The sequence below is a fragment of the Chrysochloris asiatica genome, unplaced genomic scaffold (assembly GCF_000296735.1).
Source record: "Chrysochloris asiatica unplaced genomic scaffold, ChrAsi1.0 scaffold00004, whole genome shotgun sequence".
NCBI classification, from domain to species: Eukaryota; Metazoa; Chordata; class Mammalia; order Afrosoricida; family Chrysochloridae; genus Chrysochloris; species Chrysochloris asiatica.
In genome coordinates this window covers 34737343-34807826 of record NW_006408522.1, presented here as the reverse complement: position 1 = coordinate 34807826, position 70484 = coordinate 34737343, and the positions used below count along the sequence as shown (strand labels likewise).

Sequence of the window (70484 nt, the reverse complement as noted above, 5' to 3'; positions counted from 1 at the left end):
AGGCACTGCTCTAGGCATCAGGATGGAGGAGAGAATAAAAGAAACACACATAAAAGTCGTTGACCTGTTGGAGCCTGAAAATTCTAAAGGTACCATATGTTATGTTGTTGTGAAGTGCTGTCGAGTCAGTTCCAACCCATAGCGACCCTGTATAGAGTTTTCCGAGGAGCAGCTGGTGAGCTTGACCCACCGTCCTTGCAGTTCAAAAGGCTTTGCAGTCTGGCGCATTAACCCACAGTGCCACACCAGAACTCCAAAGACACCATTTAGGAAGGAATAAAAGTAGTTTTCGTAATGACATCAAACAACAGTTAATAGACAACAACTCTAATCCAACCCATTGCTGCCGTGTATTTTGACTCATGGTGATCCTATATTGTTGTTGTTGTTGAGTGCTAACTGAGTCAGTTCCAACCCATAGCGACCCTGTATAGGGGTTTCCAAGAAATGACTGGTGAGTTTGAACCACCAACCTTGTGATTAAAACTGACTTTGCAGTCCTGTGCATTAACCTGCAACACCACACCAGGGCTCCTGGTGACCCTATAGGACATAGAACTGCTCCAAAGGGTTTCCTAAGCTGTAATCTTTCTAGAAGTAGATCACCACATCTTTCTACCATAGAATGGCAGGTGGATTCCAGTTGCTGACCTTTAGGCTAGCAGTCAAGTGCTTAACCATTGTGCCACCAGGCTTCTTAAACATATAGCTCTACCATGGCTTTACCATTTCCCCTGCTCTGTTTAGAAGATCCAACTAGAGTGGGGAGTGGCTGTCCCTTGGAGAACGGCACTGGGTCGCTCACTTTGCCAGCACAGTGGTCAGTACAGTAGAAAGGCAATGTTCTTCCACTCTAGGGAACTGAGGGGTTTTTTTGTTATTCAGATAGCTACATAATCATAGTCTTGATGACACTTCAAAGTTTTGTTTTATTTTTAAACTTTATTGTGAATTGAGTGAATGTTTACAGAACACATCATTGGTCCCACATTCAATAAATTACACACTTTGTGTCAGTCAAATGATTACAATCCCCTCCATGTACCATCAGTTAACAGTATTTACCTTTATTCACTTTTTTTCCCTCCCCACCACTTGTCCTGTAACCATCATAGAGTGTTTCATTTAGCAAGAAAATTTTTTTCTAAACTTTTTGCAACAGTGGTCTCGTGGAATATTTGTCCTTTGGTGATTGACTAATTGCACTCAGCATAACATCCTCCAGGTTGTTCATGTTGTGAGGTGTTTTGCAGCTTCTTTGTTATTGATTGCATATACTCCATTGTGTGTATGTACCAATGTACCAAAGTTTAACCCTTCTTCTGTTGATGGGCATTTAGGTTGTCTCTATGTTTTTGCTATTGTGACTAGTATTGCAGTGAATATGGGTGTGCTTAGCATGTCACAGTTCTTATTTCTTGAGGATATATACCAAGTAGAGGGATTGCTGGGTCATCTGGAATTTCTAATTTCGACCTTTTGAGAAAGCGCATGTCTGAGGTTGCACCATTTTAGAGTCCCGCAGGGTGTTGTTTAACTTCCATGTATCTGATTTGGTTTTCCTTGATCATCTTATTGTTGATTTTTAATTTTATATCATTGTGATCTGAAAAAAAGATTAGTATTTTGATATATGTAAATTTATTCAGGTTGGCTTTTTGGCCTAACATGTTGTCTATTCTGGAGAATGTTCCATATGCACTGGGAAAGAAAGTATATTGTGCTGTTGGGTCACGTGATCTGTATATGAGTTTAAGTTGGTTGATTATGTTGTTTAGTGCTTCTGTGTCTTTGTGATTGTGTTGTTTATTTAGCTCTTCTGTGTCTTTGTTGAGTTTCTTTCTAGTTCTATCCTTAATCAAAAGTCATGTATTAAAATCTCGTACTGTTACTGTAGGAGTGGCGCTGTGGGTTATTGCACTGGACTGCAAAGTTGGTTTGAACCGCAAGATCTGCGATTCAAGCTCACCAGCTGCTCCTCAGAAACCCTGTACAGGGTCTCTATGGATCGGAACCAACTCGATGGCACTTAACAACAACAGCTATTATTGTATAGTTGTCTTTTTCTTTCTTCAGTTTTTATTAGAGTTTGATTTATGTATTTTGAGACTCTTCCATTGGGATCATAGATATTTATTAAGGTTATGTTCTCTTGTTCAATCGGCCCCTTAATTATGCTATATAGCGTAGTGGTTACAGATGGGGCTGTGAACCTCAAGGTTGGCAGTTCAAAACTGCCAGCTGTTCCACGGGAGAAAGATGAGGTGTTCTGCTCACCTAAAGATTTATAGCCTCGGAAACCCTGTACAGGGTTGCTATGAGTCAGAACCGATTCCACGCCACATAACAACAACTTTTCTTAGGCGGGTTTTTATTGCAAAGTCTATTTTATCAAAGATTAAAATTGCCACTCCTTGTTTTTATTGCCATTAGTTTGATGTATTTTTTCTCATCCTTTGATTTTGAGTTTGTGTTTTTTATGTAAGGTGTATCTCTTATAAACAGCATATTGATCATTTTCTTGTCCATCCTGCTACTCTCTGTCTCTTGACTGGTGCATTTAATCCATTTATATTCAGTGTACTTATCGATAGGTATGAATTCATTGTTACATTTTTTTTGTGGTTTTTTTTTGTGATGCTGCTGATTTCCTTGTTCCACATAATTTTCTGTGCTGAGTTCATTTTGTTTGTGGGTTTTTATTTCCTTAATTTCTGTGATGTTAATGTTTACTAAATCTTTCTGTTTTTTTTTTCTCTTTTTCATTTTGATGTGAAGATGTATTCATTTTCTTTGAGGTTAACCCTGTAATTTATTTTTTTTAAATTTCTGCTTAAAAGCAGCCTGTTTTATCTTGAAATCTACTGGACTTACTCTCTATTTGGAAATTCTGTATCTACACTATTCCCTCTTTTTGCTTTATAGTTGACTTCATTATAAATTGATATCTCTGGTTCCCTATATTCGATGTTGTAGGCTTGTTTTACTTTAAATGCTTGTATATCTGGATTGAGTTTTGGGTGGGGGTGGTGTATGTTAATCTCAGGTTATTGTCAGTTCTCAGTCCTAAGAGCATCCATTATTCTCTAAAGTTTTTGTCTTGTTTTTACAAATTCCTTTAGTTTCTGTTTATCTGGAAATATCCTAATTTCACCATCGTATTTGAGCGACAGCTTTACTGGGTATATAATTCCTTGTTTAAAATTTTTTCTCTCGTTCTTTTGTGTATACCCTCCCATTGCCTTCTCTCTGGCATGATTTCTGCTGAGAAATCAGTTTTTAGCCTTATTGGTTCTCCTTTGTAGGTAACTTTTCTTTTTTCTCAAGTTCTCTGGGTTATTTCCTAGCCTTTGGTTTTGGAAAGTTTGATTATGATATGTCTTGGTGATTTTCTTTTGGGACTTATCCTTTTTGGGGTTTGTTCAGCTTCTTGTATGCTTATCTTTTCATCTTTCATGATGTTGGGGACCTTTTCTTCCAACAACTCTTTGACAGTTTTCTTTGTGCTTTTTATTCTCTTTCTGTTTTGGAATTCTGATTATCTAAGTTGTTCCTCTTCATGGTTTCCCACATAATTCTTAGGCTGTCTTCAGATTTTTTCATTCTTTTTCTGATTGTTCTTCTAGTGTGCTAGTATTGGAAGATTTATCTTCGAGCTCATTAATTTGGGCTTCCATTGTTTCTAATCTATTCCTTTGACCTTTCAACGTAACGTCCGTTTCTGAAATCTTAGTATTAATCTTCTGGATTTCTAATTGCAAGGTTATTATTATTTCAAAATTTCTGTATTTTTTGTCTATCTTGCAGTGTTTCCCTGTATTCTTGCTTTCCTTGATCTTTCTGTCAATACTTTGTTGTTGTTGTAGTTGTTAAGTGTTGTCAAATCGATTCCGACCCATAGCAAAACCTGTATAGGGTTTCTGAGGCGCAGCTGGTGAGTTTGAACTGTCACCTTTGAAGTTCAAAGCAACTTTGCAGTCCAGCACATTAACCCACAGTACCACACCAGGATTTTCTTAGGTATCTAAATATCGTTTTTTTGAAATCTTTTTCCGATGGTTCCATTACCTGTTATCCAGAAATGTTTTTTTAGATCTGCATTTTGGTCATTTGTGCCATTTTCTCTCTCTCTCTCTTTTTTTTTTTTTTTTAAGTTTTTATTGTGAATTATGTTTACATGGGAGAACATCAGTTTTACACTCATCATTTCATTGCAGTGATCACAATCTCCTCCTTGCATCTTCTTTCAACAGTATTTGCTTCTATTCCGTCTGGTTTTTTGGGGGGTGGGATGGGGAGAAGAATGTACACAAAAACACTCAGGAATATATAATCACTTAAACAACCAAAGGTTGTGTCATTCTCTCGTTTCTTTGTGTGAACTAAAATTGCCTGTTGTCTCTGGGACATTGTGATGGTTTCATATTTGTATTTAATTGATGACTGTATATTGATTCATTCTTAGGCTTTCACCAATTGTGTTCTTTTGGTGTACTTAGAGAATAGACCTATTTCAACCCTTGCCATTTGTGTACCTCAGTTTAGGGTGGGTTTGGCTGCTGTTGACCAGATGGTATAGGAGCTGGTATTGGCCCTTGTCCATTGGGTGGCGCTACAGAGGATACGGTTTTGGCTGGTCTATGTAAAACAAAAACAGAGATAAAAAGGATAAAATTCAAGGGAATGGAAAGAGAAGAAAGAATAAAATAAATGAAACAACAAAAGGAAAAAATCAAACCCCCAAACAAAGAAACAGTGCAGCTGTTGGACCCCACCTCACACTTGCATGGCTCCCAACCACATGCCTCTGGACTCCCGAAGAGCAGGGCCTGTGCTGGGGTAGATGAGGATGGGAGCTGGCCACATCTGTGGTCACCAGGGGAGCATGTGGAGAAAGAAGGAATCACACCTTTCCAGTCACCTATGTGACTTCGCTTTACCAAACCAACTTCTGTTGTCAAAGCTGCTCACAAGATGGTCACTCTGCATTTGGCCGGCTGTTTACCAGTCAGTCTCCCTCTCACTCAGCCCCTGCTCAGCTTCTCCTCCTAGGAAGCCCTCGGTCCACTTCTCTAACTTTTTTTCTGAAGTTCAGATTTCTAGGACCTTCATCTGTGTCTCTTTTATTTGGAGTCTTGTATCTTTGTTGCAGAGTGTCTGTGTAGTGCCTCTGCCTAGTCTGCCATCTTACCAGAAGTCCCCATAAATGGACTTTTGAAGCACTAGTCAAGTCCATTTGATTTCCAAAGCTGGTATGGTGATTCTAAATGCTGGCTGCTCATTAAAATACTGTGTTGTTGTTAAGTGCTGTTGAGTCAATTCATAGCAAATCTACCTAGAGTTTCCAAGGAGCAGTCGGTGGGTTTAAACCATAGACCTTGTGGTTTACAGTCCAGTGCTTATCCAACAATGCCATACCAGGAAGCCAAGAACACAGTAGGACTTCTTTTTTCTTTTTCTAATGTTTAATTTCAGTGCCTTGTTCATATTCCCAGAGATTCTGACTTAGTTGATTTAGAGTAGTCCTTTGACTACTCTAAAAAAAAATCTGCCTAGGTGATTCTGAAGGGTAATTAGAATTGAGACCCTCAGAAAGAGGTAGCATACAGTTTAGTGGGGTTGCTTAGCTGGTACTATGGTCAGTGTGCACATTTTTCCAATATGCTCCTTTTTTCATGTAGGCATGGCAATGACCAACGAGTGTTCCGCCTAGAGTTTGTCTCAAACCAAGAATTCACTGAAAGCGAATTCATGAAGTGGAAAGAAGCAGTGAGTATATGGAGACAATGTAGTTAGTGAAAACACTGGGAGAGTCCTCTAAAAATTCCTGTTAATAAATGTGTCTTGTGTTTTTGTGTAGATGTTCTCTGCTGGCATGCAGTTGCCCACTCTAGATGAAATCAATAAGAAGGAATTTTCTATTAAAGAAGCTCTTAATTATAAATTCAATGATCAAGACATTGAAGAGGTAAGAAACCTGGTACCGCAGAGCTTTGAGGGTCAGTAAGAACCTGTGTTTATAAGAACCTCTGGTAGCATAGTGGTTAAGAATTGCGTTGCTAACCTCAGGGTCAACAGTTCGAAACTACCAGCTGTTCCATGGGAGAAAGATGAGGCTTTCTACTCCTGTACTCCAAAGATTTACAGCCTTGGAAACCCTGTACAGGGTCACTATGAGTCAGAACTGACTCCACAGCACATAACAACAACAACAAAGAACCTGTGATTAGAGAAGACCATCGTTTTCCTTTCTTTCCCTAATCTTGACATTTTTAGCTGTGCATAAAAATGAAGGAATACTAATACAGCTTCCTTATTTGTAGCTCATCATACTTTTCTTCTTACAGACCAAAGTAAAATAAAACCATTATTATCATGGCTAATTTGATTAATTGTGGTCCTATGGGGCAGAACAGAACTGCTACCCCATAGGGTTTCCTTATGAAAGCAGTCTGCCGCATCTTTCCTGTAGAGTGCCTGGTGGACTCAAACCACCAGCCTTTTGTTGGCAAGCCAGAACTTTAAGCTTTGTACCACCATGGCTTCATCATATATTCTCATTTAATAAAATCATAGACTAAAGAAATGTATTCCAGATTCAAGGACCTGTGTTTCTGAATATTCTGCTAGGTTTGATCCTTCATTGATAAACTTTCTCCAAAACGTTTTGATAAAATTCTTTGATTTCTGTTTTCGCGGACAATGGCTAGCTTTACAGTATCAGGCCCTAGGGCTGCAGGCGTTTATTGTTTCATGTTCTTCAGACTGTCCAGGAAGAGTCTCCGTGACCAGGAAACAGCATAGTATCCCTTGGAATGAACTCACTTCCTCTCTGGAGCATGAGACTGCTGTAGGAAGAACAACCCCCTTTGAGCTTGCTGATTGCCTTCCAATGGGCTCACTTAGCCTGTCTACAAACTTAGCTTAGTAATACCTCACTGCTGGTATCCCCTCTCTGTTACAGATTGTAAAAGAAAAAGAAAGATTCAGAAAAGCTCCACCCAACTATGCTATGAAGAAGACTCAGCTGCTAAAAGAAAAGGTAAGGACCTGCATTCTAGCATCTTTCCTGGAAAGAGATGTACATGATCAGATTTACTCCATCTACTGTCAAGTTAGTGGTGACAAAATTCAAAAAAATTCTGAGGTCAATTATAAGCAACACAGTTCTTCCTAGTTACCTGGGCAGCATTCTTTGGCCACTTTCTTTTTTATAAATTGAAATTAATCTTGCTTATTCCGTTTTTCATTCTAGGTACCTTTAGTTTTATGTGTAATAGAGATCCTGGGGTCTCTATTCAGCATTTAGTCTGAACAGATAAATGATGTTGCCAAGCCCAGCTGTGATGGGTGGTTTTCCATTCTCCACATGAGGATGGGATAAGTCTTGTTATGGTGGTTACCCTTGTAGGACTTGGGTTCTAGGCTTAATATTACACAACACTGCCACCAGAGCTTAAGTGCCAGGTAGCTACACGGGAAGATGCTGCTACTGCAATATAAATCATACCTTGCTTTTATAAAGTACTTTTTAAATGTTCTTTCACACCTGCTGTCATTTGTTCATATATGAGGTATCTTGCTTATGCTGAAAGTAAGGGAATATTTGGTGTAGCACCAGTCAGAGCCAGGAACTTAACCATCTCTCTGTGTGCAGGCCATGGCTGAAGACCTAGGGGATCAAGACAAGGCCAAGCAAATTCAAGACCAGCTGAATGAACTAGAGGAGAGGGCAGAGGCCCTGGACCGCCAGCGGACCAAGAATATATCTGCCATCAGGTGTGTTACTGAATCTATCTTGGTTGGGTCCTTTTCCGTGGTCCATACGCCTTGGCCAAAAGTTGGACCTCTGGCCTTGTATGTTCTGTTCTGCGCTGACTCCACATAGCTCCATAGTCACCTCCTTCCCTCTATTCACCGTCCACTGACTCATCCCTCTTACCCCGCAGTTACATCAACCAACGGAACCGGGAGTGGAACATTGTAGAGTCTGAGAAGGCCCTTGTGGTGAGTAAGACAACCTTTTCTGGATTACTGAAAAATTTTTAATTAATAAAATAATATGAAATATTTTCTGCATCATACTTAATATGATTTTTTAATTGTTGAAGTAATTCGTGCACTTGGCCCACTCATTCTTTCTTTATACACAGATAGATAGCAGCTGTGAAGTTGACTCCCAATTCATAGCTCGTAGGCTTTATGTGCAGTAGAATGAAACATTGTCAGTTTTTGTATCATCCTGTGATGCATGTTCAAGTTCACTGCTGAGGATCCCTTTATTCTATTTCATCAAACATGATGTCCTCCCCAATGATTGGTCCTTCCTGATGATATGTCCAAGGAAAGCAAGACGGGCATGTTCCTTGGGGCTCCATATGGTTGTCAGTGGCTAGTTTTCTAGAGTAGATTGCCAGACCTTTCCATCTAGTCTTAGTCTGGAAGCTCCACTGGAACCTGTGCACCTTGGGTGACCCTGCTGGTATTTGGAATACAAGTGATACAGTTCCCAACATTATACCAACATGTAGACCACCACAGAGAGGCAGTATTTTGCACACATACACCCACATAATTTTATTAAAAAGCAACAGTGTTCTGTCCTGTTACCCCTTCTCACCCTTAGATTATACCCTACAGATACTCATTTTTATCCATTTCTGTTTTCGTTGTGGATATATATATATGTGTGTGTGTGGATATATATATATATATATATAATCTGCTCTAATGTTCTTCAAGGGAAAAAGATGATGACCAACATTTAATTCTCCCCCTCTCCCCCCAGTTCCTTGCAGAGACTTATTTGGATGTAGGTTTATGAACAACAGGACAAGGGAACAAGATGCAGTTCTGTAATGCATGTTCTTTGTTTCTTTGTTTCAGGCTGAAAGTCACAACATGAAAAACCAACAGATGGATCCCTTTACCAGGCGTCAGTGCAAACCTACCATTGTTTCTAATGTGAGTGTCTAAAGAGGACGTTTTTAGTCAGGACCTAGATTCTAGGACATAAAATTAGTTCCATTAGGAGATTAATAAAGAAGTTAAAAATAATATTGGCTTACCTGGGATTTGATTGCCTCAAGCTCTTGGATCTGGGTGTTTTCTTATCTTGCTGTAGGCTATATGTTGTTAAGTATCATAGCAACCCTGTATAGGGTTTCCAAGGAGCATTTGGTGGCTTTGAACTGCCAACCTTGTGGTTCACAGTCTAGCGCTGATCCTACAGTGCCACACCAGGAGGCTATATAGTAGGTGAGAAACTGGCATGGATTTATGAAAGTCTCTGAAGTAAGTACCTTGTACCAGGTTGGGTAAACCAGTGTAGTAGATGTTAATATGTGTTGACTGAGTCACCAGGTAGGACTGGGCTGTGCTGTAGAGCTTCTCATTGCCTGTTTGCTAATTTGAGGATCCCTCACTGAGCTGGCTCCCTTGTGGTGCCTGTGATGTTAGTGGTGGCAGGTGGGCAAGAATCTGACAGTAGGTCTGTATGAGTACTGAACAGTCTCTAAAATAACTTGTTTTTTTCTCTCAGTCCAGAGACCCAGCTGTTCAAGCTGCCATCTTGGCCCAGCTGAATGCAAAATATGGCTCTGGAGTGTTACCAGATGCTCCAAAGGAAATGAGCAAGGCAAGTGCAGTCCTACCCTGTGGTGTGCTGAGCTATGGTGCTGGCTGAGACACCAGAGCAAGAACCTGCCTAGTTTGGGCTTGATTTTTCCACGTTGAGAAACATGATCGCGCATTCCCTTTTCCATCCCAGTTATTTATAAACCTAATGAACTTCTCTTATATTTTAAACCTATAATTTAAATTCTAAACTTAACACTACTGAACTAGGACCTTCCCTGTGGCCATCACAGCTGACTTCTGGCCCTCTGATTCAAATTTTCTCCTCTGTAAATGGGGATACTAGATACTCTGCCTACTTCACAGGGTAATTTGGAGAAACAGATGACATATAAGGATTAAATAGTTGTAAAAGTGAAAGCTCTTTTAAAAATAAAAAATTTAAACAGCCAGAAACTTCCACATCAATGAGTTTTTTGCCTCAGTTATGCTTTTTCTTGTGAAGCCACACTGCCCAGGAATTCCTGACATCTTGAGTGACTTGAAATCAGTGGGTGACCTGTCAAGCCCACCCTTTCTGCCCCCATCCCACAGACACAAGCCTTCCCTTCCCCTGCTTTAGGCCTCAGAAAAGAACTCTGTCTGTGGTCACTCCTGTTCTCTCTGGAAGAGAGAATCAGGAAAGGGCCGTAGCAGGAAGAGTTAATGAATTTGAACAAGAGCTTTTTCATTGGTGGTGTCTGAGTTTTGAAGTTCACTTGAAATTATATTCTTACAGTTTATTTTTCTGTTCATATTTCAGGGTCAGGGGAAAGATAAAGATTTGAATTCTAAGTCAGCCAGTGACCTCTCAGAAGACCTGTTCAAAGTACATGATTTTGATGTGAAGATTGATTTACAAGTTCCCAGCTCAGGTAAATGAGGGTTGAGGAATGGTGACACTTGAGTGCCAGATAGATCCCTGGCTTTCTCAGCCAGCAAGGAGCCTAATTTCAGAGAAGAAATGGAGATAATATGCTCTTGATTGGCTAGGGGCCAGGGTAAGACAGGCTGCAGGTCTGTTTCAAGAATCAGTAAGGCTACCTGATATATTGAAGGACAAAATTAAAAGGATTTTGTAGGTACTTCAATTGCCAATTTGCTCTTCTTTCCCATAGAGTCAAAGGCTTTGGCCATAACCTCTAAGGCTCCACCAGCCAAGGATGGGGCTCCAAGGAGATCTCTGAACTTGGAAGACTACAAAAAACGACGAGGGCTTATTTGAGCACACCCAGCCGGCTGCTTCTGACCCTGCATGCCCCATCACTGTGTCCCTCCCACCTTTCCTCTTTTCCTTTGATTTGCCCTTTTTGGGCTAAAGCAGCAGTCGAATTGGGAAGAGACTCTAAACTGCCAGTCATGTAATATAAACCATTTGCTGTATAGATTTCCCTTGTCTGTACCATCTCCCACCAATCCCCTGGACCCCACCCAGTGTGGATCTGGGCTCCTGGGCTCTCTTGGGCTTTATCCATGTCTTTAGATTTGTGTTTACCTTTTTATTTTATTTTTTTAACCTAGCACAGTCCATTGGCCACTCTGCACGTGTTCAGTATTACCATGGAGCTGGGTTTCTTGCTGGAGCCCTGGGTGGCGATAGCAGCAGCACTGGGCAGTCTTCTCTGTGGACTGCCTTGGACCCAACCATTGGACATTTGGCACCTGACCCTTGTAGAGGGAGTGGGGACTGGGGCACCTGCGGTCTTCCTTCCTCTCTCCTCTTCATCTTTCTCCTCTTCCCATCTCTGTGGAAGAGGAGTGTGCAAACCTGATTTAGTTTCCAAAAGTGTACATTTGGGCGGGGGGAGGGGGGGGACGGGCCTACTTGAGAGAGAGAGAGAGTGTGTGTGTGTGTGTGTGTGTGTGTGTGTGTGTGTGTGTGGATTTTTTAATCATTTTTTTAAAATGCAGTACTCTTTGTATCAGTCTGTCATGGGTCTATAGCGGTTTCAGATTTTTTCAGCTGTACTTGAGCATCTGAAACGGCAAGAAAGAAACTCATTAAATGTGATTCTTCTTACTAAACAGGCCTGACTGCTGTAGCTATGTAACTTCCCCTCCCCCCCCATTGCCTCCCCCATTTCAGAAAAAAACTCTCTGTTTAGCCCCCTGCCCTGGAGACAGGTGGGAGGGAAGCCCAAGGCTTAGTTTCAGGGAGGGTTTGTGAAAGTGTCTTGCTCGTCCGATGGGCACAGCCAGCAGCTTCTTGGCTGAACGCAGAGTTCAGTTCATCTTTTTCCTTCCCAGTATACCAGTCTCTTCCTTGGTGAGTCTGTTTTGCTATTTGAGCAAGAATAGCATTTTGTTGTTTTTAAGAGAAAAGTATTCAACATGAATGTGGAGAGTACAAACTCGAAAAGATTTAGGTTGCAAATGTTACAAGCATGTGCAGTTTTGTGTGTGTATACCTATATATATGGTAAACATATGTATTGTTGTGCAGCTAGGGTGAAGCCAGCAAAAAGGTGTGTATGTCTTTATGAAATGTTTGAAAAGAGATAAGCTGACTGCTTGCTAATCATTCTCAGGTGTAAAGCTCCAAGTGTAAATAAAAGTGGCATTTAACAAACCTTTTCAGAACAAAGTACAGCTGTCTATATATACCAAGAACTAAGCTAAAGAAACAGCTGAGAGCTACTGAGTCCCACAAGAGGGAGAGAAATCTAGAAGCCCTGCTTTATACTTTTTCACCCAACTTTTATGTGAGGAAGGGGAGTGATGGGGGAATCATGGACTTAAGTTGTATTTAAACGTAAAAATGAACTTGATAACTCTTCTGGGTTTAGTAGAGTCTCGGTGTTGCTTTGACTTAGTTTACATTTTTTATTTAAAAGCAGAAATGGATGGTTTTAAAGTATTGTGACTGTAAAATTGATCGTGATAACTGTCACAGCTATGTGGAGCTGTGACAATGCTGTTGGGCAAAGGAGTGGTGATGGACTTAACTAAAATCATAGACGCCTGAAAAGTCCATCGACCAACACTCATTATAGACAACTGTGTAAATGTGGAATCACAGAGCCCTGAAGGCTGCTGAGACCTTCCATCATGATCAACTTGAATCTTTTTTTTTTTTTCTTTCTGGTTTTAAAAGACATAAAATTAATAGAATTCATATAATTTTCTGGAGTCATTCTGATCCACCATGTAGATCTGTATTTAGTATCATTTGGATTTGGAGACGTGTTGACTACATTATGGCTGTGTAATAAAATTTCTATTAAAACTACATCACACTGTAGCCACTTTGCCACTACCTCTCCACACAAAGCTGCTGAAGCTTTCATTCTGAAACGCCCGAAGCACAGAACGGGGAGAAAAGCCAACCAAAGAAGACCGAAAGTTAACTTACTACCTGAGTAGTCTGCTTGGTGATTGGGATCAAGGCTGAGGACTTGTCTCCAAGCTCATCTAAGACAGGGTCTCTGAACCAAGATCTTGACCAGGCATAAGACACTGGCTTTGTCTCACCAATTGGGACTTCTTGGTTGTTGACAGTATTTCTTATGCTGGGGAATTACTGCAGCAACCCCGTGCCTCTCCTCCCCATGGATTTTCAGTGTTGAAAGGCTGTTTTACTCATTTTTCAGTTCCTCCCTAGTTCATGGTGTATAAGTGTGTTCATCTGTCTTGTTTCTGACAGCTGCAGTGAAAGTCTGATGCCTGACTTACTTCCCTTCAAAAAGAATGCTTTTGTTTTCTGTGTTTCTGTGAAGTCCTGACTTGTCCCTCAAAATGTACAGATACATGTAAATAAACTTTATGCCCTGTTTTAACCAAGGGATCGGATTTAGTCCAAGGATTGCATCCTGAGTAGCAATTCTCAAAGCCATTATTTCAGAGACTGAGAGAGCCTCTTTTGCTCCTTTTCCCTCCCTCCCCTTCTCTGACCTATATACCCAAAAGTGAAAGTAGCCTGGTTCCTCCAAAAGCCCCTGTGATATGGTAGTTGTCTAGAGCCAGGGCAAACCTCCAACTGGCTTGGTTTACTTCCTCTCATGGTAAAGAGACCAGCTAGCTTTAACAGGTAAGTAAGCCCATAATACACTACCGTAGTCAGCCTTTCCTTCCAGCTACCCTCGGCACAAGTCCTTGGCTATCTTGCTTCTTACCCACCACAGTGTGAATGGGGAACCCAGAGATTCAGTGTCGCTGTGAAACAAGTATTGACAGCCTTTTCTGGTGCCCCTAAGCTGGGGAGATCTGCAGTGGTTTCCCTACCTCAGAGTCTGAACTTGTGTCATACCTCAGTCTAGCTAGGAACACGTTTTAACTAGGAAGCAAGATTCTGGATCTTCCATCCCCCTGTTAAGATAGGAAAGTGGAAGGTGACTTAGAAAAAGCAGCCTTACGAGACCTATCCAAGCCTTCCCCTGGTATTGGAGAGGTGAAACCGCAGAAGCCCACAAGGATATCCAATGAGGCTCTCTCCAACTCTTTGTCATTCTCAATAATTGGTGGAAGCAGTGGGCTCCCTGACCCTAAAAGAGCAGGGATTCTATGCTGTGGATAGTCATGCTCACTTAATTCTCACAGGATCCCCAACCTGTGGAGCAGCCCCTTGCTATCTAACCAGGAAGCCAGAGAATTGGCTGCTCACTAATCTAGAGAAGATGAAGACCCTTCCATGAGTGCCTGTGGGTAGCAGGTGGTCCAACCACTCCTGGGACCTGAGAAGCCATCTTTCCTCCAGTCTTTCAACTTTTGCTGTTTCCATGATCAAAGGAGGTTGTGGAACCCCATTGTTAATGCTGTTGAGTCAGTTCAATTCTAGTTACTCTAGAGTTTCAGAGGACTGGGTGGTGGGTTTCAACCAGGAACCTTGAGGTTCATAGTCCAGTGTTTATTCTACAGTGCCACACCAGGACTCCTCATTATGTGGTGGTTGGGGTGGGGGTTAAGGGGCTAGAGGGAACTGGCAGCCTGCTTGTTGGGTGAAACCTGGAGACAAGATTTCCTGGTTCAGGATAAGGGGTCAGCCATTGGGGGTGTGGCACTGTGGGTTAATGTGCTGGACTGCAAAGTCAGTTTGATCTGTAAAGTTCACAGTTCAAACTCACCAGCTGCTTCTCAGCCTATACAATGTCCCTATGGATCAGAACTGGTTCCGGCACTTAACAACATTGGAGCATAGGCACATCTAGGGCTTCCAGACTTGTTGCAGGGTCACTATCCCTGCTCCACCACTTATATCCAGGACTGAGCTAGTTAATTCCTCTGAGCCACAAATTGCCCTGTCAGAATTGAATGGTTACCACTGAGCCACAGTGGAGAGGCTGTTAGGCAAGTGGCCTAACTCACATCTCCCAAGGGTATGCATGGAGTGGGTAGCAAAGGGAAAGAGCAGAGCCCTAGGAAACGAATTCGCGAGCGTTGGGAGGGCATAAAGGAAGCGGGAGCGCTAGCTCGACTTCACCTTCCCGCTAGCCCTGCCATCCGCCCACACTAAGACTGCTGATGCTTGTCTGAAGGTAGTCCAGCTCTGAGCCTCCGAGCTCTGAAGGCTGCCATTTCGCCGCCACTCCAGCGGGCTCAAAGAGATTGTGGGACTCACGACTACAAGTATAATTAAGCTCAAAAGCAATACCAAACTGGAAAATGAAAATAAACAAGTTTAACAACATCCTAACCCTTTGTGTGATGATTACCTCGATACCGTCGTCAAAATATTGTCATAAGCACAGTTGGAGATCATATTCCTCAATTACACATACTTATTCCCCTCTCTGGGAAAGCGCTGGATTATCTCCATTTACCTGGCGAGCTCCTCCTCACCTTTCAGTGTTCAACTGAGAAGTCTCCTCCAGGAAGCTTCCCTGATCGCCCGCCCTCTCCCAGTCCAGCTGCCAGCTTCCTCTAGCGCGTCACTCCACATTACTGTTAACCGGTGAATCTCCACTCCCAATCTGTACTTGGGGTGTTCCAACATGTCTCTCCATATCCTGACCCTTAATTCTAAAAGCCAAATCCGATGTCAAGTTAATTCGGACTGGGAACCTATAGGACAGAGTGGAACTGCCCATAGGGTTTCTAAGCAGATGGCCACATCCTTCCATGGGACAAACTGGGAACCGCTGATATTTTTTGCTAGCAGTCTGGTGCTTTAACCACTGTGCCACCATCATCCCTCCTTAGTTTTAAGTGTCGAGTTGTTCCAACTCAGACCCTGTATAGCATTTCTAAGGAGTGGCTGGTGGATTTGAACCACTGACCTTGTATTAGCAGTCGTGTTTATCCTGAAGTTCCACATTGTTATTGTTGTTATGTGCCATGGAGTCGGTTCCGACTCATAGCGACCCTGTACAGGGTTTCCAAGGCTGTAAGTCTTTACGGGAGCAGAAAGCCTCATCTTTCTCCCGCGGAACAGCTGGTAGTTTCGAACTGCTGACCTTGCGGTTTGTAGCCCGATTCGTAACCACTAGGCTGACTAAATGTGATGAAGGATGGGAGTTTTGGGTAGAACGGACATCTATCCAGTCTCCAAACCCCTCCCATTCTGCCCCCAGATTCTGGGCACCACAGCGCGCCCAGAAAAGAGGCTGGCTGCGTGTCCTGTGGGTTAGACCTAAGGCTGAAAGAAACACCTTTGCTGCAGAAGGAGGTGACCGTTCAGAATCAGTCCCTGCTCTCCCACTCCAGCCCCGGGCGACCTTGGAGTCCAGACCTCGTGTACAGCTACCCCGCCTTCGAGCCAAGCCGGCTCCTGCACTTGCGCGCGCGCGCTCGCTCGCATCTCCAGACAGCTTTCAGGAGTTGGAAGCAAGGGCCTCGGGTAGCTGGGGAGCACCTGGCTAGTATGTAGTGCGGGACGGCTGGCACCGAGCCGCAGCGGACTCTAACTCCCCTGCCCCTCTTGGCTCCTGGTTCTTCACCACCACGATGCTTGGAACTCGGTCCTCTTATACCCGAGGGTGGAGGTTGTGCTGTCAGACGCAGACATCACAGATGGAATTTGGAACTGCTCCCATCCTTCTGTGGCTGCAAGATGTCTGGAAATTCTGGGAGAGGAGCTCAGAGGCCAACTGCATTCCAGGGTGTGCTTACAACAGGTGTCTGCATATCAGTGGCTGTGGCCCTGACCTCAGACCCTCCCTCCCCTCCGCCTCCACTTCACTGGGAGAGATTCTGAGGGTTCTGAGTTTCTGCAGAGAGGGGGAGGGAGAACCACAGGAACAAAGGCTCCTGGGAGGGATGGAAACCTTGTTTCTGAAGCGCCAGGAGAGAAAATGTTCTTAACGCACATACACAGGCTTGGTGACACATTTTGTTCGTTTAGAAAAGAGTGACTCAGATGGTGGAGGGTCACTGAATGCTGCCAAATCCCGAGCCATGTTAAAAGACCCTAGCACCCACCCCAGAATATTCACATGAAACCCATTTGGGGGCAAAGAGTAGAAAGGGGTGGGTGGGAGAAACCCAAAGGCCAAGAAAGGGGGTGGGGGTGAGGACTCTTTCCAGAACCAAGGGGGTTTTCAGTTCCTCCCTCATCCTTAAGTTTTTGTTGGACCCTGGTTCTAGCCAGCCTTCCTCCAACACTCTTTCTAGCATGTCCTGGACAGAGAAGGGGAATGTTTTGGATATATGAAATAGCTGAAAGACCAAGGTTCCCAGGGCCTTGCTGATGATGTCTCTTGGAAACAGAATGAATGTAGCTATTTAGCATCCTGGGGCCAGTTTACTGGTTGGGTCCTTGGTCTGACTGAATTTCATTCTTCCAGAAGACAATGGAAAATTATAAGCCACCATTCCCAGTAAATGGGGGTGGGGAAGGAACATCATCATAAGAACCACGCCTTCTTGTATCCCTAGCATTTAGCACAAGACCTGCTTCATAGCAGCTGCTTATGGAAGTTTGTTTGCTTTGTGAATGAACAAATGGATTACTGGCACTGCCACAGAATACTGGAATTTTGGAGTCAGAAAGTCCTTTGGAGGACACCAAGCCCTGTGGATCATACCTGAGAATTACTAGAATGAGACAGCATCACCTGGTCTAGAGGAACATCCCCAAGCCCCAACATAGACAGAATATACACAGACAGACACACAGAGGCTCCCCTCCCTCTGAAGAGGACTTCAAGTCCCCTCAAAGCAAGGGCAGGGGGAAATAGCACCTATGACAAGCACAGATATTACATCCATAACTTTCCCATAATATCTGCTAAAAAACACAAGTCAAACTCATTAATCTTATTTAACATATTGTGGCACTACATGAAAATCACAACTGCACCTTCCTTATTTCACTGATGAGAATTGGTCTATGATGTGCTCAAAATCTGTTTCTTTTCTTTCTTTCTCTTTCCTTCCTTCCTTCCTTTGTTTGTTCCTTCCTTCCTTTCTTTCTTTCTTTCTTCACTTAGCAAAGCAAGCTCACAGTCTGCCTTGACCCATAGACTCTATAATATTTTGTTATTTGTTTGAACATTTTGAGTGATCTCATAGCTGGTTGGTGGACACTGCCATGGTTAATAGAAACTGCCCAGTGGTACCCCCCTGCAAGTGGTATCAAGGGCACATTTCAGACCTGTCAGCAACAAGTACCCTACTTAGGAGCAAAGGTCCTACACTCCTCTAGGTGTGAGGCTCTACCTATCACATTGTGTCTCGAAGGGGATGGTGAGCAGTGACCTTGTTCCTGCCTGCCCCTGATCCATTGATAACTGTCCTTGGCCAGGGTAGAGGAGGGGTATGAGGAGGGAAACAGATTTCCAGAAACCGTTTGCTTCCTCCATCCCATTTTCCAAGTCCTGCCCATTCCCAGCTCATAGTCCTGAGGTTGCTTCCCTAGGGACCCCTCAGGTCTGACAAATCCTGAAGACCACGGAGAGGAGTTTGGGCTCAGTCATCTCAGAGAGAGAACCTCTAGGGCAGGGGTAGGGAACTTCCAGCCTAAGGGCTAGTATTGTTGTTGCTGTTAATATGCCATCAAGTCCGTTCTGACTCAAAGGTCTGCAAAATCATTTGGTCTGGCTGTGCCCAGGCAACCACAGTTCCAGCCATCACATTGTTGTTGCTAAGTGCTGCTGAATCGATTCCAACCCATAGCGACCCTGTATAGGGTTTCCAAGGAGCAGCTGGTAAGCTTGAACCACCGACCTTGCAGTTCAAATGACTTGCAGTCTGATGCATTAGCCCACAGTGCCAACCACATTAGGGATGAGTTAACTGTTTGACCAAATACAGCAGGCTAAATTTTAAGTTGATAATTTTGTATGGCCTGCAAATTATGTTATAAATTTCAACAGGAATTTATGAAGTTTCCTCATCCCTGCTCTAGGATATATATGCAGGAGGATCATTGAAGTGAACTTCCAGAAGAGGATAGATAGGTTCTCTCTTCAGAGATGTAGCTGGCCTTGTGAATAAGGCATGGGGACTCCCATGACCTAGTTTCAGAAAAGTCACTGAATGACCATAAGTTCCCCTTACACATTTGTAGGGCCATTTCCTCTACCTACTGATCAGTCTGATTTTTCTCCATGTTCCTTCTATGCACAGCCTTAAAGACTGGGGAGACCGAGGTACAAAAGAACAGATGTTCCATGGTTTCAAAGGTTCAATAAAGAGGAGATAGAAGCCCTGGGATATCGTCCCACAACTACGTTGTAGCTTCCAGGCCCTGCCCTAAAATGTGCCTTTATGTTTTCTGCCTGTAATAGGTGGAGACAGACTTCATTGGATAAGGAACTAGGTACTGAATTACAATATGTTTGTTAGTGAAAGAAATTGCACATAACACAGGAATGTTAGGGACAATCAGGGAGTCTAGGGACACACCCTGGCTTTTACACCAACTGTGTGATCCTATGAAAGGGCCCTAACTCCCTGGTTGAGTCACTTCTGTAAAATGACTTTGGAAAAGTCTATTGGGTTAAGCTCTCATTTTGACATACATTCCCAGATTTGCTCATACCACTCCAGTGATGGAAACCTGGGCGGATGTGACAAAGAGCTATTCTTTGGTTGCTGGGTTGGTGGTCCTAAAACTTGGGGAAGCACCTGATAATAGAAAAGGATTTGCCCTGGGTTTTTTTCTCGGCAGCCATGGCATACACCCAGTGCCCAGCCTACTTGTGCCCCAGCACCCATCCATCAGCTGGCACACAGCTGCACAGTACATTTCCTCCCTTCATTTCTGTTCCTACCTTTCCAGTTCTTCTAGGCCACTGCTCATTCTCCCCACACACTCTGGGTTTGCTTCCAGCCTGTCCTCTTAGAGTAGCACCTATTCCTGCCTCCACCAGGCTCAGTTAGCTCCAAAGAAGAGAGTAGACAAGACATGACTTTTCCTGAATCTCCAAGCTGCAGCACACACCCCTCATACAAATACCCAGGCTCCTAGAGAGGACTCTGTGCCAAAGATGGTAGCCATGAGATTGCCTAGGTTCTTCAAGGAGGAATCAAGTGTTCTAATTCTTTCTTTCTCCAATTAACTCCTTATTTCATCCATTTCTGCCCTCCCCCACTATTTCTTCCATTCTTTTACTTTCTTTATAAATTCCCCAGGATCATCTTCTTAAGATTTTCACTCCCTCTGAACTTTTCCTTTCATTTTTCCCAGACTTAAAATCCTGGATCTTGGCTGAGGCCTTAGCATCTGAGGCAATTCTTCTGAAAGTACTCTCCCTCTCCACAGGGTCCCTAACAATTCCTAGGTACCAGTAGCTGCTGGGGGAACCTCACTCCTTCTGATATTTGAGGGGAGACAGGAAATGCTATGAAATACTGGCTACCAGCATATGAAGTGGCCAAAGACCCACCACATTGATGATGCTAAGGAACATTTCAGTTGTTGTGAAGTGCTTTTCAGTTTTGAGTCCGTTTGACTCATAGTGACCCTATGGAGTCCTGGGGTGGCACTGTGGGTTAATGCGCTGGACTGCAAAGTCGTTTGAATAGGAAGGTTGGTGGTTCAAGCTTACTCCTTGGAAACCCTAGTATACAGGGTCGCTATGAGTCGGAACCGAATCCACAGCACTTAACAACAACAGGAAATGACTAGTTGAGTTTGAACTGCCAACCTTGAGGTTCAAACCGACTTTGCGATCCAGTACTTAACCCTACAGTGCCACACCGACACTTTGCAGTGTATAAAATGCTGTCACTAACATCAGGTGTCTTATTCCAATGACAATATCACAATTCAGTGGACCAGGTGGAAAAATAAAGTCTTCCTAAATTTGCAAATGAGGAAATAACTAGGAAGGATAAAGGGACTGCCTAAAACGACATCTAAATCGTGGTAAACCTGAGACTGGTTTTTTCTAACACCCACACTAAAAACCATTTTGACGTCTTTAAGAGCTAACACACCTTTCATTTCACTCTAATCTCACAGCAACCCTATGAAGTGAACAGCAACACGTGGCGGGGAATCAGTTCAGGGAGATGACTTGCTTAAAGCCAAATAGCTGACTGCAAGTCCCAAAATCCAAACAGAAAAGAGGAGGAAGCTCATCCCTCCTTAGCAGCAGGGGCTACTGCCCCTACTTCCCTGAGACACATGGAGAAATCCAAGCCCCGCCCCTTGACCTTGTCAAGAGCTTTGCGGGAGCAGCCCTCAGCTTGTCCCTGGGACACAGTCCTCATTTGGGTGCACATCCTAGGCTGGGATTCCTTGGGAAGGCCGATGGCATTGAACCCTATGCTGGATGGAGGAGCCTCAGTTGTGGAAAAGTCCCGGAGACTTGGAAGCTTTGATCAGGGATGGATGGAACTCGGAAAGGAGCCTGAGGGATCGGGTGGGTAAGAGAGAGCCGGACCAGCTCCTCCCCTGCGGGGTCAGAGCCCTTGGAGCCGCCGGAAGGAATCTTTCCCAGTCCTGAAGCGTGGGAAGGCTGTAAGGACCAGGAGCGAAGCGGCCCCTCCCTCCTTCCAGAGGGCGGGCAGAAGGGGGCCGAAAGGGCCAGGCTTTGGTTTTGTGCCCACGAGGGCTGGGCTTCCTGGCCATTTCAAGGATCAGCCAGGGGCCTTCCCCAGGAGGAAAGGGCCCGTGGAGGCCCGCGCTTTCTCTGAAAGTGAAAGGAGTGGGCAGGGGGCGCGGCTGAGGCGGGGCCCAAGCAGGCAAGCCACGCAGGCTCCGCCCTGGGGCAGTCTCCAGCTGGGGGCGCAGCTATTCTCCAATCCCCGCCGCGCCGCAGGCTGGTGGGCTCGGCTGCGGCGCCTAAGCCAGGAGATGACCCTGCCCGGAGGTCCGACGGGCATGGCACGGCCTGGGGGCGCAGGGCCTTGCAGCCCAGGGTTGGAGCGGTTCCCCCGCCGAAGTGTTGGGGAGCTGCGCCTGCTCTTCGAGGCGCGCTGTGCTGCGGTCGCTGCTGCAGCTGCTGCAGGGGAGCCCCGGGCTCGCCGGACCAAGCGGCGTGGGGGGCAGGTCCCCAACGGGCTTCCGCGGGCTTCTCCGGCCCCAGTGATCCCGCAACTGACTGTGACGACTGAAGAGCCGGATATGCCTCCAGCCAGCCCCAGGCCTCCGGAACCGGAGGGCGGCTGGCTCCCGACCATAGGCTCGTCCCACCTGCAACAGCCGCGCCGCCTCTCCACCTCGTCGATCTCTTCCACTGGCTCCTCGTCGCTGCCCGAGGACTCAGAGGACGATCTGTTAAGCGACAGTGAGAGTCGGAGCCGCGGCAATGTGCAACTGGAAGCGAGCGAGGACGTGGGTCAGGTATGGGCCTCGGAGGCGGGGCTGCGCACGGGGGACCCCAGTTAAAGCACTCCGAAGACCGATCCTGTTCAAGCACCCTCTATAGAGGGTCCTATTCTCACTGTCTAGAAGGAGTAGAGGTCAGAGGGAGGCGCCAGGTTTTCAACCCAACTCTGCAGACGGGTCGTGGTCCCGGTCCTGGGGCGTCTAAAAGGCGAGGTGGAGTTCGCGACCGTTGGGGACCGGGCCAGAAAGAGGGTAGCGTTCCTCTCTGACTGAAAGGTGGAGCTGAAAGTATTGTGGGGGGTTGGCCTTGACCTGAGAACCCTTGGATAGAGGGGCAAGCAAGCGGCTCCCTCTCTCCCCGCCCCCTCTGTGGCGCTGTGGCCCCACCCCCGCCGTTGCCAGGGTTTCCCTCTCTTGAGTGGGTGTGGAGCGGCGTTCCATGCTTTGCTCCCGAGCCGCCACCGTCTGCTCTAGCTGCCCGCACTAGGCAGGAAAGGGAGAGGAGCAGCGCTGGGAGCCTAGTAGGGAGTGGAATGCAGGCCCACCCCTTGTACACCTCAGTCTCTCAGGCGCACTGATTCTAAGCATGGAATGAGAGAAGGTAAACTGAGGTTGCAAGGGTTAGGATCGACCGGGAAGTTCTGAGGCTGAGTTAATCCTCGGATAACCCAAGGCCGAGGGTACAGTGAAGTGATTCCCGTTGCCCGCACGCCCCTTCGAGGTGTGCGATGCTCGGGACAGACGCTGTATTTCCCGTTTTAACTAAAGTCAAATACTTCACCTATCCATGGTCATTGTGAAGGAGTTGCTCCAGATCCCTATTACACAAGTGTCCCTGGGGCGGGGAAAGAGGCAAAGAGAAGAGTGTCCCTGCCTAGTGACTCCAGGCTTGACCCTAATGCTGAGTCGAGGTGATTGGGCGGTGAGAGCAGCTAACGCGTTCCTGGGTTGCCTTGACTCTGCCGGGACGGCTCTGGGCGCGGCCTGGCCCTGCTCCACTCTGGCTCCGCCACACACTCGGATTGGACGAGGTGGGGAGACATGCCAACAGCTTGTGGTTTTAAGACTCAGTTACCCCCAATACTTACATTACCCTTAGGCCGTGGGGTTTATAAATGACACGAGAGAAAAATAAATCTCACATAGCAGGACCCTGCCAGTTATTGGGCGTGGAGGTTCAGTCATTAGCCTGTCTCCTCCCTCTGCGCGCGGAGGTACCCTCTGACCTGCGATCGTTCCTAGGGCAACCCTGGCCTTTGTAGGGACGCCGAGGGGGGTTTCCCTAGCGGTGGAATGTAGGTCAGTGAGAGGACTCCCACCCCACCTTGCCCGAAAAACCTGAGCGGTAGCTCTGAAACAACCGCTTGCTGCTCAAATCTCTGCCAGCTGAGAAAGTGGGCGCAGGCATAAGGGCGCAACCAGCACCCGCGCTGACAGTCCCGGCTTCCCTCTTCCGCCCGCAGAGACCCGGCGCTTGGGAAATGAAGTTCCTGGGGGTGGGGCTCGGCCAGGCTGCCCAGAGAAATCCCGCTACCCTTGTTTGAGTGTGGTGTGGGCAGCCCCCGCTAGGGTTAAGACTTCGGGGACCAGTCGCAGCCGTGCCCTGGGCATCTTCAGCCACCCCTCTGGCCCTGGACCTCGCCTCCCACGGAAGCGGCTTGGAACTGGAGCAGATGGCAGCTGAAGGCCCACTGTAGCTATAAGGCTACGTTTCCCAGGCTTTCCCAACCCCCAGCCCGCCGGGGCCTCCCCGAAGGCAAACAGCCACTGCGGCGGCGGCAGATAAGCCGAGGGTTGTTGACTGAGGCCGCCCTCGGCCAGGGAAGGGCCCTGCTCGGACTTTGCCTCGTAGCCCGCCCAGGACCAACGGAGCGCTCCCGCCCAGGCCGCCCAAAGGACTTCCCCAGGCAGGAAGCAGAGAGCGCTGTCCTGCTTGCTGGCCAGGAAGGATGATGCACTGGGGAGAAGGCAGGTGCTGCTGTAGCGCTGGGAGGGTGGGGGTAGGGTGGATGGTCCCAGCTCATGGACCCCTTGCAACATGTCCTGGGCCGGTAACAAGAGTAGTCTGTAGCAGACAGAGGCCTAGGATGACTCTACCTGCCTAGGCAAACCACATACATCTTCCACCTTTGCCTTCTAAGGAGCTTCCATAGCTTGCCCAGAACTGGGCGCCCCCCAATGAGTGTTGGGACTGCATACCCTCTCTCTCAGGCCTTTCCTCTGATAGAGGGAAAAGTGCAGGCAAGACCCATCCATACAGGCCAGGAGAGGCGTTGGGGGCCCACCCCAAAAAATAGTGGTGGTGACTATTCATAGGTTTTGCCTGCCTCCTAAAACATTTTTGGGTTGTTTCTCTAGCAGAATAGAGGACATTTGGCTCCTGTTCTCTGGTTGTCTTCCCTAAGTGCTCAAGGATAGGTAAAGAGACCTGGATGCCATCCATCCCATCCTGGACTCAGAATTCCCACACGTCATTTTCCACTAATTATAGAGTAGAATTTAGGTTAACAGACTTCCTTTTTAAAAAGTAAATGCCCCTGGGAAGGTGAAGTCGTGGGTCACTTATACCTTAGTGCAAATCATTTTATAAATTTAAACATAGCTCTCACCTCCCTCCACCCCCAATTGAAACAGAGAGAGAGAGTTGGGCTGGTAGGGAGCTTCAGCCAGAGACTGGGTAACTGGAGGCAGGGAGTGGAGCTCAGGAAGCATGGGAATGAGTACCAAAGACTGAGCAAAGGGTCTTTTCTGGCAGGAGATACGCAGTGTACCCGATGTGTTTAAGATATAGGAGGCTTCAGGATTTCAAAATGGAGCTTAGGCAAAAGAAGATGTGAGGCTTGTGTCCAGTCAAGTCCTTGTACAGCCCAAGAGATGAGGAATTATGAGTGTCCTTGTGTGATTTCATCAAAGACTCTTGCAAGCAGTCAGCTCTCCTGGCTTTCCTCCCAAGATACCCAGGTGGCCTCTGACTTCTAGTTGGTTTCCTAGGGAGAGTATTCTGTGGAGAGGTTGATGGAGCCAGAGGATGAAGCTTTGGCTCCTTTGGCAGCTAGACTTCACATGTAATATAATTAATCTGCTTTCTGATATTCAAACAATAAAAACCTCACTTGCTCAAAAATATCTTCCCTGCTGTTGTTCATGTGCCAAATCCCCACCCACCAAAGAATGATTCTCCAGGAGCCTTTTTGGATCTATGCATTTTGATATGCATTATGTTCCCTGCGGGAGGTAGCTTCCTAAGCAAGAAGATAGCACTGGATTCCAAAACACTTAACTCCTTCCAAGTCTGACCATACCCATTACTGCCGGGATAGCTAACTCCTATCGTATCAAACTCAAGAGGACCTGGGAGGGCTCAGATGAGGTCTTGGGAATGAAAGCCCTTTGTGACCTACACAGCTGGAACCAGCCTTGTTGTTGCTGCTCTTGATATGATCTTCATGAAACCAGAGTGAGGAGAGTGCCCCATTTATCTCAGTTTGGGAGCAAACATCAAACAAGTGGCAGTGGTTCAGGTCTACAGACATCAACTCCTCTTCCACCAGGCCCACCTTCCACTTTCCAGCTCCACTCACTTCCCCTCCGTAATCCCAGAAAGAAGGCTGATGTAGTTCCTTCATCTCTCCAGGGCTGGTTACTTCTTCCAATGGTGTGGCTACAGAACTAGATGTCCTCTCTGAGTCCATTCTGTTCCTTAAATTCTGCCAATAGATCCCTAAAGCTGCCTACAGCCTCTATCACTAAATCCATTCTTTTGGCTAAAGGTAAATGCATCGAGTCAATAGAGATGTGCCAGGGCAAATATCAATGTTTCCTCAGAGATCAAAGCACTCATACCACCATATGGTATAAATCACTTCACCCTGTACAAAGCTCTTTCTCTTGTAGTGTCCTGTTTGATCCCCAAAGGAAGGCAGTATAGTAGCATCAACTTTGGACCCTGCTGAACTTAGACTACTTAACTCCCCTGAGTCTTGGCTTCTGTCTAAAAAATGAGAATAACACCACCCCATGCCTTGGTGTGCGCTTGCACATTCTCACCATGATTCTTAAAGTGAGTGTGGGAGAACAGGATAGAGAATGGTGCCACTGAATACACATGGCATGCACATCTTCCTGGAATTTTACTTGAAGTGGGGGAGTCTTATAATAAAACTTGGATTTATTATGCAGCAGAATGAAAACCTTGTATGTATTTAAAGATTTTAAAAAGGAGTTTTGAAAAAGATGTCATGCTTCTGGTGGGCTGCTTCTGGTTACACCCCCAGATCCCCAGGGATTGGACATGTGATCACACTGTAGTGCTCCATATAAGGACATCAGTAGGAATGGGGTATGAGAAAGTGCCTGGCATGTAGTAGGCGGTCAATAAGTGGTGGCTCCAATTATTGCAGCAGTTGGGTAGCTGGAGGCAGGGAAGAAACAGGCCTACACAGATAACAGTACTTGCTCGGGTTCACTCAGCTAGAAGGTGAAAAAGCTAGGACTGAAATCAACTCTAGGGCTCTGTTGCTAAACCTGCCTCCTCCTTTCTATGCCAAGGGGCTTTGAGTCAGCAGGTTTCCTCTAAACCATTTTCCCAGTTTTCTCTCTCCATCTTAGAATTCCCTTTTGTCAGGGAGGCTATGTTCCTGAATTCTAGTCCTGGGGAAGCATACTCCTTAGAGGGAGGCAGCAGACACACATGAGCAAACCTGTGTACTAACAGATAGGGACACAAGACTAATGAGTTTGGTGTGAGAAGAAGAAAGGTCCAGAGCATGAGATGCTCTCAGGAGTGGGTGGAGTCTAGAAGCAACAGTCATGAGATGGGATACACCAAAATCTATATTTCCCTGCCAGCTTTGTCCAAGATGACAGGTTCTCAGCTTTGCAGTCCTTTTCAGAGCTCAGAGTTTCTGGGTTCAGATCAGGATTAAAGGTGCCCTGGGCCTTGACAACTTGGAGAGAGTACATCAAATTCAGAGATAGCAAGAAAGTCTCCTTGTTAAGTGCTGTTGGTTCTAACTCATAGCGACCCTGTATAGGGCTTCCAAGGAGTGACTGGTGAATTTGAACTCTGACATTGCAGTTCAAACTGACCTTGTGGTCCATGTATTATCCCACAGAGCCACAAGTCTTGGGGAGCCCCAAACCATTCTTTCTCCAGGTCCTACTGGGCTGGTTTCTCTATCCTGGGCTTTTATTATAAAGGTTTGTCTCCTTAAATGAGAGAAAGCAATGGTTTCAAATGAAAGAATCAGTGATCTAGATTTATCCAGCTTCTGTGTCATGCCAAGGAACTAGGGGGGTGGGGACGTGTTGCCTATCACACTCAAGTCTGATTTACCACACACAACAACCCAGGGATTTCCCAATTTTATAGATAAGAAACTGTTGCTCACACCCAGAGTTTTGCAATGTGATCTGGGAATCTCCTTAAACATTAGTAAAAATGCAAATGCTCGGCCCTACTCCAAACTTCCTCAGTCAGAATTTCCTAATGCTAGATCTGGATATCTGAATTTTTAGGAAAGGTGATCCTAATGATACTCACAAAAGTTCTAAGTTCTGATAACCTTAGCTGAGCAGTTTGGTAACCTGCCCACAATAAATTTTCAGTCACAGAACAGGGGTGCAAACCTGAGCCTTCTGATTCTAGGGCCAAGGCTCTTTCCAGCACAAACCAGAAGCTGGATATTTGTCACCTCCCTATGCCGGACTCATTGTCAGTGTACTAAACTGTCCTCGAATGAATGAGTGAAGGAATCACTCCCCTAACTGCTTCAGGTGGCCCTGGCGTGGGGCAACACCCTTTTCTAGAACAGAGAGCTGAGACTGCCGACGTTCACATCCTGCCCCTGTCACTTTCAGAAAAGCCATTGGCAGAAGATCCGGACTATGGTGAATCTGCCCATTATGAGCCCTTTCAAGAAGCGCTACTCCTGGGTGCAGCTGGCGGGGCACACGGGTGAGCACGGGGACCAAAGTGGATAAGGAGGGTACTTAGGGCAAGAGGAAGCTGGGGATCTCTCACAAAGGCCCGTCCACAGGGAGTTTCAAGGCAGCAGGCACCAATGGAATGATCCTGAAGCGCAGCTCGGAGCCAGAGCACTCCTGCCTGGTGCGGCTGATGGCGGACGCCCTGCGTGGCTGCGTGCCCGCCTTCCATGGCGTGGTGGAGCACGAAGGCGAGAGCTACCTTCAGTTGCAGGACCTGCTCGATGGTTTCGATGGACCCTGTGTGCTTGATTGCAAGATGGGAGTCAGGTACACGTGCCCCTTAGGGCTGGGCAAGGGAGGGGAGGGGGGCCCGGCAGGTGGTCGAGGGGTGTCTGTGTGCGCCCCCCCTCCCACGTCCAGCTGCCGCCTGCTTTCCCTTAGGACTTACCTGGAGGAGGAATTGACCAAGGCTCGAGAACGACCCAAGCTGCGGAAGGACATGTACAAAAAGATGCTGGCGGTAGACCCTTTGGCGCCCACTGAGGAGGAGCACGCACAGCACGCTGTCACCAAGCCTCGCTACATGCAGTGGCGGGAAGGCATCAGCTCCAGCACTACACTTGGCTTCCGCATTGAGGGCATCAAGGTGAACCAGGCATCCCTTCCCCATTTCCCCAGCTGACCCACCTCAAAGGAGTGCCCGCAGGAAGCTGTGTAGCTTTCCCCAGCACCAAAGCCCAGGTGGTACTGCCCTGCTCTAGCCTGATCCTCTCCCCTGAAGCAAGGGTGGATACTGACACTTGGCATCCCATTTATAGAAAGCAGATGGATCCTGCAGTACTGACTTCAAGACTACACGAAGCCGGGATCAGGTGATTAGCGTCTTCAAAGAGTTTGTACAAGGAGATTCAGAAGTACTGGTAAGTGCTGGGTCTCAGAACCCTGAGGTGCTAGGGAACACGCAACTGAGGGGTGCCCCCAGGTCATCTAATCAAGTGCCCCATACATCATACATGCCCAGTGTAGCATTTATTGCCCTGTATTGTCCTTATCTTATGTCCCTTCTGGACTGGGCTATGTGGAGACCTGTGTCTTCTTCACCATGGTTGGTTTTTAACCAAGCAGAACATGCTCTTGTAAGCAAAGGTGCAGTTAACCTTTAATTTGCCTTCATGTCCTACCCTGTCCACTCCAGAGGAGATATCTGAATCGCCTACAGCAGATCCGGGACACCCTGGAGGTCTCTGAGTTCTTCAGGAGACATGAGGTAAGTGACCAGTAGTATTAGAAGCCTGGTTGGTAGTCTGTGAGGCTAGAGCGGGAATAGGGTGGGGGCTCCTCCCAAAAATACCTGCAGCCTGACAGTGTGGAGCCTGGCAGGTGATCGGCAGCTCACTCCTCTTCGTGCATGACCACTGCCATCGTGCCGGTGTGTGGCTCATCGACTTCGGCAAGACCACGCCCCTTCCCGATGGCCAGACGCTGGACCACAGGCTGCCCTGGGAGGAGGGCAATCGTGAGGATGGCTATTTGTTGGGGTTGGACAATCTCATTGGCATCCTGGCCAGCCTGGCTGAGAGATGAGGCTGGGCCTCTGTCTCCAAAGGTGTTGGCAGTTTTGACCGACAGACCTGTAGCTTCATCCAGGTGGTGCATGCCAGGGGGAAATGGCAGGTCCCTACCCATGCTGGGCAAGGTGATTCACACAAGTCCTGCAGGGCCAGGTGACAACCACAGATTGTGGGGAGTGGGTGGAAAATGGCACTCACATGAACCCCAGCATTCCAAGAGCCAAACAACACTAATTTTTTGGGAAGGGAAACAACCAGCTGCTTCCTCAGTTGGCTCTTTTGAAGGGGCTATCCAGCTCGTCAGGGGGAATCAGGTCATCAATTTTATTTAACAGGCACTGCTAGGCCATAGGTCCAGTCTCCCACACTACAATGGACTCTTTCCTTCCCAATAAAACTCCAAGATTCCAGCTTTTGTGATGCATGTCTCATTCCCAGACCCCATCCTCTCTCTCTGCTGCCCCCCTCTTCCTCAGTTCTCAGTGTTTCTGTGGTCTGCTGAGATGACTGGGAGATGTAAGGAGAAAAGCTTTTTATTAGAGGCATCTATTGGGGCAACCCAGATGAATGATGCTCATGGAGGGTGGGCAATCCAGAGAATGCTTCCCATAAGAGGCAAATGCAATTATGCATTGATACCTTTGGGAGAAGGCTCTGCCCCAAAGATCAAAGACTGGGAGAGTCCAGGTCCTTCCCCAAGGGGTCTAGGGCTAGTTTCCAGAGGAAGAATCCAGTACCACTAGGCCAGCTGTGACACAGGCCAGGGGCAGACTGAGAGGGGCAGAGGGTATTAGAATAATAACCCTAGAGGTCTGAGGAAGAGTTCAGGGAGGAGCCGTTGCCTGAATCTTCACTTTGAGAGCTTCTTAGGGCCCAGGAGCCATAGGTGGGATTTTAAATGTTCTAAGGTTGGAGGCTTCTGGATTTGGAGGGCGTTAGGCCAGAGGGTAGCCAGAAGCCAAGGGAGCTCTATCACCAACTCTTCAGGTTCTCTAGACTCAATTCCTGGGGCTATAAGAATCTTAGGCTTCCAAAGACCTCCCTAGCCCAGAAACTTACTCCAGGGTGGGACCCAACTCCATTGACAGGGGTGAATTCAGCACATTAGGGTCCTGCAATAGGAGAGTATGGAAAAGCGAGGCCAGGGAGTTGTTTTATGGCTTTCCTCCTTATCTTCCAAACCAGAAGGGGGGGGGACGGGGGGGCAGGGGACACCTAGGTACAATAGTATTGAAGATGGTCTATGATGCTGGCAAAAGCTAGGGCAGAGCTCACGTTGGTGCTGCCAACCTAGGGAGAATTGGCAAGTTGGTCACACCCAGGGTCATGAAGGCCATCTTTCCCTGGGCTGTCCATAGGAAGGTCCATTTGGCTTCCTTTAACAACTAAGTCCAGTACCTCCTGGTTGGGGTAGCCAGGGCAGAGCTTGAAGCTTGGTGAGAAGATCTTCCAGAGCAGCAGCCCAAAGGACCTGCACCACACACATGTGGGAGGGATCCAAATGAGCTGCATCAGGTAGAGCTTCCATGCTATCACATGAGATGGCCCAGAAAGGGACGAAGTGCTATCACCAGGAGTCTGTCTTGGATGTGAAGATGCCTTCCAGGAAGGCCTCTCGGGTCATCCACTTGACAACCCTTTACCAGAGTCTTGGTTATCTGGAGCTGCTATAACTGAAATACCACAAGTGGATGGCGTTAACAACCAGAAAGTTTATTATCTCACTGTTTAGGAGGCTAGAAGTCCAAATGCAGGGTGCTGGTTCTTGGGAACGCCTTTTTCTTTGTTGGCTCTGGGGAACGGTCCTTGTCTCCTTTCAGCATCTGTAACTCCAGTATTCCTTGAAGAGCTCCACATACTTGGCATCAGTCTTCCTCAGGATCTAGAAGCTTCACAGTGCAGGGACTCCAGGCCCAAAGGATGTACTCCACTCCTGACGCTTCTATCTTTTCTCTGCTTAAATCTCTCTCCTTTTGTCTTCTTGTAAAATAGAAGGTGTTACATGCCACACCCTTGTGAATCTCCAGTAAATCAGATCAGGGTAGTGGTGGTATGTTGTTGTTGTTGTTGTTAGACCCATAGTGACCTTATACACACCAGAAGGAAATACTGCCCGGTCCTGGGCCAACCTCACTACTGTTGCCACACTTCAGTCCATCAATGCTGCCACTTGGCTGATCTATCTTGCTGGGGGTCTTCCTCTTTTTCTCTGACCCTCCACCTTACCAAACATGATATCCTTCTCCAGTGACTGGTCCCTCCTGATAATATTTCCCAAGTAAGAGAGATGAAGTTTGGCCATCTTGGCCTCCAAGGAGCACTCAGGCTGCACTTCTTCCAAAATGGACCTATTGGTTCTTGCCGGGGTCTGGCCCCGACATAGTTGTCACGAGTTTTTGGTTCACGAGGAGGGGAGATCCAGCGGCGATAGGGATAGCGAAAGAATACACAGAGAAACAGAAGAAGGGAGACAATGAGGCACCCCAAAGCCAGGGTGGATACATCACTGGTGGGCAGGCTTGGAACTACAGGCATCATGGCCTCTGCAGGCAGCGACTCACTGCCCTGCAATATTTAATGCATGCCTTCCAACCCGTAACGCACCGCAATCTTTACTCCATGCCTTCCAACCAGTAATGCACACCTGGGGAGGCCCGGGCCTCTGCTTTATTTAGGGGAGGAGTTTCACACCAAGCTGGGAGGGACTAAAACAGGATACAGCTAACATCAGTACTTTTCCAGACATTCAGGTAACTTTACATTGTACTTCACTGGTTCGAATCCCAGGCCAGCAACTTGGATTCTCAGGTGCCATTAACATATCTATAGCCTCTGAGGTCAGTTGGGGGAAGGTGAGAGTTCTGCAGGAGACGCCCAGGTGAATGGGCTGCACCTGGAAAAGGGATTAGGGAGGATGGGTTCTTTGTCTATAGAACAAAGAACCGAGAAGTAGCTAAGATATTTTTAGTTAATCCTTTGGAGAAAGGTTTAACCTTGCAACCTTTAGTCTCGGCTTTAGGAAAATATCACATTTATCTGTGGATTTTCAAAGGCTCCAGTGTATTAATTTAATATATATACCTGAATATTAAGATGAAAGCAATTTTCCATTAACTGCCAGTGGCCTCATTTGTTACACTCAGCCCTAGAGGGCCTCGAACCTCTGACTAGTCTTACACGGTCTGCAACAGGTTCTTTTGGCAGCCCATGGTAACTTCAGTACTGTCCTCCACCACCATAACTCAAAAGCATCAATTCTTCTACAGTCTTCCTTATTCACTGCCCAGCTTTCGCATGCATATGAGGTTATTGAAAATACCATGGCTTGGGTCAGGCACACCTTAGTTCTCAAACTGACATCTTTGCTCTTCAACACTTTAAAAAGGTCTTGTGCAGATTTGCTTAATGCAATACGTCCTTTGATTTCTTGACTGCTGCTTCCATGAGTGTTGACAGTTGATCCAAGAAGAATGAAGTCTTTGACAACTTCAATCTTTTCTCCGTTGATAAGAATGTTGTTTATTGGTCCATTGGTGAGGATTTTTGCTTTCTTTACATTGAGATGTAATTCATACCGAAGGCTGTGCTCTTTGATCTTCATCAGTAAATGTTTTCAGTCCTCTTCACTTTCAGCAAGCAAGGTTGTATCATCTACATGTCGCAGGTGGTGTTATATCCCACCCTTAATCCCCATACTAGTGTATCAGGTCAAATCACATCATGGGGGATTAGCTACATGTCAACTATCAAACCACTGAGAATCCTGGCGCAGTCAAGTAGACATAAAACTTTTAACTATCACAACCAGCAGCAAGCCCTGGCCTTATAGTGGTAATAATTGGCCCTATAAGAGGGAGTTACTAAGTGCTGTTGAGTCGGTTCTGACTCATAGTGACCCTGTGTGTTTAGGGTTTCCGAGGAGTGGCTGGTGAGCTTGAACCGCTGACTTTGCAGTTAAAACGACCTTGCAGTCCAGCGCATTAAGGGCTCCATAAATCACACTAAGACTCCATAAGAAGGAAGAGAGACTCAAATAACACCCCAAGGGATTGATAACCCTCCTTGCAAGAGCTGCCTCCCGGCTTCTCCAAGCCCCACACTGGTAAATATCTCATGCCATCCTGAATCTCTGTTCTTGACTACTCAGCTGGGCTCACTAAAGCTCAGCAGACAGTTTTGGGCAACAATGCCCCTACAAATCAGGCAAAAGAAATCACTCCCAGAACTCAGAGATGCGTGCTCTTTCTAAACTATTTTCTTAAAAGCTAGGAGAAAGGACTGTTACTTGGGGAAGAAATTGGGCTGGGGTAGGTCTCCTGAGATATGGTTGGGTCCCCCAAGCCCCAAACCTATGGATGAAGTGACTTTCTTCCAGTAGTGGCGGCCATGGGCAATGTTGTAGGCCATCTGCTGCAGGTCCTGCATGGCTAAAGGGGATGGTTGACTTTGGACCTTGCAGGTCTCAGGATACATGGCAAGGATCCTTTTAGAAGGACCTGAAGGGTCTCACCAGGTACAGTCAGCTGTGCTTCAGGAAACTCTTCATGTCCCCACCAGATATCAGCTCCAGCGGAATAAGGCCAGGGGCAGTCTGGAGACTAAGCCCCACACACCACACAATGCTTTAATGGTTGAACTTGCTGAGTGGGTGGTGCACATACCCCATCACCAGCAGGGACAGAAACCATGTTCTAGGCTCCGCACGACTGGAGAGGTCCTCTGTGTCCCTACCCTTGTTACCTCAAAGCCTCAGGGTGAAGAGAGACTGTTCCTGCAAGCAGCTCTAGGTGCCTTCCTCCCACTTTTCGCTCCTGCTTCCTGCCTCCGGTGCCTCCCTGAGGAAATCTACATCATCCTGATGAGAACAGAGTTCTAGCAAGATCTGAGGAGGCAAAGGGCACAGATTCATGGATCACCCTGGAAATGTGAGGAGGGTGGGTGAACCCAAGTTCTAACACTGTGCTTTCTGCTCCTCTACCCCCAGCTAGGTGGAGTCCTGATGTGGAGCTGTGGGTTAATGCACTAGACTGCAAGGTCAGTTTGAACCACAAGGTTGGCAGTTCAAGCTCACCAGCCGCTTCTTGGAAACCCTATACGGGGTTGCTGTGAGTCAGAACCAACTCAATGGCACATAGCAACCACCACCACCACGCCTAGCTGGAAGTCTTGCTTCCTGTCACCTTGATAGCTACTTACAGGGGCGAGGCCCCCAATTACCAGTCCCTCGCACACCTCTCCAATGGTATCATGGCCTAGGGCTCTGTAAGAAGACAGCATCCAGTGTGGTGCCTGGCACCTAGCAGGCCTCTATACCATCTGTCCTAATGTCATACTGTCTCTCCCAGGCCTCAAGAATCCAGAGGTTGGGCAAAGACAGGACATATCCATGCATGTTATCCACAGTTAGTTCTGTGCCCTCTGCCTGTCATTGGCACGCCTTCAAGGGGCAATGATTACAATTGAAGTGTAGTCGGGTCTCCTCCTCTCCATGGTTTTCCATGACTGGGAAGCTGGCATGGCAGAGGGACAGCACAGTTACTTTTTTTTAAATTAAATGTTTTTATTTTGCATTGAGTGAAAGTTTACAGGGCACATCATCAGCTTCACATTCAACCATTGATATAGCTTGTTTCATTACATTGATTATTATCCCCTCCATATATCATCAGTTTACAGTGTTTCTCTCTATCCTCTTTAGCTTTTTTTTTTTTTTTGGGTGGGGGGGACTTGGCTTTTTGGAATTTACAGTCTCGGCTTTTAGGGAAGGTTTTTACATTTGTCTGTGGATATCCAGGGCTCATGTATGAGATTACTAACAAGCATTACTGAATAATCAGATGAGGGACAGTTTGCTATGTCTACTAGGTGGCTAGAGTCTGATCCTCAGAGCCTATGGTTTGGACGGTCAACAACGCTTGGGCCCACAGGGGCTTGGCCTCCTGACCGGGTCTGTACTGTCTGCATCTGAATCCTCCTTATTTATTGATTAAGGGACGCTGCCTGTCTTAGGTGGTCAGTGCGAATTCCTCAGTCTTACCAGTCATTGAGACTCATTGCAGCATGGCAATGTCTCTGTCTTAAGTAGCCGAGGTTCCACGTGATCCTTACCCATCTCTGGCCACACGTCCAGCATAAACAGCCGCCATCTGAGGAAGGCAGGGAGAGAGGAGATCAGCTGGGGACCCCATGCGCCCGACGTTGCCGGCCCACCACCTGCTCTAAGGTGACCAAACAGGATCACTATGCTGAGGTTCAATCAGCACAGTTACTTTTTTCAGCCACATGCTTCATTCTAGTCCAGGACTTTGGAGCAAGAGGAGCAGAGTCAGTTTAAGGGTTGCAGGGAGGGCCTAAGGGACTTCTGACAAGTCCGCATACTCTCTTTTTCTGGAAGTCATGAGCTTACAGGTATTTGAGAGAATTCATAGCAAAGAGTTACTTGACCAGCACCCACAAATGCTCCATACTAACATTACAACAGACATTACAACAGTTTCCAAAGGTTCCTGCTGTACAAGAACCACCCGAACACTATATAGTGCAGAGCTGGTGGCACTGATGGAGTGGCCTCAGGAACTGGGGAAAAGGGCTAGGCCAGGCTGAGGGGTGGGGAGTCAGGGCCCATACCTGTCAGAGGCTCAATCTCAATGATAGAGTGTGTGGAGGCCCCATCTTCTCCATGGGTCCAGAGGGTGTTAGTTTCTGAAGTGTTACCTCTTGGAAATTGATAGGTTTGGCTATAAAATGAGAAGTGGGTGGTTAGGGGCATTTGGCTACCTCACAGCTAGAAAGCTGGCTTATAACTAACAAGGAAGCTGGACTCTCCCTGGAAATCCCAGTGTGGCCCTTCTTCACACTAGTATTACTATGGTATGGGAGCTGAGGGGACAGAGAGGTGGTTGGTGAAGGGAGTAATTAATCAGCTGCAACCTCATCTGGCCTGAAAGGCTGGCTCAGACTGGCTGGGCCACCTATCTGAACCTGTGGTCCCAGTGTCCTCAGTTATAAAGTGGGAGAGGCTCATCCCACACATTCCATTGCTGTGAGAACTGAGATCATGTGTGTCAAGTACTTGTGAACAGTACACTCCAGTCAGACACAGGCTCTGGAGGACATTAGAATCACCTAGAGAACTGGTTAAAATGCAGGTGGCTTCCCTAGAGTTTCTTATTCAGTAGTTGGGGAGGCGCCTGCAAATTTGCATTTCTAACTTTATCAGGTGGTGCTGATGCAGCTGATTGGGGAGGATATTTTGAAACTACTGATTTAAACCAACCCTGCCCTTCTGACTCCTTGCTCAGCTTACTAACTCAGCCAGTTCTAAGTTCTGGGACTGCTGTAGATCAAAGAGGGTAACTTGTGATGGCCTGGGCTTAAATGAAAATCTGCGGAGTCCTGTCTGTATGTGTGATTTGCAACTGACTTGACCTCCTTTTCCAAGAGCGAAGTCCCCTAGTGGTGCAAATGGTTAAACGCTGATTACTAAGCAGAGGGTTGGCAAATCCACTCAGAGGCACCTCAGAAGGCAGGTTTGGCAATCTGTTTCCAAAAAGTCGCCTTGAAAATAAACCTTACAGAGCCGTGCTAGTCTGCACACACATGGAGTTGCCATGAGTCAGCATCGGCTCTATGGCAACTAACAACATTACGCTATCTGTTCTTGGCTCAGTGCCTTTCCCACCTATCTTTCCAAGGGGTTTGGGCCTGTTTTAAGGTTTTAAGTTCACTTCATACTCGGAGCTGCCCAGCCACTCGCCTCACGGGCGTACCTACCCTAGTAACCGACGCCTCCTCCTTAGACAATGCAGGCCCGAGGTTGCTTGAGCAGCTCAGCCAACTCTGACCGCCCTCTGCTCCTTACCTCGGACAATGAACTACCCGCCTGTGGTGAGGGGTCTGGTGACGTCCAATCGCCCCCTCGACATGACATGCGGGACGACAGCAGTATGGCGAGCAGCCAGGAGAGCGCACAAGCCCGCCTATCTCCGCGGTCACTGGCGAGCTCTGGGGCGTGTCCTGCAGTCGTAGAGTCATGGATGAGGCACTGGACCAGGGCTCCCCACGCAAGGGCAAGGGCAGGGGCTCCCAGCCGCGCCCAGGGATAGAGTGACCCCACGAACCCTATCGGAACGCGTGCGCACTTGTGGGAAGAAGTTCACTACCCGGCTGATGAGCGCTAAGGGCGGAGGCGGCCTGCACCAAGCCGAGCAAGTATTCGGAAAATGAAGATGTAGGTGGCACCTCCGCCACCCGCAGCCCAGCTCCGGGATCTCGGGCCCCTTGTTTTATTGGCTGCCACGTGTTCTTCAGTGGGGTGAGTCTTTCCAAGGCCAGTAAGCTCTTCCGGCTGCCCTGCGGGCGACGGGCGCCAAAATCCGCGAGACCTGGGAGACTCCCCTGTCAGCGCCGGGTCCGAGAGCAATAGGATCCCTCACCTTCACCCCAGCCCTTGTCCCATTGGCACTCTTTATTCTGGCACTGGCGTCCTCTCCCTGGTGCCCCCTGCGGATGAAGAGAGAAGACTGCAGAGACGACGCCATGCACCCGTGACAGGGGTTCCTGGTGCCCGTGCCGTCCCCGGCTCTGTAGGCTGAGACCCTGCGGGAAGCCGGTACCAAGTCCACCACCCTTTGTCCTTGAGCCGCCCACCCAGGGCTGAGGTGGGAAACAGAAGCAACCCCCAAATTCTCATCTGAGAGGCCGTAGAAGCCACAATAAACTTTAATGGGGTGGGGAGACTAGGTTTGCATACAAATTATTATTACTATAGTTCACATTTGTTTTGAGACTTTATGGATATGGGGGAGGCTCAAGCCACTCATTGGCACCGCCGCTTTTCAGGGCATTCCCTTCAGCGGGAACGGGGTTCTAAGTACAGGCTAACTTAGAAGCACGAGTGCCACTGAAAGGAGAGGCGGGCATGGTCGCCCGGACTTATCGTCGCTGCGGAATACCCTGCGACACTGTGATCTGTCAGGCGCTCGCCACAACAGGCCTGTCTGCCTCCTGGCGGCCCCGATTGTCACCGCCACGCTGCTGTCCGCGTGCGCCCCGTCACAATGTTTCTGTGGCCCAGGCCGGTGGAGAAGAGCCGAGACCCTTGGTTCCTGCAAGCCAGGAGGGAGGAAAGGCCGGGCCACTTTCCCTGGCCTGGGAGTGAGTCTAGTGAATGTTGGAGAAGGGAGGAGCCCGGAGCTAGCCTGGACGACAGTGGGGCGAGGCTGGCTCCAAGCCACCAGTCCTTGGAGCTTGGAGCTGGCAGCGCCAGGATTTGTTGTTGCTACGTGCCGTCGAGTCGGTTCCAACTCATAGCGACCCTGTAAAGGGTTTCCAAGGAGCAGCTGGTGGGTTTGAACTACCTACCTGGTCGTTCGCAGTCAAGTCAGTTCCGATCCATAGCGACCCTGTACAGGGTTTCCGAGGCTGTAAATCTTTACGGGAGCAGAAAGCTTCATCTTTCTCCCGCGGAGTGCCTGGTAGTTTCGAACTGCTGGCTTAACTACTCCCACCTCAGACCCCAGAGCGGAAAGAGTGAAAGGTGAGTTGTGAGTTGCTGCGCGGTCCTGTCGCTTCTGGAGTGTCTTCTGTAGCCCCCAACCAGGGCTCTAGGTCTCCAGCCATTGAGTTGACCGCTGGGGATGAGTTGAGGCAGAATCGCAGAATCGTGGTGAGCCACACCCCAGGCACTGGTACCAGCTTCAGTCTCTGAGACAGGGCGTGCTTCATTAGTGTGTGTGCTCACACGCATGCACGTATGGTATGTGAGGACAGAAATGTGTTAACATACGGGTTCTTTACACTGCCAAATGGCCCCAAGCAAGGCACTACAGTGTCTTTAACTTAGTGACTGCAAGGCAGAACCTCCTGGAACACTTCAGAAACATGGATTTCTACTACAATTCCTTTGGACACTTCTTACTGTGATTTGGATAAAGCCTGGACCAGATGTTGGAAGATCCACGGGCTAGTATTAGAATCCCTAGTCAGTGCAGTGGGTGATGTTGTCAGGTCACAATTGCTTCCAAAGTTTCCCCAACAGCTGTGAAGTCTTATGAAGGAAAATTGCTCTGTAAACCACAAGGCATCCTATAACTGTGTGGAACACTCAGCCTTCAGGTGGCTTTGCTCCTTATTCTCTTGATCAGAACACTAATTTTATTGATTTATTGACATTTTATTGTGCATTAGGTGAAAGTTTACATAACAAATTCGTTTTCCATTCAATAGTTTACACAAAGTTGTTCCCTGATAGTGGTTACTACCCATGCAATATGTCAACATTCTTCCTATTTCCATTCTGGATTCTACGTTTCTATTCCTCAAGTTTCTTGCCCCTTCTCGTCTTTGTTTTTGGACAAATGCTATTTCTACCTGGATTCCCATATTCCTTTTGTTTCTTGCCCCTTCCTATTGCCTCATTTTTGCTTTTGGACAAATGCTGTCCCCTTGGAGTTGATTTTTCTAAGGAGCACATTCTTCATGGGTGTTACTGTCTACCTTTTGGTTATTGTCTGTTATTTGACTGAAAAGTGATTTCAAGGAGTAGCTTTGGTTCCATATCAGAAGGAATGTAGCATATATTCTTGGGGGTTCCTCTGGTTCCCCCAGTAAGTCTGGTCCTTGTTATGAATTTGAATGTTATTTGACATTTTCCTCTCACTCTCACCAGGATCTTCTATTGTATCACAGTAATTTCAAAGGCTGAGGCCTGTGCTTAAGTAGAACTATGCTCCATAAGGTTTTCAACAGTTGAAAACACTTTAGAAGATCACCAGGTCTTTTGTATAGACGTTAATTGCTTAAAAATAAATCCTATTGGATAATTGTGTTCAGCATTCCATTTATGGTGGTGGGTTCTCTACCTACTGACAGGGCATTCACCCTGATGATCTACAAATGATGATATTTAATTCCATACAACTAATGACAGTATGGAGTCCCGGTGTGGTGCTGTGGGTTAATGTGCAGAATTGCAAAATCGGTTTGAACTGCAAGGTCAGTGTTCAAGCTCACTAGCCGCTCCTCGGACACTCTATACAGGGTCGCTATGGGTTGGAACAATGACAGTATGGTGTGGCACTGTGGGATAATGCCCTGAACCTGTACAGTTGGTCTGAACCACAAGGTCAATGGTTCAAATTTACCAGCCACTCCTTAGAAATTCTATACAGGGTTGCTATGAGTCGGAACCAACTTGACGGCACTTAACAAGGACAGTATTGCCGCAGGACCAGGCAATGTTATGTTCTGTTGTGCCGACTCATAGTGACCCTATGCACAACAGAATGAAATACTGCCAGGTCCTTCATCATGATTGTGAAGCCTGAGGGCATTGCTGCTACCACTGTGCCAATCCAGTTCATTGGGGTCTGTCTTCCTCTTTTTCTTCCATTTTACCAAACATGATATCCTTCTCCATGAGCTGGTCCTTCCAGACAATATGTCCAAAGTATGAAAGATGAAATCTGGCCATCCTGCCTTCTGGGGAGCATTCTGTCTGTACTTCTCCCAACATAGATTGGTTTGTTCTTTTGGCAGTCCATGGTACTTTTAATATCATAACTCAAATGCATCAATTCTTCTATGATCTTTCTTATTCACTGTCCAACTTTCACATGCATATGAGGTTACTGAAAATACCATGGCTTGGGTGAGGTGGCACCTTAGTCTTTGAACTGACATATTTTTTAGCTCTTTTGCAGCAGATTTGCCTAAATGCAATAGGTCATTTGATTTTTAGGCAAGCCTAAGTGCTAGAATTTACACAAAAGAAACTAAAGCTTAGGGATGAGCCTGAGTTTGTTTTAACCCACTTCTCCCCATTATGCCTATCACCGATAAGACTGACATTGGAAGTGGTGATGTAGGATGGCTACCAATTGAGTTTTGGCTTCTGTCTCAGGCTAACAGTTGATGGAAATAGGGAACCATAAGGAGAAGAGATACCTCATTCAATTGGTCTGCTGAGAAAGTCTTTCCAGAAGTGTCCTGATGGCCTAGCTTTACCCTGAAACTGGATTCATGTTCTTACTGTCTCCAGATGTGGACAGTTTTCATTGCCCACTCATGACTCCTTCCCCAGCTCTCTCACAGCAGTCTTGAGCCTCCCCTGGTATAATCCACCCTTCAATCCCAATCTGAAACCAACACATCTGAAATCAGTCCAAATCAGATTCCCAGGAGATAGAAATATTTTTATTTCAATGCATAGCTATAACATTCATATTCTGGCTTGGGAGTGGGAGGAAGAAATGTCCCCAAGGAGAGGATAAACAGTAAGGTCATCCTTCACTCCCATCATAGACGCTCAGACGCCCCTGATCCCGAACTCCACACATCAGGATATAATGGTAGTGTTCTCTCTGTTCCAAAGAAGTTCAAACTACCTGCTCCTAGGAAGGCAAACTTCTGCTCCTTTGTCTCCTGCCCACATGAGGCCCCTCTGTCTGGCCAGGTGGAGAAGATCTCTCAGTGAACCTCAGGAGAATGTATCCATCTCCCCATCTGTAGCATCTATACTAGATTTTTAACACCCCAGTTTGGAGCACCCCTGAGATAAGTCCCTGGAGGTGCTGCTGACGTAGAGGCGGCAGCTCAGGATACAGCTCAAAGCCCTCTGGGCAGGCTGAATTTGGAAGCTTATAGTGGAGGATGTGCTGCTGGAGACCCTGCAAAGAGAAAAGAAACGCACTGAAAAGGTAATGAAATCCTATTGCGTCTCCATCTCCCATAACCCACCAATCTCCTGTCCTCCAGGATGTGCCCTTACCTTGTCACCCAGCAGGCAAGTTTTCTGCAGCATGCTCATGCGGACAGCTTTCACCTCATCCTGGAGGCAGAACAGGGAGAGGTGGCACTGGGTTGAAGGCTGGCCTTGCTCAGCTTTTGCCCTAAAGCAGCTCAGTTGGTAGCTCCCTCCCTCCCTCTGCAGCTCAGGACTTAACTTACTGAACTCTTTGGGTCCTGGGAGAAGATGAAGCTATTGACATGAGCCACAGCCACAGCGTAGAGCACAGGACACCAATGTGGACAAAGTGCACCAGTCACCAGGGCCCGGAAGTAGAGTTGAAGGAGGGCCAGGTTGTCTTCGGGAGGCACTGTGTAGCACTGTAGGGACACTGGCAACTACAGTTGGAAATGAGAGATGCTAAGGGTTAGGAACATGTTGTTACTGCATGTCAGGGTGGATGGTTGATGGTCACATGAAACCTAATCGAGAAGGCAGACAGGTCAGGTCCTGGATAAGTACTATTCCTCTCTAACTCAAGGATTGAAGTTAAAGACCACAGAGCCAGAAAGCAGGGAAAACTGGGAACTGGTGCTGAGAGAAGCAGCTGTGAATTCCTATTGCCTAGCACTACTTGTTTAATCTACTTAAAATGAAAAATCTTAAAATGTCATGTTCAACTGCCTCAATTATATTATCAAACCTTTCTAAAGTTCATGTTCCTTAGACCAATAATTCTCTTTCTAAAGAGTTATTCTTAATTCCACACAGCAGCATATGATTAGCAGATCAATATAGCAAATTTATGTTCAATGTGGTTTATCTTGTTGTTATTAGGTGCCTTTGAGTAGGCTCCTGATTTCAATCATTCAGTATCCTCTTGTTCTACCGACTGCCTCTTAAGTCTATGTTCAGGTTTTCATGAGCACAACTAAGTGCCTGGAATTCCCATTTTTTACAATGTTATTGGTAGTTTGTTATGATCCACATAGTCGAATGCCTTTGCATAGTAAATAAAGCACAAGTAAATATCTTTCTGTATTCCTCACTTTCAGCCAAGATCCATCTGATATTAGCAATGATATCCCTTATTCCTTGTCCTCTTCTAAATACATCTTGAATCTCTAAAGCTCCCTGTTGATGTATTGCTGCAGTTGTTTTTGAGCTGCAAGTTTTTTGAAACATTTCAATTTATAGTCTGTCACTTCCTGGACCCCTGTTTACAACAGAATGACACTGCCCGCTCCTGCACCAGCCTCATGATTGTTATGTTTGAGCCCATTGCTGCAACTACCATGGTAACCCATCTCAAGGGTCTTCCTCTTTTTTGCTGACACTCCACTTTACCAGTCATGATATCCTTCTCCAGGGACTGGTGGAGGATAAGTCCAAAGTACAAGAGATGAAGTCCCACCATCAGTGCTCCTAAGGAGCAATTCAGCTGAACTCCTTCCAAAACAGATATGTCCATTCTTCTGACAGTCCACAGTATGCTCAATATTCTTCACCAACATCATAATTCAGATGCATTAATTTTTCTCCGCCTTCCTGATTTATTTTCCAGCTTTCATATGCATATAAAGCCTTCAAAAATACCATAGTTTGGTTCAGGCACACCTTTGACCTCAAAGTGACATCTTTGCTTTTTAACACTTTAAAAGAGGTCTTTTGAAGCAGATTTTCCCAATGCAATATGGTGTTTGCTCTCTTGATGACTGCTTCCATGAGCATTGATTATAGATTCAAATAAAATGAAATCTTTAACAACCTTAATTTTTTTGTGTTTATCATGATGCTATTTATTGATCTAGTTTTGAGGATTTTTGTTTTCTTTACTTTGAGGGATAATCCATACTGAAAGCTTTGATCTTCATCAGTAAGTGTTTCAAGTATTCTTAGGAAGTTGTATCATCTGCATATCACAGTTGTTAATGAGTCTTCCTTCAATTCTGATGCCACCGTTCTTCTTTTTATAGTACAGCTTCTCAAAATATTTGCTCAGCATACAAGTTGAGTAAGTATGGTGAAAGGATACAAGCCTAGTGCAGACCTTTACTGATTTCAGATCATTCGCTAACCTCTTTTTCTAACTATTGCCTCTTGTCTATGTACAGTGTTATCAGTAGTTTATGATACACACAATTGAATGACTTTGCATAGTAAATAAAGCACAAGTAAACATCTTTCTGATATCCTCCACTTTCTGCCAAGACCCAGTTGACATCAACAATTATATCCCTTGTTCCTTGTCCTCTTCAGAATCCAGCTTGAATTTCTGGAAGTTATCTGCTGATGTATTGCTACAGTCATTATTGAGCTGCATCAGTATTTTTAATACATCTCAATTTGTATTTCATCACTTCCTGGAGACTTATTTTTTGCCAGTGCTTTCGATATAGCTTGGATTTCTTCTTTCACTATCATTGGTTCCTCATCATACGGCAGAACATCAATCAATTCAATAAAGTATTATAGTGTTACTTAAAATAGGAAAAATTGGAAACAACTTATATGCCCACCAAGGGGTTCTAATGGAATTAATTTGAAAAACACCAAACAAGGGATTCTAATATAATAGCAAATATTGACTTCTTAAAATATTTAGTAAAGTGAGAAATATTTATGATATATTGTTAAATGGAAAAATATTATCCCAATTTTATAAATTGATCAAACATACAAGATTGGAAAAAGAGAAATAAAAATGTAAATAATGGTTACCACTTGGCAGTAGGGTTAGAATGACTGTAATCTTTTTTTATTTCCTTAAACTATTTTATATAAATATACTAAGCACATATATGCTTCTACATATTAAGATATATAATATTTACCACCACCACTGTCAGTTTGTTGTTCTGTGGTGGCTTGTGTGTTGCTGTGATCCTGGGAGCTATGCTACTGATATTTTAAATACCAGCAGGGCCACCCATGGTAGACAGGTTTCTGTTGAGCTTCTAGACTACGAAAGACTAGGAAGGGCAGGCAGACAACTCCTGAATCCTTAGCCACTGAAAACCTTAAGAATAGCAGTGGACACTGTCAGCACCAAAATATTGAATATTGAAACATTATGACTAGCACCAGACTATTGTCAGGTATTAGGGTCAGAAGATGAGCCCTTAAGGTTGAAAGGCACGCAAAATAGGACGGGGGAAGAGCTGCCTCCTCAAAGTACAGTTGACCGTGATGATGTGAATGGAGTAAAGCTTTCAGCACTTTCATTTGCTGATGGTGGACAACTCAAACCGAGAAGACACAGCTTGAAACATCCATTAATAACCAGAATATGGAATGTACGAAGTATGATTTTAAGAAAATTAGAAGTTGTCAAAAATGGAATGCATAAACATTGATATCCTACATATTAATGAGCTGAAATGGACTGGGATTGGTCATTTTGAATCTGAAAATCATACGGTTTACTATGCTGGGATGACAGATTGAAGAATGGCATCATCAAAAAGAACAATTCAAGATCGATCTTAAAGTATAATGCTGTCTGTAACAGGATAATATCTATACACCTACAAGTAAGTTAATACTACTTATTCAAAGTTACACACCAACTACTAAAGCCAGTGATGATGAAATTGAAGAATTCTACCAACTTCTTCAGTCTGAAATTGATCAAACATGCAATCAAAATGTATTGATAATTACTGGTGATTAGAATACAAAGGTTGGAAACAAAGAGGAAAGATCAGTGGCTGGAAAATGATAGAAACGATGCTGGAGATGACATGATAGAATTTTGCAAGACTAATGACATCTTCATTGCAAATACCTTTTTTAAACAACATAAAAGGACCTTACCAGATGAAATACACAGAAATCAAACTGACCACATCTGTGGAAAGAGATGGTAGAAAAACTCTGTATCATCAGCCAAATATGGCCAGGGGAAGACTGTGGAACCAGACCATCAATTGCTCATATGTAAGTTCAAGATGAAGTGGAAAATATTTTTTTAAAAATTTAAAAAATTACAATAAGAGTGAAAATATGACCTTGAACATATCCCCCCTGAATTTAGATGTTATCTCAAGAAAAAATTTGATGCATTAGACACTAATGATCGAAGACCATAAGAGTTACGGGATGACATATAGGAAGAAGGCAAAAGGTCATTAAGAAGACAAGAAAAGAAGGAAAAACCCAAAATGGATGTCAGATGAGACTCTGAAACTAGCTCACCAGCGTACAGATGCTAAAGAAAATAGAAGAAATGAAGAGCTGAACAGACAACTTCAAAAGGCAGCTCAAGAACACATAGTATTATAATGAAATATGCACAGAACTGGAGTTAGAAAATCAAAAGCGAAGACCGTCCTCAGCATTTCTGAAGCTGAAAGAACTTAAGAAAAAATTCAAGGCTCAACTTGCAATATTGAGAGATTCTATGAGCAAAATGGAGTCCTGGTGTGGCGCTGTGGGTTAACGTACCAGCCTGCAAAGCCATTTGAGAACTGCAAGGTTGGCAGTTCAAGCTCACCAGCTGCTCCTTGAAAACCCTATACAGGGTTGCTATGGGTCAGAACCGACTCGACAGCACTTAGCAACAACAACAATGAGCAAAATATTGAATGATGCAGAAAAGCATCAAAAGAAAATGGGAGGAATACTCAGAGTCACCGTACCAAAAAGAAATGGTTAATGTTCAACCATTTCAAGAGGTAGTATATGATCACGAGCCAATGGCACTGAAGGAAGAAGTCCAAGGTGCACTGAAGGCATTGGCAAAGAACAAGGCTCTGGGAATGGATAGAGTACAAACTGAAAATTTTCGACAAACTGATGAAGCACTGGAGGCACTCATTCATCTCTGCCAAAAAATATGGAGTACAGCTACCTGGCCAACTGATTGGAAGAGATCCATATCTTGGCCCATTCCAAAGAGAGGTGACCCAACCTAACATGGAAATCATCTGACAATATCATTAATATCACAAGCAAGTAAAATTTTGATAACGATAATTCAAAATCAGTTGCATGAGTACACTGACAGAGGTTCCAAGCCATATTCATATGAGGACATGGAATGAGGGCCATAACTGCTGATGTCAGAAGGATGATGGCTAAAAGCAGGTAATACCAGAGAGATGTTTACCTGTGCTTTATAGACTATGCAAAGGCCTTCCACTGTGTGGAGCATGACAAGCAATGATAATAGTGCAAAGAATGGATATACCAGACCAATTAATTGTGCTCATGATGAAGCTGTATATAGACCAAGAAGCAGTCATTCAAACAAGACACTGAATGGTTTAAAATTAGGAAAGGTGTGGGTCAGGGTTGTATTCTTTTTTACCATATTCAATCTGTATGTTGAGCAAATAATCTAAAAATCTGGATTATGAAGAGTGTGACATCAAGATTGGAGGAAGATTCATTACAACCTGCAAAATGCAGATGATACAACACTGCTTTCTGGAAGCAAAGAGGGCTTAAAATACTAATGAAGATCAAAGACCACAGCCTTCAATATGGGTTGCACCTCAGTGTAAAGAAAATAAAAATCCTCACCACTGGACCAATAAATAACATCAAGATAAATGGAGAAAAGATTGAAGTTGTCAAAGACTTCATTTTGCTTGGATCCACTATCAACACTCATGAAAGCAGCAGTGAAGAAATCAAACAACATACTGAATTAGCCAAATATGCTGCAAATCTTGAACACTTTCTAAAATGTTTAAGCACAAAGATGTCAGTTTGAGGACTAAGGTGCACCTGACTCAAGCCAAGGTATTTTCAGTAGTCCCATATGCATATGAAAGTTGGACAGTGAATAAGGAAGATCATAGAAGAATTGATGTATTTGAGTTATACTGTTGTAGAAGAATATTAACAATACCATGGACTGTCAGAAGAACAAACAAATCTGTGTTGGAAGATGTACTGCCAGAATACTCTTTACAAGCTAGGATGGCGAGACTTCAGACATATTATCAGGAGGGACCAGTCGCTAGAGGACATCATGTTTGGTAGAGGGTCAGCAAAAAAAAAAGGAAGACCCACAATGAGATGTACTGTGACAGTGGCAGCAGCAATGGGTTCAAGCAAGGATTGTGAGTATGGCGCAGGACCACGCAGTGTTTCAGTTTGTTGTGCATAAGGTTGTCATGAATCGGAATCAACTTGATGGCACCTAACAACAACAACGTAAGTTGACCAAATAAGTTATAAAAGAAAAATAAGAACTAAAACTTTTAAAAAAGAGTAATTCCCTACAGTTTACAAGTTTAAACTCTTTATACTGATATCCAAGATTATGCTTCTCAACCTTGCTTTCAACAAGTTTTGAAATAGAAATCTCTGCTCTAGCTTCCTCCCTCCTCTTATCCCCTACCTCCTGCCTCTGAACCTCTGTTTATGTTGTTTCATTAGGAACATCTTTTCACCTTCTCAACAATCACAATTCAGCCTAACTTTTGGTCTCCAAACTTCTTCTACAGAGCCTTCTCCTTATGGGAAGACCACTTTTATCTTTCTCTTCTCTGAATACCGATATTTAAATCTGAACAATTCAGGACCATGATGATTTTTAGTAAATCTTACCTGGATTGTAACACCTTATGAACAAGGACCCATGCCTTATTAATAACAAAGAATGAAACAAGCTGCTAACCTCAGGGACAGCAGGTCGAAACTACCAGCTGTTCTGCAGGAGAAAGATGAGGCTTTCTGCTCCCATAAAGAGTTAAAGCCTCAGAAACCCCATACAGGGTTGCTATGAACCGACTCCACGGCGCATAACCACCACCACCACTATATGCCAAAAGGAGCTCTGATAGCATAGTGGACTGCTTGGCTGCTAACTGCAAGGTTAGTAGTTCAAATCTACCAGTCTCTCCATTGGAGAAAGATGAGGCTTTTTGCTCTCATCACCATTTACAGCCTTGGAAACCTATACAGGGTCATTATGAATCGGAACCGACTCAGTGGCACACCACCACCACCACCATCAATATATGCCAGATACCATGTTAAACTCTTTTATGGATTTTGTTTCTTAATCCTCTTAAGAGTTCCTTAAGAGGTAAGAGGAGGATTCCTTAGGTCCATCAATGCACCCCACTGCTCTGGAATGCCCCCAGGACTGCTGCTGGACTGAGAACATACCTGGGTCAGAGGCAGGCCCAGAGCTCGCAAGGCCCCAACATGTTCTCCAAAGAGGGCAAGGCGCAAGGTCACACTGAACCGACGCTGCAGAGGAAGGAGGACCAGCGCCCCAAAGAGGTGGTCTCCAAAGGAGACAGCCTCAAAATGCTCCAGGAAGCTGGTATAGAGGTCAGAGAAAGATGTCAGGCCAGGAAGTGGACAGTCCAGGTTGAGGTATGGCAGCACTTGGGGCTGGCAGAGCCGGGCTAGAAGGGCTGCCACTAGACGCTGTATTGGGGTCTCCCGGAAGAGCTCACTGTCCACCAGGAAGACACACATGAGCCGTGCCAGGCGGGCGGCAGGAGGTACAGTCCCGAGGGCCTGAGGGCGCCAGCTCTCTAGGACTAGTACCCACTGCAGGGCCCGCATGGCTGTGCCCACAGTGTCAGTAAGAGGAGGTCCCAAGGGGGTGTCTGAGGCTCGGTGGTAAAGATGGATCAATGGCAGGAAGGGCCAGTCAGTTGGCAGCAGCGGCTCTTTGGGAACAGGCAGCAGCAGGGCTGGGAGTCGCTGTGCTTCCCCTCGGTACAAAGCTTGAGAGGCCAGCAGGCTGGCTCGAGCCAGTGAGCAGTGGGTCAAGTAGCAGCTACGGATGCTGGGGAGGTCCTGGCAGGCCTGGGCTAGCAGGGACCCTCGCCCACATCCAGCATCTCCATGGTTCTCTAGGCACAGCTGGTCCGAGAAGTCAGCGGCCTCTGGACCACCCGAAGTTCTTTCCCTATAACAGAACCCAAAAGTGAAAAATGTGGGCTAGAACCCAATACCTAGAAGGTCTTGCCAGTTGTCCAGGCTTACCAGAGGCTGCTAGACCTAATCCTATTCTCCTAGTAACCTCCCTATTAACCTGCACTGTGGAAAGCAGTTTAGAGCACGGACGCTAGAGCCAGCTGCCTACATCATTTCTGTTTACGTAAATTCTCTGTGCCTTAGTTTCCTCATAGTAAAATGGGTATGATAATATGTAACAGTACCTATCTCATATTACAACACAGGCAAGTACTTATGGGAGACAAGAGAGTAACTGTCAGCTACTACATGTCTATGTCTAGTTTAGTTATCATTTTTAGCTATACAGACACACTGAATTCTCATTATAATTCTTTGGTGTGGCTAGCCTCACCTTTACACTACTAAAGAGTAAACTGAGGCTCAGAAAGGTTAAGTATAATCTATGGAAGAAAAAGAATCAAGCTTAAGTCTTCTGGCTCCATATCTCAGGGCTACTGCGTCAACTTCAGCAGCCTCCCAAAGGACTGAGTTGATACCACCAACCTAGACTTACGGGAGGAATTCTAGCCGGAATACGCAGCTCAATAGCAGCTCATGGGCAAGGTGCTCGCTTCCGGGCAGGAGCCAGCTCAGCAAGGCCAAGGACCCACCATGAAAAATGGTAGCATTGGTGGCTGGCACTGGCTGGAGTGCTGCCTGTGGGTGAAACAGCAGGGGGACTGTTCAGTGGCAGGGAAGGGTGTGAGGGGACAGAGCAGAGAGAAATGAGGATAAGGATATAAGGAAGAGCATGAATTCTGGAAATGTCTAGAGGAAAGTAGAAGTTGTGTGGCTTGGCAGAAGAAGTATAACTCCTACAGAAACAGAGGGGGATAATCGGGAGTGAGTGAACTGGGGAACCCACCGCTCTCTGAGCCAGAGAGAATGCCAGGTACTGCAGGTGGCACTCATGGCGGAAGGCCCACGCGGAGAAGGGTGTGAGTGGTGGAGCAGCCACAGGAGCCACACACTGGAGGATGTAGTTCTGCAATCCTGGAGAAGCCAATACGGCAGCCAGCTGAGGAAAAACAAGCTTAGTGAGGTCTAGAAATTGACATGGAGCCCTTCTGTCCACCAGGAACACACACAAGCTGTGCCGGGCAGGCAGTAGGAGGCACACCCAGAGGACCCACCTCCAGAGCATACTCAGGGAAACGGGTGCTGGCAGAAGGGGTACCCTTTTCCCTTCCTTTCTGATTCCTGCCCCTAAGTACCCAGGGCTTACCTGGCCACATAGCCCCTTATGGATCCGAGAAAGGGTGTTGCAAAGAGAGAGGAGGGCGGTGAGGAATGGGAAGGGTGAGGCTGAACCAGCCAGGCTAAGAGGGGGGCAGCCTCCTGCACAGCCCAGTGCCACAAGGCTGGGGAGAGCTTCAGGTGCCGGGGCACAGAACAGTGGGTTGCAGCGAGGGGAGCAGTGCCTGTGGGCAGAATGGAGAAGCTGACAGGGGCTGTGGGAAAGGCCACCCTGGTGGCCTGGGTACACCAGGCTGGGCAAAAGCTACTTGGTCGGCCTGTGACCCAGGTTAGCAGGGGTATGGCTGTATAGATAAAGGCGCATATTTCTGGGGTTTGGACCCCTGGAGCACAGAGCTCTGTAGAATAGGGGCCCTAGTGTGGACCATGCTCTGTGTCACTTGATCTCAGAGCTCCTGTGACTGCTGTCCGGCTGAGGGGTCCCAACCTGGATGAAGCAGGAAGCTGGACCCAGGCATCCCACAGGAGAGAAACTGCCTCCCTTCCATCCACTACACACACACATACAGAGTACATACCTAAGGGAGTCCCACAGTCTGCCCAGAGTGGGCTGGCTCAGCAGGGGCAGTAGCAGCTCCTCCGACAGACATTCCATGTCCTGAAGCCAATCCCCTGGGCACAGGCTTGGCTGGGGAACCAAGGGCTCATTGAGCTGATAGCAGGGAACACCCATTCTCCTAGACCCTATACTTCCAGGTCAATCTCACGACTCTAAGAGGCCAAACAAGGCCATCTGGGGCTATGCTTTATGACCCTTCTGGAGGAGAGAAGCCCTGAGTTGCTCTAGCACTTGCTGTCTAAGAGTCCTGAGAACATGAAGGTGACAGGGAGGCTGAGCTGCTGCTTGGGGCTCTTCAAGGAACCACCAACATGGCTCCTTGAAGCTCTTACTGGGGTACATACTGAGGTGGAAAAGTAAAGGTAAGAAGGTGGAGAGTAGAGGAAGGTGGGAATGGGGAAATGAGGAGGGAAGGAGTGGAGAGGTGGAGACAGACAGGCAACTTGTGAGTAGAAGGCAGAACCCATGGAAATTGTAGAAGGTAAGCCACACTCACTTGCTGGTTCCAAGCCTGGTAGTAGGCGTCCAGGAAGAGCAAGCAGGCTGTGGGCACTGGGCCCAGAGCATTCCACGTCTCAGGTTGGGGTAGCAACTTCAAAGTCTGTCTCAGACATGGCTCCACAAGAGGCCGGAGTCCAGACACCTGTGTCCAAGTGATCAAGGAAGGGTTGCCCGACAGGCTGGCCTCAGCAGCGTCACTACAGGAGTGCCAAAAGTGCCACAGTGAAGATCCTGCTGTGTCACACCTCTCCCTGTGGAGGAACAGTCCTGCCTATCTTGGCAGGAATTCCCTATTTGCAGCCTCTGGACTAGAGACCTACCTGAGGGGCTCAGGGTTAGTGCTGCTGGTTGCCAGAGTCAGCCGGGTGAGGAGAGTGAGCAGTGAGGCAATCCGTTGCATGGCCAGGGGTCGAGGGGGCTGGGTGGCTAGCTCCTGAGGCACAGCTCGCAGGGCCTGTACCAGTACTGGGTATAGCTCCCTAGGAGATAATGTCACTACACCTCATTGTATGCAGGGACAGGTAAGTCAGAAGGCCTGGTCCATCCCAGGCAGTTGAGTCTGATTAGGGAGAGTCAGGAGGGAGATAGTCCCAAGGGCTGGGCCCTCTTGGAAGACTTCAAGAGGGAAAGAAGGCTGGCATGTGAAATAAGAAGGGAGAGTCACTAACAGGAAATTTCACTAAGTTACCAATGCCTCTGTGCATGGACTGTGGCTAGCCCAGGTTCATTCCACTCTTCCTTGCCTGGTTCTGACCCCCAAGCTTTCCTCATACCCATGAGTCCCTTCTTTCCCATTCTCAGCCTTCCTCTAAGTTTGGGGCCTTGAGCAAGGCTGAGCACCAGACTAGGACAGAAAGGCAGAACATAAGGGGTAATTAAGGAAGCCCACCTTCTGCCTGTTCTCACCTGTAAAGGTCACTGCCCTGGCCATAGGAGGCGGCCACAGCCCATAGACGGAAAGCTTCAGTGCTCAGCATCTCAGCTTCCTCTGGGGGCAAGGACAGTTCTTGGGGCGCCTCAGCTATGAAGCGGCACAGACGGCTCCGAAGATCAAAGCTGTTCAACTAGGGTGAGGCAGGAGTCATAAGTCCTACAAGTCTTAGGTTCCCTAAGGAGCTTGGCTTAACTCATCCCTCACTATTCTAGGGCACTCAGACCACAGGATCATATCTCTGGGTTGAGGTGGGTGAAATGACCTCATCCATTTACCTGACCATCCTTCTCCTCAGCAAATACTTGCTGGGTTACCTGACTACACGTGATAAGTATTTATCTGTGTGTGTTATTTTAGGTCTTTGGCTTTTTAGGTCCTCCCCTCACAACATGAGATCAGGCTGCGTAACCTCCAGGTGGTAGGTTCCTCGCCTGGTGATTTGTGCAGCACTTCTAAGTAACTGGCCCAGAGAGGTAGAGAGAGGTAATAAGAGCTGGTCACCCAGAATCCAAGGGCTATGCTCAGCCCCAGTTCAGCCTTGTTTCCTAGCCCCCATCCACTATCCTGGGTCCTGCTCACCAGCCTGGCAGCGATATTCCTGCCAGCCGAGGCCAGGACACGAAACAGCTTCATGGCAGCAGCACAGGGCACTCTGTGTAGACTGGGAATAGGCTCTACCCCCACGGGGGCCCAGCTGGTAGGTAGGAACTCTTGAACCACGGTCTCTATCAGCCGAGGGCACTCCAGGACCTATGGAGGATGAGGGAACACGGCAGGGAGGGAGGGAGACTGAAGGTAAAGACCAGGTCCAGCCAGGCTCGATGCCTATTCCCTGTTCTCTGTCTCACCCTTGTGGCTGACTCTAGGGAATGCCGGGCCAGGCGGGTAAGCACAGCCAGGAGGTCAAGGACCACTGCAGGACCTGGGCAGGTCACCTCCAACACATAACGCAGCCGAGGCAGCAAGTTGGTGGCCAGGAGTCCCTGGGGACCAGAGAGATTAAACACATTGCCAAATGTAGCCAGACCCAGGGCACTGATCACACTCCTGCCCTCCCTTCCCCAACATGTGTCTGCCTTCGGGTCACAGGCTGGGGGCTGGACTTGTGGGAATGAAGCTGGGCTGGACTGGGCTCACAGCTGTCTCAGCACCTTTACCTTGATGATATCATGTCGGGCCAGGTCAGGTGGGGGCTGGCCTCCTTCCTCAGAACTTTTCTTTTTTGCCTTTTCTGCTGGGGGCTCTTCATCTTCATCCTCGTCGTCCTTGTTCTCCTGGCTGGGCATCAGTGGGAACACCGAAGCGCCATGGTACCAGGAGAAGGTGCTGTCTAGAAGCTCCTGCCACAGAAAGGACGGGGTAGAGGAAGACAGGGCTAGGCCAGGAAATGGGTGCAGGAATAGAGAGCAGAAGCCTCCCACAGAGAATGGAAAGAAAAGGCTTCTGGGCCTGGAAAGTCTTAGCAATGAGGGCATGCCCAGAACAAGGAATAAGGACCTGACGTTTCCAGGCCCCATCCCTAGCCCTGTTGTACCTCATCTCCAGGGGCCACCAACAGAGCCTGGAGGGCCCGGACTGCGGCTGCAATGACTCCATCCACTCTGTCATCCAGGGAGAAGCGTAGTAAGAAGAGGAAACCAGCATCCAAAAGGAGGCGCAAGACGCTGCCCACCAGCTGGCCCCTAAACTCACCAGCCTGGGCCTGAGGGCACAAAGATAAAACTTTGCAAACGATGCTAAAGTTGGTCTTTAACTTGCCCACCTGTGACCCTGGGTTTGCCCCAGCCCCATCTGGTCTATAGACCACTGGTGTCTGGGCTGGTGAGTCAGAATGCAAAGGGAAGGAGGTGGGGAGGTCTAAGGTCCAGGGAGGGGTTGGCAGGCCTGGGGAACAGTGGTCCACTCACCCTGCTAATGATCTGGGCCAACACTTGCAGCGCTAGTGCCCTCTGCTGGGAAAGCTGGCTGCGGGTCAGGTGGAACAGCTCCTGGAGAGAGTATCCTGCTCTCTGGGGCAGAAACAAGAAGTCAGGAGGGGTCAAGATGCACCCTCAACAAGTACCCAGCAGTCCCTATGTGCCAGACACTGGCTGGGTGTCCAGGGAGACACAAGGCTAAGTCAGTGACGTCTCCTACACCTGCTCTCCCTGGAGCCATAACTAGTACAGAAGACAGAACTCACAAGTCACTTCAGCATTAGGCAGAGGGGGAGGAATGTAGTGATTGATGTGTAATTTGCAACCAGAGAATAGGAGAAAAGAGGGATCTGGAAAAGTGACCTGGTCTCTATGAATGAGTGGGCAAAAGTAGTGCCTGGAAAAGCTCCAGGAACTGTGTCCTGGAGGTGTGAGGGGAGAAGGAGCAGACAGGTGGAGGGAGGCAGAGACAGACCATGGAAGCCAGACCTGATTCTGTGAGCAGACGTGAGCCAAGCTTTCTAAGGCACAGTCTGATCTGGGCCACAGGAAACCAGCATGTCAGCCCATGGAGGATGGAAAAGGAAAGACATGGCGATTCAGCAGAGAAGAGGGAACAATGTTCTTATCTAAGAAGCCTCATAGAGAGGTAACAGACATAGAACTGGTAAGTTCTGGCAGCTAACTAAAATGTGAGGGGAAGAGAAGGATTTTGAGCCTAAGAAAATGAATGAATGGCACAGGCATCAATTAGAACAAGGGCACACGAGGTTCAAGGCAACTAGCCAGAGGTCCTGTTCCACACAGTTGTTACAAGCGCTTACCAAGAGTGGGCCCACGCCTCACCTCTGCCTCCTCTCCATGGTGGTGCAGACCCAGGTGGGTGGGCAGGTCCACATCAGGGGCCAGTAACTCTCCCTGAAGACTAAATCGGGCCTGCATCCTCTAGTGGGAAGAGAGACAGGAATGGCTAGAAGCCACAGCAACATCCCCACAGCCGCAGCTCACCTTTAAGCCCTGGCCTCTCGGAGCTCAAGTGCTCTGTCTGCAAACTGTACTTCACTGGCCTCAGGGGCCAGGCAGGGTGATGGGAAAGGAGGTGATTGCAAAAGAGAGACGTTTCTCAGGCTCAGGGGAAGAGAAGGGTCTGAGGTCTGGGTGCTGGGGCAGGAGAAGCAGCCCCTTCTGACCCACCCCTTTAAGACCAGCTGGCCTCCTCACCTCCTGTGTCTGTTGCTGCCGGAGTGGGGGCAGGTCCCGGGTCCAATGGAGCTTCTCCAGCTCAACAGTGTCCATGTGCAGCCATTCCTTATGGGGGGTCATGGGCAGTGCCAGAGCTAGAAAGATGGGAACATGGGAGCATTTCCTGAGGGGCTCAGCTCACTGGTCTACAGGGATCCCAGTCATCACCCAGCTCTGCCCCCAGGGCTTTGCACCTCTGCCCTCAGCTAGAGCTAAATGGCATAGCCCAGGGGCTGGAACTCCAAGTAACTGGGCAAATGTCTCAGATATGGCAGAATATACCTAGTCCACTAGGATCTAGCCCCTTGATCCAACAGATTTGTTGGGAAGAATAGAATAGATAGGAAGAGAAAAGGAAAAGAAAGAGGAGAAAAGGGAAGACCATATATATGTGGAGAAATGTAGCTCCACAGCCCTCTGGAGCCTCAGAATAGGGAGTGGGGATCCTGAGAGAGGCAGCCATACTGCAGGATGCAAAAACACACAACCACAACATCCTCCTCATTCCTTACCTCTACCTCCACCTACTCAGTTAGCTGGCCTGGTGCTCCTCCGGAACCATAATTTAATTTCTTCTTTTGTTAATCACTAATCATTCAGTTTCTAGGAAACGAATGCTCCCACACATCTCTCTCCTTCAGGTCTGTTATGTTCATATAGAACTACATCAGACCCTTGCTCTCCATCACCCTGGCCCAGGGAGCAGAGGTAGAAAGAACTGTGGATGGATGGAGCCAGGCCAGAGCAGCTACAGCAAAGGCAGGGATAGGGAGTAGGGGCACTTAGCCATCACACCTCTTACCAGGAAAGGGGGAGAAGGCACACTAACAGGACCAGGAAACAGGAGCATGTGCAGGAAGAAGATACGCATCAGCAAGTGACCATTGAGTGGGAGTCAAGAATGAGGGTGAATGTTAAATGTCCAAGGACAGAGAAGTTTCTTTCATTTGCCAGGCCCAGGAGAAATGACACTTTCTTCCCCCAAAAGATGTTCCCTTCTCCCACAACCTGTGGCTCCTGGCTCCAGTTCATCCTTTTTCCTGGGCTCACTGGCAGAAGTTGGCATAGTGGGCTTCTTTCTGATGACCTCAGCAGAAGGTCCTCCAGGCTTCTGCCCCTCTGTGGTCTTCTCTCCTACTTGCTCAGGGGTGTGGCTGTGAGATCTCAAGAAGGCAATCAAGCTGGGATCTAGAGGCCAGCGGGGAGGGTGGAAGGTGAGAGACAGCAGATCCTTCCTGCCTCCTACAGATCTTAAACCTGTAAACCTGTGGTGCCCAGGCAGGACAAGCTGCTTCCCAGTCCCGGCTGAGCTTCTGACACCTGTAGGGTGGGGCCTGTCTGTCCACCTTTCCCTCTGCCCCTCAGTCTCCTGGTTCGAGTGTCTATGCTTACCCCTATGTGGGTAGCCAGGCCAGAACCCAAAATGAGCAGCTGTGTAACAAATGAATGAATACTGACTAGGGCCAAAGAAAATGTTTAGGGACATCATTTCCCTCACTTACTTCCAGCTAATTTATTTACTCACAAATATTTAATAAACATCTACAACATGCTGGGCTCCATGTCAGTGCTGGAGTCCCAGTGTGGTACTGTAGGCTTAGTACTTGGCTGCTAAACACATGGTCAGCTTCAAACCCACCAGCCGCTCCTTGGAAACCCTAGACAAGGTTGCTATGAGTCAGTACTGACTCAACAGCACTTAACAACAACATGTAGGTGTTAGGAGCCCTGGTAGCACAGTATTTAAGTACTTGGCTGCTAACTGGAAAGGTCAGTGATTCGAACCCACCAGCTGCTCCAGAGAAGAAAGATGTGGCAGTCTGCTTCCATAAAGTTTGCCTTGGAAATACAAGGGGCAGTTCCACTCCGTCCTACTGGATCACTATAAGTCAGATAGTGATGGATTTAGGTTTTGGGATATGTTCTTAAGTGCCATCAATTCAGTTCTGACTCAGAGCAATGCCATAGACATTTCCAAGGAGTGTCTGATGGGTTTGAATTGCTGACCTTACAGTTAGCAGTCCAGTGCTGATCCTACAGTGCCACACCAGGATAAGTACTGGATACACATATAGTAGGGGACAAGCAGAGACTAAAACGAGGTGTAGTATAGCACACCAGTTGCTCTGGAGTTGGTCCTGACTTATGGTGACTCCATGTGTGTCAAACGTGACCGTGGGGTTTTCAATGGTTGATTTTTCAGAAGTAGATCACCAGGCCTTTTTTCTGAGTTACCTGTGGGTGGGTGGATTCAAACCTCCAACCTTTCAGTTAGCAGCTGAGCGTGTCAATCACATGTACTACCCAGGGTCTCCAGTTTAATGAAATGTTGAATAATGAGACCATTGATAACGTGAGAAGGTGTATAGTGGTTAAGATCAGAGCCTGTGGGGTTAGATAGGTGGTGGTGGTGATGGTGATGTGCGTGGAGTCAGTTCCGACTCCTAGAGATCCTGTATGGAGTCTCCGAGGCTGTAAATCTTTAAAGAACAGAAAGCCTCATCTTTCTCCTGCAGAGCAGCTGGTATAATCGAACTGCTGACCTGGCGGTTAGCAGTCCAACTCATAACCAGAGCTCTGTGGGGTTAGATAGACCTAGAATTAAATCCCATCCTTTCCTTTACTAGCTGTGTGACCTGGAGGAAAAATTTCCTCAAGTCTCAGGCCTCAGTTTTCTTCATAAGTAAAACGAAGCTAACACCATCTACCACAAGGACTAGTTTGAATACAGAATGAAATTACGCATATCAAATATTCAGCACAGTGCCTAGCAGACAGTAAGCCTTCCTTACTAAATGACATGCCCTTCCTCGCCCGGCCCCATACCAAGCTGAGCCAGCAAACACTGCTGTTCCTGCAGGATTTCCTCAGGACTCATGGCTTGTAGTCTCGCTACATTCTCCTTATGGATAGTCTGCACTTCCTGTTCAGCCTTCTGGCCTGTGAGCCCCTTCCCTGTGACCAGGTGTGGTCCCTGGAAGCTGTGGCCGCTCCCCAGAAGCTGGTAGCTCTGGTCCTCAGGAGTGGGTGCCTCATATGTCACAGCACCTGGAAAAGTGTACGATTAGTCTCAACAGATCTAACTGGGTCCTCTGGCCTGCTTCTCTAGCCCCATTAAACCTGGAGACAGGTATAGGTCCCACAGTTGTCCAGGACAGAGTAGAAATTTCCAAGGACTAGCATGGGACACCAGACACCCTGGGGAGGGGTGGGGTGGGGTGGGACTGGTCTCTCCATTCACTCTTTCCTTAGGACTTTTGTGAGGTTTCCCTCAGAAAAATCCTACTTTCTGATTCTTCTCCCAGATATCTAGGCAGCATTCTGCCCCACTAATTATAATAACTTCCACAATCAAAGGAGTTTGGGGCTACAACTTTGTTTTTCTAGTCTCTATCAGATACTCCTCCCCTCTTCCCTTACTGAATGTAAGTGGTGGACTCAAGCCTCCCGTAGGAAGTACTCAAAGTGAGGACATGGGATGACTTTCTCCTGAAATGGCTCAAATGCATCCCAAAATGACCCTATGATCATGTCTTCTAAAAAATGCTGAGATTCAATTCCAGCTCACCCTCTGCTAGGTCCCTGGTAGGCACAACTTCTCCAGCTGGTAAGACCCTGGCTTCAGACACCCTCCTTGCTGCAATCTCTTGGGCAAAGATGCTTCTCTTACCAGATACCGCCGGCTTTCCCTAAGGGACAAAAACAAAACCTAGGTTATTGATATGCAGTACCCTACTCTCCTTTCAACTCCTTTATAGCAATGTTTGTTTCTGGAACAAAGATAAAAGGTTCAATCTTTAGAGGTCACAACCCTGGTCCTTAGGAAAGCAAGGCTCTAATGAAGCACAGGTCTTTAAAACATCAAACTTCAGTGAATGTTGGACAAGTAATGTAAATGTCTGATAACAAAAGAGGGGAGTGGCCGATTTTGTAGTCCAGGAGCCATCAAGGGAGATCCCTGGAACCATCAAGGGAGAAAAGCGAAGTGTGAGACCCTGTCGGGGGAGGCAGTGACACTAGGGATGGAGGTACAGACAATGATGTGGACAGAAGGAGGGGCTGGGGACTCTGGACTCAGGGAGGGAGAGGGGCTGTGTGCTGGCGGCTGGGGGGCAGGCCTGTGGGATGTACCCTTTGGTTGTTTGATGATGCACACAGGGGATTGTTATCATTGCAATGAAACAAAATACGATAGGATGAATGTACAGATAATGTTCAGCATGTAAACTAATACATAATTCACAATTTTAAAAAACTTAAAAAAATAAAAGCATGTCAGACTTGGGTTGGATTTCTGGCTCCTCTGCCTATTAGAAAGGTAGTGCTGGTATTTACCTCTTTGAGGGCCTGAAAAATGGGGGAAATGATACCTACCTTACAAGGTTGCTATAAGGACTAAATGAGGTAATGTGTTCACAGTGCTGAGTATGGTGCTGCTTCATAACTGGGAGTGCTTGTCATTATGAAGACTCTACCTGGGGAAGGTACATTATGAGAGTCACCTGACTCTCTCCTAGGGTTACTCCTGCCTACCTGTCTCTCCTGTGAGCGGTGGAAAACCGGGGGGAAGGCAACACCACTGGACACAGGCAGTTTCACAGTCAATGAACTTGTGTCTCGTTCCTACAGCAATAAAGCACACAGTAGTGAAGATGGAGAGACTTTCCTGGGCTGGATTCTACCACACTAGGACCAAAGTTCTTCATTGTAGGGGCGGGTCATGAGCTGACCTTGCCTCTCAGGGTTCAGTGATTTTATCCCTGGTCCTAACCTGACTGCAGAAGGAAAACGTTCTACCCTTGTGAGGCACCCTCCTCTCATAGGGCTCACCATCCCACCCAATTTCCTTGGTGTTCTAGGACACCTTGTTCCCACTCTGCAAGTGTGAGACGCACAATAATCTTAGTCAAGACAGCAGTGATGTGTTCATCGTGCCTGTTCAGCCACTCCTCAGCATTCTCATCCTCTGGCAGGGGGCAGCCGGGGCTGGCTCTGGCTCTCTTTGGGGGAGCAGGGACCAGAGCTGGGGGCACATCTGGTAGATCTGATAAAGGAAGAAAAAAAACCAGACACGAGGATACTCGTCCCTTCTCAGGAAGAGGCTCAGGGTTGGTAGGGAACAAAATTAAGGGAGCTATTGTGTGGCCCTGACTCAAGCTGTGTAAGCTCAGGCAAGATATTTAACCTCTCTGAGTCTCAGTTTCTTCATATATCAGATGTAGTGTCTGCAGTAACGATTGGGCAGAACCAAATCACACCAAGAAGAGTGAGAAGGCCCCGAAGCAGCAGCTTCTTTCCTGCTCAGCTTCATACCCACAGCTACTCACTGTCCAACATCACCACATCCCGATGATCCTTCAGTGGACGTTGGTCCAGGTGAGCATCACCACTTTTCCTACTTCCTTTCTTGACCAAGCATACTGCTGGGGCTGTACCAGTTGCGAGAAACTGATTCTGGAAGTGCAGTAGATCCACCTCGGACTCCCCTGGCTTTGGTCTCGACAGCATCTTGTCACTGCAGTTGCTTCCTCAGTGCAACCCTGGCTAGCAGTGTTTCCGTGTGAGGATTCTCCTGTACTCACCCCTGCAACAGGAATAAACACAATAGCCTCTCTGTAGTTGAACCCAAAATCTCTTTATTATGCCTCAGAAAAGACTGCTTTTTCCTTGGAATCATGTAAACTCATCCCTTTCATTCATACCTTATTGCCATTCCCTCCCTATTTAATCCTCTGTGATATCATCAGTCTAGCAACAATATTTACTGCCTACTTAGGTTGTTAACAATCTGATATTGATATAACTCTTAGAAACAAGCAGGATTCCTAAGAGGTCAGGCAGATAAGTAAGTCATAATAGAGAGTGGTGATTCTGTATCAAACTGGAAAGAACATGCTTGGCCTAAAGGTGTTCAAGCTATTAAAAACCTTGGGTTGTAAAGATCAGTATACCAAAACCAGTTTGTATGTCTATACACTAGCAAAGAGTAATCAGATAATGAAATTTAGAAACAATTTCATTTTTAAAATAGCATCAGAAAGGATAAAATACTTAGGGATCGACATAATCAAAGAGGTGTAAGACTATAAAACACTGTTGAAAGAAATTAAAGGCATAAATAAAAAGAAAAACATCTAGTTCATGGACTGGAGATTTCATATTGTTAAGAGGGCAACAGTCATCAAATCGAAATACAAATTTAATACAATCTGTGACACAATTCTGCCTTTTTTTTTTTTTTCTCCAGAACTCACAAGCTAACCTTAAAATTCACACAAGAAACCCAGAGCAATCTTGAAAAAGAATACATATGAAGGGCTTAACTTTCTAACTTCAAAACTACAAAGCTACAGTAATTGAGTCTGTGTGGTAATGGCATAAGGACAGACAGATCAGTGGAATTAAGAGCCCAGAAATGAGCTCATACATCTATGGTCAACTGATTTTCGGCATGAGTACCAAGACAATTCAGTGAGGGAAAAGTATTCTTTCTAACAAAATACTATTGGGACAACTGGATATCCACATGCAAAAGAATGATGTTGAGTACCTATCTCATACCAGTGAACAAATTAGCTCAAAATCGATCCAATACCTAAATGTAAGTACAAAAACTACAAAGCTACTAAAAGAAATACAGGTGTAAATCTTTGTGGTCTTGGGCTAGACAATGGTTTCTTAGATATGACAAAAAATGCAACTAAAGAAAAGACAGGCAAATTGGACTTTATCAAAATTTACAACTTTTGTACATCAAAATGAAAAGACAAGTTACAGAATAGGAAGAAATAGTTACAAATCACATATCTAATGAGGGAATTTATATCTAAAATCTATAAGGGACTCTTACAACTCAATAAAAAAAGATAAACCACCCAATTAAAAAGTGAGCAAAGGATATGAATAGACTTTCACCAAAGAAGATATATAAATGGTCAATAAGAACATGAAAAGATGTTCAACATAATTAATCATTAAAACCCCAAAACTAAACTGTATTCAAGTCAATTTCGACTCATGGTGACCCTATGTAGGGTTTCCAAGACTAAATCTTTACATGAGAAAATAGCCTTATCTTTCTCCCCTGGAGTGATTGGTGGGTCTGAACGTACAACTTTGCAGTTAGCAGCCCAATGTTTATCTCACAGTGCCACCAGGGCGCCTCTAATTAATCACTGTTGTTGTATGCTATCCAGCTGGTTCCAGCTTATAGAGACCCTAAAAAAGGTTTCTGAGGCTGAAAATCTCAACAGCGTCATCTTTCTCCCACTGAGCAGCTGGTGGATCTAAACCACTGATCCTCAGGTTAATAGCCCAGTGTGTAACCCATGACACTACCAGGATTCCTAAATTAGTCATTTGTTGTCGTTAAGTGCTGTAGAGTAGCGACCCTGTATAGGGTTTCCAAGGAGCGGCTGATGAACTTGAACTGCTGATCTTGCAGTTCAAACTGACCTTGCAGACCAGTGCATTAGCCTATAGCACCACACCAGGACTCCAAATTAATCATTAAAGAATAACAAAACAATCACCAGAGAGTGTGACTGTAAAAACATTATCAAAGTCTTTTTTCAGTGTTTACTCTGGGAAGAGGGGTATATAACAAGCTGGAAACACAAAGAACTATACATATGATTTAGTCTCTGGGTTTAAAAAGCTTACAGAGGAGACAAACACAGACAAAGTTAAAATACTGGATTTTTCACTAATTTCTGTTTCATTACTTCTCTTTCCTGTCATGAGCCTAAAAATTTTTAACTGGGGGCTAGGGCTGAGAGTGAAGTGGTCAGATGGCCTGAAGTGCAGCTAGCTTGGATGGCTAAGTGACCAGATGAAAATAAAGATGTTAAATACTGTGAGCAAGTATTAACTGCTATAATTTGATGAACTGTACTTTTGCTTATGGATGTAGTTGCTTAAAATTCCAACCTGAATGGTAGGATTCTTCCTATCAATAAATGACCATGGTGCAGATCAAAAATGTTTCTGAGGAAGAAAAGGTAATGTAGCCTCAGTGTACTGGGTTGATAGGGGCGAGCAATTTATACATTGGCTGTAAAAAATTGGGAGGCTATGAAGGCATGAAGTAGCTGGCTTATAAGCTTTTATGAGTGTGCTTAGTTTCAGAATGAGGGAGGTAAGATAGAATTCCCCACTGAATAGCTGTCATCTTTTCCAGATGGATGAAAGGGGAATTTGAAATAACAAGACCAACTTTACAAAAAATACAAAAGGATGCTCTTTAGGCTGAGAAACAACAACAGCAGACAACAACCTGATATTGCCATGTATGACACCACCACCCAAAACTCAATCCAGACATAAAGTACTATTTAAAGTAAAACAAACCTGTAAGATTGAATATAGGGAACCAGAATTGTTGATTTATAAAGAGGTCAACTAGTATGGTGCTGTGGGTTAATGTGCTGGACTGTAGTTGGTTTGAACCACAAGGTCAGCAGTTCAAGCTCACCAGCTGCTCCTTGGAAACCCTATACAGGGTTGCTATGGGTCAGAACTGACTCGATGGCACTTAACAACAAGACACAAAGCAAAAAGTGGGAAGAGTGTAGATACAGAACTTGCAAATGTCAAGGAAGTCAAGTAGATTTCAACATAAAATAGACTGTCTAAAAGAAGAAAAAAATTAATAAATTACAGGGTAACCTCAAAGAAAATGAATGCATCTTCATATTAAAATAAAAGAGGAAATCAGAAAGATTTAGTAGACATTAACACAACTAAAACAATGAAAATGAAAAGAAAAACCACAAACAAAATGAACTCAGCACAGGAAATAATGTGGAACAAAGAAACCAGCAGCATCACAAAAAAACCACACAGAAAAATGACAACAATCAATTCCATTGTTTTTGTTTAAGTGCCATTGAGTCAGTTCCAACCCATGGTGACCCTGAACCACAGACTTTGTGGTTCAAATTGACTTTGCAGACCAGCACACCACACCAGGACTCTAATTTATACCTATCAATAATTACACCAAATGTAAATGGATTAAATGTGCCAATCAAGAGACAGAGAGTAGCAGAATGGATAAGAAAACAGGATCTTTCAATATGCTGTTTAAAAGAGATACACTTTACATACAAAGATAAAAACAGACTCAAAAATCAAAGTATGGGGAAAAAATATATTAAGCTAATGGCACTAAAAACAAGCAGGAGTAGCAATTTTAATATATAATAAAACAGATTTTAAGACAAAACCCAGCATAAATAAAGAAGGACATAATATGATGATTAAGAGGCTAATTGAACAAAAGAACACAACCTTAATAAATATCTATGCCCCCAATATATAAATCACACCCTAATAGAACTGAAGAAAAAAATAGACAACTCTATAATAATGGTTGTTATTGTTGTTAAGTGCCTTCGAGTCGGAGCCGACCCATAGCGACCCTGTACAGGGTTTCCAAGGGTGTAAATCCTTACGGGAGTAGAAAGCCTCATCTTTCTCCCACGGAGTGGCTGGTAGTTTCGAACCGCTGACCTTAAGGTTCGCAGGCCGATTCGTAACCACGTAGGAGATTTTAAATACACAACTTTTGATGAAGGACAGAACTAGAAAGAAACTCAACAGAGACACAGAAGAACTAAGCAACACAATCAACCAACTTGACCTCATAGACATATACAGATCACTCAACTCAACAACAGCACAATATACAGTCTTTACCAGTACACATGGGACAGTCTCCAGAATGTTAGGCAACAAAGCAAACCTCATTATATTTTAAAACATCAAAATACTATAAAGCATCTTTTCAAATCACACTGCTATAAAATTAGAAATCAATAGGAAGATCATCAAGGGGAAAAAAGCAAATACATGGAAGCAGAACAACACCCTGCTTAAAAGTCAGTGGGTAATAGATCAATAGATCATTGACACAGTCTATGATGGTTACAGGATGTGTGTGTAGGGGGAGGTTGAAATAAAGTGAATAGGGATAAATACTGTTAGCTGATGGTACATGGAGTGGTATCAGTGTAATGACACAAAATGTATTAACTTGTTCAATGTGGGACTGCTGATTGTAAACCTTCACTCAATTCACAATAAAAAGTTGAAAATAAATAAATGAGTTAGGGTTGTTAAACTTGAGAATCAATAAGCCAAAAGTCAAATACTGATTTCACTACTTACTATTTGTGTGAATTTAAGTTATTTAACCTATACTGACTCCAGCTTGAAATGTGGGTAAAGATGAGGCTTTCTGCTCGGGTAAAGATTTACAGCCTCGGAAACCCTATGCAGGGTCACTGCACACCACCACCAACACCCTAGAATAAGGATTTTGTTAAGATTTAAATGACAACGTATGAAGAGCGTCTACCAGAATCAGGTACTCACATAAATAAGGCTCAGTAAACGATAGTAACGGAATCCTGGTGTGGCGCTGCGGGCTAATGCGCTGGACGCAAGGTGGGCCTGAACCGTAAGGTCAGTAGTTCAAGCTCACCAGTCGCTCCTTGGAAACCCTATACAAGGTCACTATGAGTTGAAACCAATTCAACGGCACTTATCAGCAACAAAACGATAGTAATTATTTTAGTTAAGTCATCAATATATTTTCTCCACAAACTCCAGGGCTTATTTATAAAGAACCAATTCATGCTAAATATGACAACGTCTTGAACTTACTATAAGGATGCTCTCCTGCAAAGTAGCACAAATAACGGACGACTGGATTTTCTCGGACTGACTCTTAAGAGAATTCGGTGATGTATTACATCTTACAGCGCCAGGAATCCCCCCACGAATGGGATCCAGCGACTGACTGCCCCTCGAGCTCTGAGATCGGGGCTACAAGTTAGACTGGGTCATCAGCATTGCAAAACGAGTTTTCCGCATCTCAGGCTAAGTTACTCCAAGGATGGATCCTTACGATACTACACCAAAAGGCTCTACTGTAGAAGACAAAACCCTCCGGCAGGCTCCGACAAAAGTATCAAACACTTACACTTGAGCCCTTCTAGGTCCCCTGAAGCCCGTCGTTCCAGCACCAACTACTTGCTCGAGACCCCGATGGGCACCGCCATCTTGCACTTCCGTCGCCGCCAGATTTCAGTTTCCGCCTCGCAGTCCGGCAACGCCTCTCCCGGATTGGCTCCGCCCACTATGGGGTTTTCTTAGGCGGAGTAAAGGCACGTGAGTGCGAAACGGCTTTGCCACGCTTCCTTGCCTAATGTTATTTGCACCACAGAAAGGCTGTATGGACTAGCAAGACACATTTCCTTCTGATGTATAGTAGACACAGACCCTTCTACACATACGTAATACACCCGTGACAGAGGCAAAGGGCTCATCAGACCTCCATCTGCTCGTATCCTTCTACATAACCACATCCTGTACTACTTCTACATAACCACATCCTAGTGTGGTGCTGTGGGTTAATGTGCTGGACTGCAAGGTCGTTTGGACAGCAATTTCGGCGGTTCAAGCTCACCACCTGCTCCTCGAAAACCCTGTACAGGTTCGCTATGGGTTGGAATCGACTCGATGGCACTTAACAACATACTACTCCCTGGAGTCTTGGTTGGAGCCATGGGTTAATGCGCTAGCCTGCAAGGTCGGCTTGAAACTGAAGGTCAGTGGCTCAAGTGACCATTCGTTCCTTGGAAACCCTATACAGGCTCACTGTGAGTCGGAAGCGACTCAAAGGCACTTAACATCACCAACAATACTACTCCCTGGTGTGACGCCATAGGATAAACACTGGATAAGATAAACACTGGATCGTGAGGTTGGTTTGAACTACGAGGTCGGCGGTTCAAACTCACCAACCACTCTTCGCTGAGTTGGAAATTACTAGACTGCACTAAGCAACAACATACTACTCCCTGGACTGCTTATGTGTCACTGTAGGATAATCACTGGACTGCGAATCACAAACCTGGCGGTTCAAACCTTCAAACCTACCAGTTGCAAAACCCTGTTCAAGGTCGCTATGAGTCTGTAGGATAAGCACTGGACTGCGAATCTCAAGGTTGGCAGTTCAAACCTTCAAATCCACCAGCTGCTCCTCGGAATCGACTTGAAGGCACGAAACAACAAACCTACGCATATACCAGTTACAAGAAGACAATCATGAAAAAAGTGAGGAAAGTCATGCAGGAATGGTGGGAGAAGAAAAAAGAACTCATGCCAAGCTCCCTTGTTGAAAATCATTTCTCTTTAACCCTGCATTGGTGTGGCGCTGGAGGTTAATGCGCTGGACTACAAAGTCAGTTTGAACTGCTAGGTGGGCAATTCAAGCTCACCTGTTGCTCCTAGGAAACGCTATACAAGGTTGCTATTGGTTGGAACCGACTTGATGACACTTAACAACAATAAGGCACTTTATACGGAACTCCAACATACAGTATTAAGGTACTGGATGTAGGAGTTTTGGTGTTGACACTGTAGATCAACGCTGGACTGCTGTGCCCAAAGCCAAGTGTAAAACGTTTGCCAACTAAACCTTGCTTTCTGTACAATTATCCGGAATTTTACCTCCGCATCATTTTGTTTGAACCACGCTGCCTACCAATGCTGCTTATTTTTTCATTTGTTGTTAAGTGCCGTCGAGTCGGTTTTGACCCATAGCGACCCTGTATAGGGTTTCTGAGGAGTGGCTGGTGAGCTTGAACCACCGACTTTGCAGTTCAGACGGCTTTGCAGTCTGGCGCATTAATCCACAGCACCACACCAGGACTCCTGATATAAGCCCATGTGTTATTTCCTTAAGTAGACTTGAGAATAGTAAGCCATCTCTTTTTTTTTTTGCATCCATAACGTCAACACCCTGCATATTGCCATGCACATGATGGTGGTAGCTGTGTGCTGTCCAGTCAATTTTGACTCATAATGACCTTGTATAGGGTTTCTGAGGCTGTAATCTTTACTGAAGCAGAAAACGTCATCTTTTTCCTTCAGAGCGACTGGTGGATTCAAACTGCTGCTCCTGTGGTTAGCACCCCAACATGTTGCCCATTATGCCACCATGGTTCCTTTGCCTTGCATGTTGTTGTTAGTAACTTGATGTTACTGTTAGTGCCATCAAGTCAGTTCTGACTCTAGGACCCTATATAGGGTTTACCAGGAGCAGCTGGTGGGTTGAACTGGCAATCTTGTAGTTAGCAGTGCAGTGTTGATCCTATAGCACCACTCCAGAACTCCAACATATGTAGTACCTTAATACTATATGTTAGAGTTCTGCATAAAGTACCTTAATAAATCATTGCTTGATTGAAGACCTCTGTACCATCTTGGTGGTGGTGGTGATGGTATTGTGTCATGCAGTGAGTTCCAACTCATAGCGACCCTGCATAGGGTTTCTGAGGCTAAAAAAATCTTAACAGGAGCAGAAAGCCTCATTTTCTCCTCTGGAACAGGGTAGTTTTGAATTGCTAACCTTGAGGTTAGCAGCCCGACTCATAACAACTATGCTACCAAAGCTCCTTTGTGCCATCTTAAGGTGTTTATTGTTAAGTGCCGTTGAGTCAGTTCCGACCCATAGCAATCCTGTATATGGTTTCTGAGGAGCAGCTGGTGAGCTTGAACCACCGACCTTGTGGTTCAAACCAGTGCATTAACCCACAGCACCACACAGTACCACACCAGCAGCCAAGATTAATCCAGTGG

At 46.4% G+C, this 70484-nt stretch overlaps 3 protein-coding genes across 3 annotated transcripts in view; 2 read left to right on the top strand and 1 right to left on the bottom strand.

Moving 5' to 3' along the window:
- RTF1 (Rtf1, Paf1/RNA polymerase II complex component, homolog (S. cerevisiae)) overlaps window positions 1–10997 on the top strand; it is an 81480-nt gene extending 70483 nt beyond the window's left edge. The window contains exons 10-18 of the mRNA XM_006831752.1: window positions 5682–5769; window positions 5861–5968; window positions 6965–7042; window positions 7658–7779; window positions 7950–8007; window positions 8887–8964; window positions 9542–9637; window positions 10379–10490; window positions 10734–10997. Of these exons, the coding sequence (XP_006831815.1) occupies window positions 5682–5769; window positions 5861–5968; window positions 6965–7042; window positions 7658–7779; window positions 7950–8007; window positions 8887–8964; window positions 9542–9637; window positions 10379–10490; window positions 10734–10840 (847 nt within the window). The 3' untranslated portion in view covers window positions 10841–10997. The remainder of the gene's footprint in view (window positions 1–5681; window positions 5770–5860; window positions 5969–6964; window positions 7043–7657; window positions 7780–7949; window positions 8008–8886; window positions 8965–9541; window positions 9638–10378; window positions 10491–10733) is intronic.
- A 10744-nt stretch (window positions 10998–21741) lies between these two features.
- ITPKA (inositol-trisphosphate 3-kinase A) lies at window positions 21742–29779 on the top strand. The gene is made up of 7 exons (XM_006831751.1): window positions 21742–22282; window positions 28127–28223; window positions 28306–28522; window positions 28637–28841; window positions 29014–29115; window positions 29391–29462; window positions 29576–29779. The coding sequence occupies exons 1-7, from the start codon at window positions 21794–21796 to the stop codon at window positions 29777–29779; spliced, it is 1386 nt and encodes a 461-aa protein (XP_006831814.1). The 5' UTR covers window positions 21742–21793.
- A 1202-nt stretch (window positions 29780–30981) lies between these two features.
- Window positions 30982–62342, bottom strand: RPAP1 (RNA polymerase II associated protein 1). Its single transcript, XM_006831895.1, has 32 exons — window positions 62162–62342; window positions 61730–61878; window positions 61368–61457; window positions 60403–60523; window positions 59661–59882; window positions 57843–58022; window positions 56814–56929; window positions 56439–56537; window positions 55584–55685; window positions 55211–55378; window positions 54834–55016; window positions 54525–54659; window positions 54256–54426; window positions 53649–53806; window positions 53063–53221; window positions 52738–52939; window positions 52201–52310; window positions 51651–51846; window positions 51291–51443; window positions 50940–51082; window positions 49619–50375; window positions 42715–42891; window positions 42536–42595; window positions 42300–42434; window positions 38701–38873; window positions 38202–38364; window positions 37929–38118; window positions 37628–37782; window positions 34569–34648; window positions 34052–34249; window positions 31165–31237; window positions 30982–31056 (listed from the first exon to the last, which is right to left on the bottom strand). Exons 1-32 carry the CDS (start codon window positions 62340–62342, stop codon window positions 30982–30984), a joined length of 5274 nt encoding a protein of 1757 aa, XP_006831958.1.
- Between the last annotated feature and the right edge of the window lie 8142 nt (window positions 62343–70484).

Coding starts and splice junctions, on each gene's coding strand:
- ITPKA (XM_006831751.1), top strand. CDS start 21,794: ATGACCCTGCCCGGAGGTCCGACGGGCATGGCACGGCCTGGGGGCGCA. Junction 29,116..29,390: donor AAGGAGATTCAGAAGTACTG/GTAAGTGCTGGG, acceptor TGTCCACTCCAG/AGGAGATATCTGAATCGCCT. Junction 29,463..29,575: donor AGTTCTTCAGGAGACATGAG/GTAAGTGACCAG, acceptor GGAGCCTGGCAG/GTGATCGGCAGCTCACTCCT.
- RPAP1 (XM_006831895.1), bottom strand. CDS start 62,342: ATGCTGTCGAGACCAAAGCCAGGGGAGTCCGAGGTGGATCTACTGCAC. Junction 51,444..51,650: donor ATAAGGGGCTATGTGGCCAG/GTAAGCCCTGGG, acceptor GTTTTTCCTCAG/CTGGCTGCCGTATTGGCTTC. Junction 42,596..42,714: donor CCCAGGACCCAAAGAGTTCA/GTAAGTTAAGTC, acceptor TTCTGCCTCCAG/GATGAGGTGAAAGCTGTCCG.